We start from the raw sequence: 72,089 nt of genomic DNA, 5'->3' as shown, positions 1-72,089 counted from the left end.
CAGATGGACATGTCCAGAAGGTCCGGGTACCACGTCCTCCTGGCCCAATTCAGGGCAATTAGGATCATGTGTTTCCCAACATTCTGACTCTCCTGATCACATGAGGAATGACGGGTACTGGAGGAAACGCGTACAGGAGTGGAAATTCCCAGTCCACTACGAACTCGTCTCCTAGAGCTTCTCTTGGGGGAAATTCCCTGGAGCAATGACGTTCACACTTCCGAATGACCTTGGTCACAAACAGATCTACTTAAGGGGTTCCCCAAAGGGTGAAGATCTCTTGAAGGACTTCCTGAGCTCCCTGCCTGCTCAGAGCGTCCCTCGTTGTGTTCTCCTCTCTGGCTAGGTAAACTGCCGATAGGGAGATTCCGTCTTGAATTGCCAGATACCAGAACCAGAGCTGCATTGCTTCTCTGCACAGTGGTATTGACCCTACACCATCTCTCTTGTTGAGGTAATGCATGGCCACTGTGTTGCCCGTCATTATCAGGATCTTCTTTCCCCGCACAGAGGACAGAAAGGCCTTCAGTGCTAGTCCGATTGTCCTCAGCTCCAAAAGATTGATTGTAGTTTGGACTCCGATGGAGACCAACGACTGCTGACTGTCAGATCGTTGGTGTGGGCTCCCCACCCCCCGAGTGAGGCATGCGTCACTAATGTAATCTCGGGCTATGGCTGCCAAAAGGGCTCGGTCCGACATCTTTTCTGAGAACTGGGACCCTTGCATTCTTAGAGTCCATTAAAGGAATCTCATTCTCAGGCGAGCCACTGGCACCAGGAAAAATGCAGGATGCTATGAGGCTGAGCAACCGCAGAAAATCGAAGGCCGGTAGACTGTGGGTATTCTGAAATCTGGTCACCATCTGAAAAATGTCTTGAGCCCTCACCTCGGGTGGCAAGCTCTTTATCAAAAATGCATCTAGCACAGCTACGATGTACTGGAGCTTTTGGGAAGGTTTCATATGGGACTTCTTTTAATTGAGGGCGAAGCCTAGTCTGTGAAGATAGTGGCATGTGACGTTGAGATGATTCACAACTTGTTCGGCAGAACGTACCCTGATCAGCCAATCGTCCAGGTAGGGGTAGATGTGAATCTCCCCTCTCCTGAGACTCGCTGCCACTACCGCCATCAGTTCAGTGAAAACCCTCAGGCGGAGGCCAGCCTGAATAGCAGAACTCGAAATTGATAATGAGAACCGCCAACTGCGAACCTCAGGTATTTACTGTGCCTGAGATGGATTGTCACATGAAAATAAGCAACCTGAAGATCCAATGACACCAACCAATCCTGGAGTTGGAGGGCCTGAAGGATCTGAGAAAGTGTGACCATCTTGAACTTGTCCTTCCTGAGGAACTTGTTCAAGTATCTTAAGTCCAAGATGGGTGTCAGTCCTCCGTCCTTCTTGGGTATCAAAAAATATGGGGAGTACCAACCCTTGTTCCTCTCCGCTACAGGCACTGGTTCTATAGCACATTTCTCTAGCAGGGTTAAAAGTTCCTGCACAAGGAGCGGATCCGGAATCCTCAAAGAGCGGTACCCCGATGGATTGTTCCAAAGTCTTTTTATAAAAGGAAGGCAGTAACCGTGGGCTACGATTTCCAAAACCCAAGCATCCAAAGTAATGTCTCTCCACTCTTCCAGATGCTGAGACAGTCTGCCCCCACTGGTGAACTGTGACTAGTGGTTTTGCGGCGGCTGATGCAGAGGCCGATTGTAAGGAGGCTGCTGCTTGAGCTGGCTTTGCATCTCTACCGCGTCCACCATGAGGAAATCTTCTCTGGCCTCTTTGACTTGCCCTTCCAAATGAGGTGTAGTAGCGAAAAGATCTACCCATCCAAGGTTGCCCGCTAGGACGTAAAGGCTGAGGTTGCCCAATAGCGGCGCCATAACATTTGGCAGCCGCCTTTGAGGCCTGCAACCTCAAGGCTCTCATCAGCCTTGTTGCCAAAAAGGTGAGATCCGTCAAAAGGCATGTTAAGAAGCCTAGATTGCACATCAGGTGCAAAAATCAACTTTCTCAACCATGCAAATCTGCACATAACGGTGCTGGTAGCCATGGTATCCGGCTGATGCCATCCGCAGAATTCAATCCTGATTGAAGGGACTTGTACATGGCCTCTTTGCCATCCCTAACAATAGCTAAGAAGCCGTCCCTTTAATCCTCTTCGGGAATGTGTTCTGCCGCCATGGAAATACAATCCCATCGAGTATACGAAAACTTTGCGTGGGCACAAGTGGAATTGGCAGATTTTAGTGCCATGTTCCCTGCAGCAAATACCTTCCTCGTCCATCCATCTACGTGCTTGTTGTACCCATCAGGAGGGATGGTAGGGTACACTGCTTGTTTGGAAGTAGCTGTAGCTGCCTGCACAACCAGACTCTCCGGAGTGGGATGTTTTGAGTCGGGTCACTGCTGGAAGGGCAGTATTTTTTTGTTAAGTTCTTATGAACTGCCGGATTGGATTCCAGAGTATCCTAGTTCCTAGCCACCCTTTTCTGCAATGCCATATGAAAAGGCAAATAGGATCAGATTGACCCTTGTCCAAAATATCAGGAAGGTCGTCTTGCTCATAAGGTAATTGCGGCCTACTCCAAACGATGTATTCGACCACATGAGCTGCCTGTAGGATGCATCTGCATGCTCCGCAGGCTCTGGTTTTCCAAATTTAAGTTCGGGTGAAGTATCTACCACACTTGCTGTTTGCAAGTTGTTATACAGGTCCTTCATTCTGGACTCTTCAGAGATAAAACTCTCTGGTACATTAGGTGTACTGTACTGTAAGCCAAATGCATCTTCATCATCCTCCGAATGCTCCTCTTCTTCGAAAATGGAAGTGGAGCATAAATCTTGTCTGGTTTGGAAATAATAGGCTTCAACGTCGTCAATGCTTTCTTTATCAGTACCGATTTAGGAGGGGCGCTGAACATTGACGGCACAGCTGGCAAGTATGATGCGGCTGGCTTCAAAGGTTTTGGCATCAATGTCGACATTGAGGGCCTAATGGGTATCAAAGGCGTCGAAGGTGTTGACGGCGTTGACAACATCAACCTCGACATTTCCTTGTGTCCAGGTATGATCCTCCGATGGAACATCGGATCGAGGCCTCGAAAGCTCATGATGCGGATCAGGCCTTTTTCCCAGGCTCGAGGGCGCACGGATTTCGGACGAGAACCTTCCTGTCCAGCTTCCTTTAAAGGCTCGGTAGGAGCATACCTTTTTGATTTTGGAAAATCTTTAGCATTTCAGCTTGAAGGCTTCCCACTCAGCCGCAGGGGACTTTTTAGTAGGGCAAGCAACCCTTAAGGGAAACATCCGACGACGAAGTTGACCTACAGTGCCTTCTCTTTAACTTCTTCAAAGACGAAGAAGAGTGGTGTGAGCCACTCTTCGACCTGGATCGCTTGGCCTTCTTCCTCCGAGGAGAGTCGCCTCTCTACTCGTCGGTCGAAGGTTTAGCAGATTGGGTAGGTGAATTTTTAGGGACTTTTCCTACCTTAAGTTTCCCCTTCCGTTTCCGCAATGCTTCTCCCAATATGGACTGGCATTTTGAACAGCCGGAGGTGTTGTAGGCCTCCCCGAGGCACCACAAACAGATGCGGTGCGGGTCAGTGAGTGACATTTTTGTTCCGCAATCCCGGCAACTTCGTGTCGAAGATGAAGACATTTTCGAGCGGTAACAAAGGCGTCACAAGATGAGGCGTGCCGAATTTTGCTCAAAGCTACTGCTGTCGCAGAAAAAACTGAACTGAGGCCAACAGGCGCTGCACGTTCTATATATGCCTTCCATGACATCACCCTCGACGGAGGCCTTCAAGGGACATCGACTCTAAGCCATCGACGCACAGCGCCCTCTGCTGAAAATAAATTCCAAAGCAGCTGAAGCTGGACAAGTGTCAAAGATGAGGAATACATGGGAGGACACAATCCATTTGAAAGAGATTATTCTCCTGAAGGAAAAGCGCCTTGAATATGCATGCAGCATACAAAGCTGACAGAGGGAGAATAAATCACTTCATCATGAAGTGCAGCAAACAAAAGATCGGTTGGTAGCTCAGAGCAGAGTGCTCGACACTAACAGGCCTTAGTGTCAGAATTAAAAAGCCAGCGCTCATACTACAAACAGCAAATAAATAGAGACCCAGTTGTGAGAGCCTCAACAAGGAAATCGAACATTATAAACAGGACCTGAGGCACCCTGACCAATCAGGATATGGGACAATGCCCACTAATCAAGGTGAGGTGCCCCTCCCAGCAGGGGCCTCAGGCCAGTCCTTTACAACCGCTCATGTACAAATGGGAACCATCCTCATGCCACCTATCAAGAACAGGGTGACATGAGGCAGTTAGACTTACCCAGGCCTAGCCCAACTGATACAGAAAGCCAGTCCCTGTCTAATATTGTTGAGTATTCATCTCCATCACATGGAAGGGAAGGTGGCCGGACGAGTGTGCCCTGGAAGGCCAAAAGGAATCCCGTGAGTAATTCTGACCCGGAAAACTCATGACAAGATCAGGGAGTTAGACTTGCAGAAGATGAGGATACAAAGGGACCACCTGGCCCGCTTAGCTGGAAGATAAAAGCCAGAGATTCGACCCAGGAAGAGCACATTAAATACCTCCAACCATTCAGGTGGATGGGGGTGGGGGGGATTTCCCCTGACTACCTGAAAGGAGGGAAGAAGAGACTGAGTGTAATCCTGGGCCTAAACGTATCTATCAGGAAAGTGACCCTGATTGTTCACTTTTGGCCAGACGAGAGAAGTCCAGACCCTGTGGTTCTGGGAGATATTTCCAGTCTCAGAGATAGGGAGGCACTTAGAAGACAGGGAAGGGAGTACCAGTAGCAGTGTTGAGTCAGAAGGGGAATGGTGCAGAAGAAGAAAGACAGGTTAACAGAAGAAGGTTTTTTTTAAAGACCAGATTCGATAGATAAAGGTCATCAAGAGGTTTTTGACTCCCTACCACAAGAATACGAAATATTCGTTATGGGAGCACTTAGAGATTTATGAGCAAATGATGACCTCATTTGGAATAAAAAAATGATGTGAATTGTATGGAGTTTGTCAAGTGGACATTCTTCCCCAAATATTCCAGCTTCTTTGCAGGGCTGGAGGATCAGGATCACTATAAATAGTCCACCTATAAGGCGGCCATATTGAAGAAAATAAAACACCCACCGGAACCCACAAGAGGCCCATAAAGCAGCATATAACTTGCAATGTGGGGAAGAGCTGGCACCTAGGGAGTTTGTGCAGGATTTAAAATGAGAATTTGTGCAGACTTTCCAATGCTTGAACACCAATAGTAGGGAGTTTGTGATCACCTACTTCCATGCACTCCCCAAATACATCATGACTCCGCAGGAGCAGGATTTTCATGAGCACAGGACCCTGGATTGGGTGATTGAACAGGCCACCAGGATCTACGAGGTGCTGAAGCCCACTGAGAGTAAAAACAACTTCTAAACCCTCTACTACAACTGCCACTGCGAACGTGGAGGTGAAAGCTATCCCTCCATTGGATCTGCAGATGGGGGGGGCCTAAAAATACTCTTTCTTCCAACAAGCAGAATGAATGTCAGAGTAGACACGCAGACCCATCTGACCCTGCCAGCTATGTAAGCCCAAGATACAAGGGTAATAGGCCAATCCTGGAGTATATATATACTTACCCGGCACAGAGGGGTAGGGGGGTCCCAACGAGGTAAGTAAGGCCCAGGGAAACCTCCCACCAAACGTCCCTCAGGAAAGAAGTATTACTGCACCTCCCAACTTGAACCTTTTCCACAGGTATCCCAAAACCAGAATTTACAGAATAATCCTCCTCGCTCTCCCCGCTTCCAGGACAACAGATCCCTAAATATGGGAGAAGGGAGACAGGTTGGAAAATTATGGGGAAAACTTCCAATACCCAAGCTACTCCGGAATAAGGGACAGTTACCCTTTCCAGGAGCAGCAGAGGAATTACAAGAGACAACCTTACAACTCTGAAAAAGTTTTCCAACTGGAGCGACAGGTCCAGCAACTGCCCAGCGATCTGAGACACATACGGGGGGCTCATGCGAACCCTGAACTGGAACCTGCTGCCCAGAACACCCCAACACCCAGGTCTGATGCCCCAGGTTGGAAATGACAGGAGGAAACATCCGACAAACCACAAGTTCCTGAGGAGGGACCCCAGGTGGAGGGGAGATGCCAAGCCGTAGAGAAAGCTCTCTTTCTCACCCAGGCAGACCCATAAAAACCTTTTAGCCTGCAGGTGTCTCTCCTACCCCATAAATGTTAGAACCCAAAGAGCAAAGGGTAAGTAGGGGAGGCCAAAGAAGAACCCACTTTGTGGATGAGTTTAAGAGTATCCCCTTCAAAAGAGAAGAGTGCCTAGAGGACTCGGGTAAACAGACCTTCCCTTTCAGGAATGGGGAGATCACTCCCACAGGAATGGGGAGATCACTCCCAAAGAAAAATGGATCCCAAAAGACTCTGAATGAGGCCAACCCAAAGCCGGAAATTGAACCCCGAAAATGTGTTCTAGACCCATTTGAAACTGAAGGGAGTCCTTTCTCCCAACAGGTTCTAAGAACCGTCGCCAGGTAAAGGTGGACATCCAAGGGCCTGGGGAGGAGGAGTTTTCTTTACAGATTCCCAAACTACGACACAGAAATTTGCCCAAGATCACACAGTGACGGAGTTAAATATCAAGAAAATGAGCACCTGGCTGTCAAATAACTCAGACTTTCTTTGCACCTTGGACTAGAAAGAAGGCTGATTTTATGCAACAGTCAAGGTACAGGGTCAGTGTGAATTATCAGCTCTGTTGGATACTGGATCCCAGGCAACCCTCCTGTCCAAAAAGGCCTTTGACTAACTAAACACAGGATGCAGGGAAGGCCAAATTCCCCTCACGCCACTTCGCAGATAACTAAAATTTCGACGGGAAGGATATTCCCATTGAAGGGACTGCGGATCTGGAAATAATAATTGGGTGACATTGAGTTAAACATCCGGTGACTCCATAGGGCACATCTTGTTTACTGGGAAACGATCTCCTGAGGAGGTTATAACCTCTAATCGGCTGTGTAAACAAGGCCCTCTGGAACCAGACTACCCGGCCTATACAATTAAACATGAGTACCAATTATGTAAGCAGGAATGGTAACCGTAATTTAATTGATCAACGTTCTAAGAATGTAGAATTCAAAAGAAGAACCAAGCCCCAGACATCACTGTCATCTCTGTAGGAGAACACATTGGTGATGGGAACCATTCTCCATTTTTGAAAATCAAACTTCCTCACATTTTTAAGTAGTGTCAAATCACACTGGAAGGGAACACCCTAAAATTTTACACCAGTCCAAAATCAGAAGAAACCTTGAGTCCTGTGAAACGAGATGAGGAAGAACCCGCTCAAAGTTTGATGGACATTCAGAAAAAGGGTGGACAGTTGTTTTTCCACATTCAATTAAATGAGGGGGAGGAGCGGTGCTCGCCAGAGTATGCCTGAAAAATGGAAGGAGCTTCATCAGCAAAGAATAATTCAGGAAACTCTGTAAAGATCAGATCATTCCCACATTTAAATGCACCGACAAATGGGAAATAGGTCTGGAACCCCCACATTTCAAATATCTCCTGCCTAGCAGGTGTATGCTAAATATTTTCCATTGGCAACATAAGCATAGAGCATAATTGTTGGGTTGTGAGAGATGTCCCTTTGGCCTTTTATTTGGGCAGTGACATTTTCAATCGGTTCACAAACAATTTGGACATAATTGATAATAAAGCCTGGTCCCAACTGGGGGGTAACACCATGGGCTTTGGCAACATTGAAAAGGCAATTTGGTCAGCTCAATTGCTGCCTTTTGCCATTGAAGTTCAAGTGCGAGAAGAGGTTACCATCCTAGAACAGGTGCGACAATTCACTCTTCCCCTCAAACTTAAGCGAGGACAGAAACTCACACATCAGGACACCTATATAAATTTAAATTCCCATCTCCAAGAGCAAGGCTTGTATTTAAATATGACACCTCTAGCAGACATAGAACACAACACCATTCGAAAATTGGTGGATAACAACAACCCTTGAAGTATCTTTTTGGCCGCAGATAACATTATTGGAATGGTGGATGGTGCTGTAAGGAAGGCACGGTATTAACAGTAAGACAGACACAAGTGAACACAGTTCAAGGTTGTTTATTGAACTTCAATAAGGTTTTGAAAAACGCCTATCTAATCCTAAATCTACATATGGAAGCAAGCTATGACCATCAAATAATAATAATGCAGTCCTAGGGGTATCTTGTCAAAATAAAAGGGCCTACACTAATAAAACCTATTGCCAATCCTTACCTCTAAATACAAATAGTGTGGGTAACAGTATTACGAAAAAGAAAGAAGTGTTCACAAAATGATATGTGAGGATGTTCAAGCTGTTGACCTCCCTTCCCCACATTTTCAGCACTGTTCAAGGCAGTACACTCGAGCTTGGCACAGTCTCTAGCTTTTCTAGCACAAGGATACAGTTCAATCTTTAGCATCAGCGCCTTCCGTGCCCAAGTCTCTTTGCCTTTTTAAAGTCTCTTCTTTCAGATGGCCTGATGCGACAAACAATAAGTTCTTTTCCTCTTTTAGATTTCACAAGTACTCAATTTCTCACGCGATTCACTATTCACCTCGGATTCCCCTCAGCCAGGCTCAGATCCTCTCAACACAACACAATGTTCGTAGGTCATTCATGCATCCAATTTCTCGGGTGATTCACGGTTCACCCCGGATGCCCTTCAGCCGGGCTCAGATCCTCTTCAACACACTGTTCAATTAGTCTCCCTCAGCCGGGCTTGGACCAATTTCAACTTAACTTTTTATCACAAACTTGCTTTAACCAAAGGCTCTCAGCTGATCTCCCTCCGTCGGGATCGGACCAACTTCATTGTCATCAACTATCTTTACGTTATTAACATCAAAGACTTTCGATTGTGCACAGAATTTTACTTGACCCTTTGCAGGACCACTTCGAATCACAATTTTGTCACTCTTTCGCTTTTGCAACCTTTCAGTTGGATACCTTACAGAGACTTTCAAATGAGAACCGACGTGGTACCGGACCACTGTTTTATGTATCATATCTTGGCTTCAAAGTTCAATCACTCATTTGTTCTTCAATTTTACTCATGTTCATTATAACATACGCTTCATACACTGTTCTCTTCTGTGTTCACTATACAACGTTGCCGCTTGCAACCTTGGCTTCAACACGGACCGGTCTGGCATCAGTCTGCTGACTTCGCTGGCACTGCTTTGTTGTAGGAGCCAAGGACAGTACCGCAACAGCAAGCGATTCTCCCTGCCTTGCATATCAGCGCAGGAGAGCCCCGGGTACCTCAGATACACAATGCAGGATTCTTCTGCCTTGTTTCCTGGTCTTACGTTTTCCACTCACAAAGGTTCTTGAAAGTAACTCAAAGAAGTCAAGCGCACTTAGCTCCTAGCGATCCCCTTCAGTTTTAAAGTATTTCGCCTTGCATTAAACTGCCATCTTGGAACTGCTGCTTCCTCATGGGGTTTGCCTTGCTCTGAGTGTGCTCTCGTGCTCCGCCTTTTATCCATGTGGGGAAGTGTAATGGAAGTCAGGTGTGTGTAATGGTCAGTAATTGCCTGAGCCTGCCAGACCATTGTATTGGGACATGTCAGGTAGTCGGTTTGGATTTTAGTCCGTTTGCTCTTATAGCAAGTTGTCCATGAGAAAGTGTTTGTGTTGGAAAAGGGGGTGGGAGGGTTTGGTTCCTAATAAGTATCCTACTTGGTAGGATGGGGTAAAGATGTTACAGGGAAGGGGATACAGCATCTTGCCATCCGGTGTCCCACTTCTACTCCCTGAAGACCCCTCACGCAGGTGATCCTCCCGCACTGGTCCACCCCAGGAACTGGATCCAAAAGCGATGGGTGTCGTGCCCACCTGGATGACAGATCCCTGGGGACTAGTGAGTGAGACCAACATTATTCTATTGATTTAGGTAATGAAATCATGGGACCAATCCCAAACAAATGTTTCGACATCAGCGACAAAGGCCTTTGAGTGGAGGGGCTCTGAAATCCAACATTCTCAAATCGTCCCCAGTTTTCCTGTCCAGCTTCCCCAACACATGCCTTTAAGTGGAGGGGGGTCTGAAATCTAAAATTCTTCAACCTAAATTTTTCTGTCAGACTTTTCCAACACAGACCAAAGTGGGGGAGGAGGGGCTGAAAAACAAACAGCTAAATCACCCTGGGTTTATTTTAAAGGCAAAGTGTGGGTGAGATAATAATTGCAATATGGATTTGCACACATTTGTAAAACTAGAATGCGAGCCTTTTAAGCGCACAGGAAAATTGAAATTGGTCAGCATTGCATATGTAATTGTTTCCTTTTTGTTTAATGATCGTTTTAATTATTTATTGAAGTGAAATTTGTAGAAAGAAAAGTATTGTAATTTGTGTTTCTCCTAAATCATTGGTGTGATTCAAGTGTGTAACAAGTAGCTAATTGTGAGCCACAAAGAAGGTGGCATGTGTGTTTAGTGTGATTTCTATTACCTATAATCCAAATAAAAAGTAATATATTTCCTAATTTATTTCCTACACCCCGCCTGGTTCTTGTCTCACTGTGGGCAGATGGGGTGCAGGGGGGCGAGATTTGTGTGACACTATATGAGTCTTCAGTCAGGCCAGCGCTAAAAAAACTTAACCGAGTATTGCAGGGCTCCTTGATTGGGTGTGGGAGGGAACTCCCCAGGCTAAGGGTGGTCTCAATATTACACAGCAGTTGGCGCTTTACAACTGAGCCTTTAACCCACAAAGAATATCGAGATATATATCTTATATCGCCATTCAGCCCAAAAATATTGAGTTATGCCTTTTGATCCATAACACCCAGCCCTACTCACCGTTTCCTTGAAACTTTTACAGTTCCTATAGTTTGATTTCATGGGTCTGTTTTTTGTGAAAGCACTTCCTGTGTATTAACTGGAAATCTGAGTCAAAGCTTGATTTCTGTTGCCTTTTGTGATTTCCTCTGTGTGGCTGGGACACTGCTAGGTTTGAACTTGCTGCACTTTCAGAATTCTGGTGATTTATCTACAGCCGTAATGTAATCCCTCAGGGTTGTAACTATATACACATACTGAGGTTTGCCAATGTGTATTTTGGTATGAGTTTCTAAAATTTCCTTGCCATCTCCCTCTCTCCCTAGTCTTTGTCACTCTGTAGCTCTTCTACCTGTTCTACACCTCTACCTCCTTACTCATCCCCCTAGTGTTCCATCTCTCTCACTCTAGTATTGCCTAACTCACTCACTGTATCTTCTTCAGAGATGAAAATTCCTAGTGCGATTAAGTCCCCAGCCAAGCCTCCATGGCATGGCACGGGTTCGCCACATGAACACCCGCTATGGACCGCCTTCCCAAGTGAGAGGAGAAGAGGCTCCCTTAGGTGGACCCTCAATCATTGGCTATTATATCATTCAAATATTGGTAATGTATTTTGAAATTGCTACATTGTATGAAAGCCAGTGAGTGCAAGGAACTGTAATTAAAGCAGTATAGGGCCCAGCCAATCCAGCCAATGTATATAGGCTGCACAACATATGTACTTCCCTCTGACTAAATGCTTTGGTTTGCACCAGGGTTCGTTTGTAATCACTTCACATAATTGTATAGGTGGGGCTGCAAAGGAGATGCAGACAAACGGATGTAGAAACAGTGAGGTTAGGTTGTCATAATCAAATCTTAAGCATACTTAAGCCTATTTAGACTGTGTTAGACTGTGTTAAGTAATTTAATTTAAATGCAAAACGGCATATTCTGCTTTCAAATTGTGCATTTTGAAAATGTACATTTCAAGTTTGCTCTACCATTCCATTAATGTTTCAAACCTAACGGACCCCACTGAATCACCGTCTACGTTTGTGAACACAACACATATCACCATGTGTGAATACAATGTGCCTTCTTGAAATGCCATTCCCAACACTGCTAGAATAGTTTTCATTGCTGGTTTCAGTTTACTAGTCTGCAAATAAGGTGGCCCACACTCTATTACTGCTGTCGCAGATTCCAGTTGAGTTTAAAGCGAAACATCGTTTTTTTTTCTATGTAAAAGACATTTTCTGCCCACTTGTTACTCATTTCGTTCCTCTGACTACAATAAGATGAAATCCATAGAAATTCGAAAGCTGATGCATAGCATAGCATTTTCAGTTAGTCCAAGAAAAAGTACAACTTGGATTTTGTGTAATATAACATTTTACTAAAATGACCAACTTTTCTTTGCTTAGTATTTTATATAGAATATATACCACACCATTCTGCTTCTTGTGGACAATAATTGTTCAAAATCTGAAGTTTGTACAAGCTGCTTTCATATCACTTGCAGCACCCAACGTGGGAGCTGTAAGTATATCAATCTATCCTTTTCAAGGACCATGAATTCAATATATAAATAGCAGGAACGTTTCAATGTCAGCACCCATCAATAGGTGATAGCGGCATCTACAAACACTTTTTCACCAGGCTGAGAAATCTCGCCTCCTAAAACATGTGAAAACCCCGGGTTGCAATTTGTGTTGTTAGAGGGAGAGGAAAGGATGTTATTGTAGGTATGAGGTTGGATCATCCCATCACGGAAGCATATTTCCTGTGACACTTTAAATGTAATTATTAATCAGGCGTTCAGTTTTACACATCCACAAAGCATCCCTCAAGAATTGGCCACGATCACATGATCCATAGCAGCCCACGCCTTTTTGGTGGAATTCTTTTCAAATATAATATGCAATTGTGTAGCATCAACATAGGTATCATAATGTGAAAACTTTAGCACCCCCCAACACCCTTATCTTCAGGACTTTTAAATTAATTTCCTTGATCTCGTCGTATGGGGCTTTTTATTGCAAACGAACACCACCACCTTTCGCAGTTTCAGGTAAAGAGTCACAAGTTGGATGAGTAGAACACGAACAAAAGATTAAGCACAGTAAGATCGTAACTTTCACTGTTTCATCCCTTGTAAGCAAAAGAAATTGGAATATTCGGACCGCCCATTACCCTGCAGCAATACAACACATCTACGGTTTTCATGATTTTCCCTCCCAGGTACCACTTCAAGCCATACTTTAATTGATGTCACTGCTTGGGGAGTTGGGGGTCAGATTCAGTAGCACCAATTTACTGAGATTAATCTTGAAACCGGCAAAAAACGTATATCTTTCTAGTTCCTCCAAAAAAGGGAGCGAGTGGCTTGGGTCTGTAAACGAGATTGGTATAGTGTATGCAAACATATTACGTTTATGCTGTAGCCCTGCCAAAGGGATACTGCTCATTTGAAGGTTATTTCTCATTTTGTCAGCTAGAGGTTCAAGACTTAATGCATATAGGAACGGGGCAAGGGGACACGCTTGCTTGTTGCTTTTCAAAATTACAAAGCTCCCTTAGCATGCCCGCTGTAAGTTGATGGTTGACAGTTCACTCTGACGCATACCAGCTGCAGAGTCGAGAGGTAGATTCCAGGTTGCTTTATTGTTACATAGGTACAAGATCCAGTTACCCATCGGCTATATACATCATAGGACAGAACTGGGACTCCTTCACAATCACGGTCACCCACTGGCCATCCTCACCCCGCTACAGCTTGAGCCCAAATGGCGCATCCAGAACACTCAGCTACAATCATGCATCACATTCCACCAAGCTGTCACTCAACTTACACAACAACATTCTATCAGACACACAGATGACCAGCAGACATTCAGAACAAGACAACACATCATAACAACCCCATTTACCATCACTCTTGAGGAAGGCCTAGCATAGCTGGTACAGATTAATATAATAAAATCTTCCCCTAAATCGTGCTTGGTGCAGTGATGTAAACAAGAAAGACTTATCTGCGCTAAACAATACCAATATGCCTGGTAGCATTTGTCATGACATAGTGGTTTAAAAAAGGACTCAAAACCAACAGACACTCTGTGCTTGTGATGCTTCTCCTAGGCTTCTTGTGACAACAGCCATAAGTCATTCCACATCTAGGGCCCACCATCTTGGCAACAAACAGCAACTCACAATGTTTGAGGTTTAAAGTGCTCTGCAATGCTTTCTTGGGCCTTTGTGGTCTTTCTTGACTAATGTCAGACTCATCAGGATGTCACGTTGGTCCTAAACATGATAAATATCTGGAAACACCATGCTTAGCGAAGGAGGAGCATGAGTTGAATGTATCATCACACCTGATCACACCTCAGGAATTTCCACAGGGTTTGGTGTCTTTCATTAAACCTTCTTTTGGGCCACTCATCTATTCCTCACCTCTTACATTCTGGAATTTCTCCTCATACCCTCTTCCTCACTGTCCATCCCCAGTCTCTTCTCCCTCTCCTTGCCCTTGTTAGAACTCCACCGTTTTCTAGATTTCTCCTCCTTAGTTCTGAGCTGCACAATCCTTTGCACGTACTCCGATCTTCACTGTCACATCCGCAAATCCTGTTCTTGTTTCGCGCCGTCTTCTCCTCCATTCTTTTCTCTATTTTCCCCAATCTCTGCTCTTCCCTCGCTTTGCTCGAACCACTTCTTTTTCTCCCTCTGACTCAACTCTTCCATCTTATGCTCTCCTCTCCTTTCCTGTTCAATGCAACACCACACTCTAACATGCACTTCAGCTCCCACACTTTCCATTAGCCTTGCTCCCCTCTTATCCCTACATGCGATTGGGCCTGGGATGTTTACTTGCTCAAATGCGTTAAAGTGTGAGAATCATGTGAACATACTTGGTGATTGGGCACTGTTGCTGTGGACGACAGGTTCACCACGTTCTGGTAACCAGTTAGCGATCTGCACTGCTGCTCTGCTAGCTTGGATTCGTTGTTGGGGTAGATGTTACAGTGGGATGTGAGGGTTAGTGTATGAGAAACCTCATGGTGTCTCACCCACTAGTCCCCAGGGATCTATCATCCTTGTGGCCAGGACATGGCCGTCGCTTTTGGATCCAGTTCCGCGGGAGGATCACCTGGGTGAGGGGTCTTCGCGGAGTGGGACACCAGATGGTGAAACGCGGTATCCCCTTCCCTGTAACACCTTTACTCCATCCTTCCAGGGAGGATACTTAGGAACTCCCCACCCTTCCACAACACGAACACTTTCTCACGGACAGCTCGCTATGAGAGAAAACAGGCTAACACCTGACATGTCCCAATACAATGGTCAGGCAATTACTGACCATCACGCACACCTGACTTCCATTACACTTCCTCACACGGATAAAAGGTGGAGCACAAGAGCACACTCTGAGCAAGGCAAAACACACAAGGAAACAGCTGTTCCAAGATGGCAGTTTAACATGAGGAGAAAGATGGCAAAACAGAAGGGGATAGCAAGGATGTAAGTGTCCTTCACCTTTTCAACAAGGAACCGTTTCTTTCACGAAACCTTGAGAATAGAAAGTGGAAGACCAGGAAACCAGGCTGAAGAATACCCTTTAACATTAACATGAACATTGTGTCGGAGGTATCCGGGGCTCTCCTGCATCGATAATCAAGGCAGGGAGAATCGGCAGCTGCCGTGGTACTGTTCTTGGCTCCAACAACAAAGCAGCGCCAGTGAAATCAACACAGCCAGTTAGTTGGGGAGACCAATACCAGACCGGTCTGTGTTGAAGCCAAGGTTGCAAGCGGCAACATTGTAAATTGAGCGCCAAAGCAAACAGTGTATGAAACTCATGTGATAACCAACGCAAGCAAAATTGAACAACATATGAGTGATTGAACTTTGAAACCAAGATACGCTACCTTTCACAGAGTGGTCCGGCAACGCGTGCATGCTCATTCGAAGGTCTATGTATGGGATTGTCATGCCCTTAGGTAGGTGGCGAGTCTGGGACAGATGGAAGAGGCGCCTCCATTGAAGTTTCCCACTATGTTTTGCCTATGCCCATTGTGCCGGTCTAATTGTTTTCTACTAAGCGACCGCCGCCAGAAGTATTTGATCACTTCCTTTCTGACGGCGGACGCGTTGCAACTGCTTGGATTTTCTCCTGTGTTGTATCGCTCCCGATTATTTCTCCTTAGCGGTGATCCACTCGCTTTCCCTCTCGTTCCTCTGCTTTAGTCCTTGTGTCTCTTTCCTTCCTCTTCGTGTTCCTGAGTTTTGTCAGAACGCACCTCCCGTCTTCAGCTCCTCCCTCTTTAGTCTTTCTCTCGCCTGCCAGAAAGCGTTTGCCTTCCTGTTTCTTTTACTACACTTTTTGTTGCCTGTTATCCTGCCTTTGTTTTCCTCGTTTACATTCTGCCTCCCTTCCTCTCAGTTGTTTTCAGGCATCATTGCCATTTCTTTTGTTACTGCCTCATTGCATAGTCATACCTTGCAGAAACTTACTTGTGACCACTCATCTTTTCTGAAAAGTTGCCAGCTTTATTCAGCAAATACTTCCCAAAGAACGGTAGAACCGTTTAGTGACTGGTTTTATGTGCTCAAGGCTTTTTCCCCACTTTCCAGGTAGTCACGGAGGATAGGCCACAGTCCCACTGACTCTAGTGGCCACAGTGGCTTCCTTCCGTGGCAAGCCCTATCTCCATAAAAAAAAGGAGAAACCAGTCCCGAGAGGGAGAAAGAAGCCGAACCCTAAGTGGAAACCTGTAGGTGAGGAGGAAGGGGAGACTGAGTCTTCATCAGAAGAGGAGTACGTATCAGACCCAAGTGACAGGTATACAACTGAGAGTTGACAAAGGTGAAAGAGTGGCAAAGAACTGTGCATTGAAGTGGTCCGGCAGCGCGTCAAGCAAAATTCTGTGCACAATCGAAAGTCTTCAATGTTGATATTGCCAAGAAAGTTGATGAAAAAGTAGATAAAGTTGTCCGAGCCCGAACGAGGGAGATCAATTGAAAGCTTTGCGTTAAAGCAAGTTTGTGTTCAAGTGAATTTAATTGGCCTGAGCCCGGCAGAGGGAGACTGATTGAACATTGTGTTAAAACATATCTTCCCGGTAGAAGCAGAAATTCTTCCAGCAAATTCCTACTTATTTTTTGATAGAACAAATGGAATGCCTCTATTAAAATGTTAGTATCCGTTGGCATTCGTTTTTTTTCTCAGAAACATATTCAATTCAGAACTATTGTCTGTGTTGGGACCATGATTTCCATTTTTCTTTTGGAAGTCACTTCCTGAATGGTTTTTGGGTGGCTGTCTTCAATAAACAAAAATGTTCTTGGAATTTGTGCTAGTTCCTTTCATATTGATGGCTCCTTTCACATGCAACTCCTCCTCTCTGGTCTCTTTCGTTGACTCAATCTGATTTTCGCTGATAATCCCATTTAATTGAATTGACGTGTCCAATGAATTTAACACCTATCTTTATTGAATTGCTCAGCCCCGCGAATAGTGATTATGCCCTGAGGAAGGCTAGGTGAAGCATTCATTAGACCACTTCGCTGAAACGCAAGTTTGCTTCCTTAGAGAGATTTGGCTGAAGTGATCTCTGAATCATATATATTTTATCCTTTGTACATGTATGTGACATATGTGGTTGCAAGCGTCTGCATTTTCTTGCATGATTGGTGTCCACTGGTGTAATACAGGAGAGTGGTGTTGAGGTCATGTATGCATAGTCATGCAAAACAAGAATAATGACTAATGACTTGTGATTCCATGTTTGATTTTTTTAAAAATTATAATTGTTTTCCGAACTTACTCTGTAGCAAGGTTCTTTTGAATATATTTTGTAACAATGTATTTTGATATGCACCATTGTTCTTTATAATTATTTGTTCATAGGTATTAAAGATATTACACTTTGTTCTAATAACACAAATTGTTCTAAGGGTTAATCTGTTTTTGTTGTTGATGTTCCTTGCAATTATTGTTAAATAGAGCAATAGCCATACAATTATTTTAATTATAATGTGTAAATAACAGAGCACTCTTGCTAACACACATTTCAGATAACAATTCGGAAATTCAAATGAGGGAAAAAAAGGGCAATCTGTGAAGATGTCCTACAGCACCAATACCAATTTTCATGTCAACTCTCGTTTTGACTGCGGGTGTCTCCTTCCCTCCCAGTCCACTAATAGTAAAATGTCTGCAATTAAATCTTGAAAGATTACCATGAATTAAGGAGGTCTCCGCTCCGGTATCAATTAAAGCTTGAAGCTCTTGCGTATTTCCTGATTGCATACATTCACATGAGGTTGTCGGTCTACCTTAATCCGGGCAGAAGCTACCTGAGTTTTGAACACGTTGCTATTCATATTTCAAATGCATGTATTTGGATTCTGTCTCCAACATCACACTCACAACCTTTCATAAATCAGCATAGGTCGGCTGGTATGGTGAAGGCATCCCCATGGAGCAGTCATCCATCTCCTCTTCAGGGGGCGCGGAAGGGGCCGTATCCCCACTTTGCTTATTTACATCCTGCCTTTTCACTTGTTTAGACCGCTCTTTCCCTTCAAGCCCTCACTTTTATACAACTGATACATTTCGCGAGTCTCAATTCCATCAATATCTTCGTGCGGCACTCCATCTTTTAGCAGCGCCAAAAACATGCCACCACCCCAATATGTTCTGGATCATCAATATGGATGGCTTCTTTCATAGCATGCTCCCTGAGCCTCTGGATGGCCTCTCTCAGTGTGTACCACTTCTTCTCATTGCTAGGCCATTCCGATGTAATTGGATACTTGCGATTACATCCTTGAGCAGCTAACTGTAACAAAGACACTTGCAGATTGATCTCTCTCTTCACCAGCCGGAGGCGGCCCTGCACGCAATACTTCTTGGATATGAGTCTCATGGGAAAATGGCAGGAACCTCGGAGAATCGCTTGAATCTACCAAAATACCTGCTGCATCCGTCAAATAATGTCACCAACCATCCATGTTAACAGAGGCTCACCAGCCCTCTGTTTTAATCGATTAATTATATCCCCAACCTCTTGTTGCGAATAATCCTCCAATGTTGTTAAATCCACTAAACTACCTCTGGGATTATTCAGATGTGGTCCCGCTCGTGTATGCATAATTGGTTTAGTAGTCACCTCCTTCCTGCCAGGCTCTGGTTTGGACAGTATTTCCCTGTCTGAACCATTCTCCGAACTAGTACTATTGAAAACATCCCCGTCCCATTGGTCGGGGTCCCAATCAACCCCTGCGGAGGCAATCACTGTTGCCACATTGTGGTCATTCACTCTCCCTCTTCTCTTTCAATATTTGTATTGGGCAACTCACAGCAGCTCGCTCGGCTACTGCTTGATATTTATCAGCCTTATCATGATACAATTTCATCTGAAGCTGCTTCATTAATGCAATCTGTTTCTCAGCAGCCAGCTCCTTTTCCAATTTCAAGACACTCACTTGCCATTCTACATTCTGTTGATGCACCTTTCTGAACGCATGCAACAGAATCCAACCTCGTCTACCCAAAGCGGAGCACTCCTTTCCCTTTTCTACAAGTACCCCAGCCGGACTCTCCTTTCCTATACTCGTGTCCCAGGTCTCACTCAAACCGGCACCACACACCCAAGTCTGTGGCAGTTTATCTTATGGCCTCTTTGTCTACCCTGGGATCATCACTTCGGGACAATTTCTGCCTGCAGAGCTTCGCTTTTTCGTAATTAAGGAACTCATTGTATCGATGGATGTTTCACGTCCCTATGAACAATACCTCACCACACTTGCACACATCACAAACGTAAAAAAATTGCCTGTGTACAAGCTTCAGATTCGTTTGGTCTCTGGCATCAATTTCAGCACCAAGACCTTGCTCACAGCGCCAATATGTTTTGCTTTTCTGACATGTGTAATGATCTCAGAACTACTCACTCTATTACACGGACCAAAAGTTCTTGGACTCAGGAAGGCAATAGTTCACACCCAGGCCAACAGTTGGAATATAATTGGCTCTTAACCAGCCCTTTATTCACACAAATTATAAACACACAAATAACTATTGGAATGAATGCAATTGGTTATACATAAACACACAAACAAGTATATTTACAAAGGTCTACATCACAGTTAGTGCAGTTGTAGGAGAAAACTTAATCTCAGTCATGACGACACTACCCCGTTCAAAGGAAGGTAGGCAGAGAGATCACATGTAATAACAGGATCTTAAAGAGGAGCACACTCCCTCTCAGTGAGACTTCATCACCAGGGTTCCAATTCTCTGTCTCCTCATCAAGATACTTCTCTTCTTATGTGGGACAAATCCCTGCCCCTCATAGGTTGCAAACTGTCCCCAGCCGAAGAACAGACAGCAAGCATGGGAGGCAAAGAGTGGAAAAACCCAGCTTGTCTCCTGCGTGCTCGTTCCAAGCACCCCTTATCAATGCACCTGCACAACTCCGACTCCCTTCTCGGCTCGTCCCTGAGCGAACAATACAACAACTAGCCTTCATAGTGAGCTCCTCCGTTTCAGAATAGAATATTGCAACCATTGCAGAATTCATGTCTGCCTTCTAACTGAGCTCACAGAAACGTAGACTTTCATTGCGGTTTGGAAGTGACTGTCCAAAATGGCTGCACACCGGCACCATGTTTTAGCTCATTTTCGCACACGCATTACAATGCTGTAGCACATGAGAGAGAGGGTGTCTGGGCTCTCAGGACTCCAAGGCTTGCGCTTGGAACTGCAGTGCTCTTTATTTCTGACTGCACGCACTGCCGATAGGAAGTCTTTCATCCATACCTATCAGCAGCACAAGCAGATTGGCCTTGGTTATATGATGTGTGTATGTTATATGATGTGTGTATTTAGGGAGCAGGCTCATCGTCAGCGCAGTGGTCGGGCGCAGCGAGAAAGAGCCTGTCGTGCCGAAGTTAAGCCAAAGTTAGGTCTGTCTGTGCCCATCCGGTCAACGGACGGGTAGGGAGGGCCTAAGCCTTATTAGGTGAGTTTCACTCGTCAGGCCTTAGTAGATCTCTGGCTTGCCAAAACCATACTCCCCCACAATTTTCAGTCCTCACTACTTATTAGTGATGCTATTAGTTCTACAGGCAACCATGCTCTTAGCGCCTAACTGCTAAATACATCCTCCTTGGTTACACATGCTCTCACAGTCTAAGAGTTCTTGCAAAACTATTCGCCGGATCACGCTTCATCCAGCCGGTGGAATATGCATTGAGTTTAAATCCAATTTAGCTTGCACTGCTATTTCATTACCACATAATTTGATAAGGGAAGCTCTGTTAGTACGTTTAACAGTGGATGCTTCACTGCATACATTTTGTGACTGTTTATCAACCTCCGTGTCCCCATTCTGCCTTCCTGACCTTGTTTCTGGAGATGGGCGCCTCACTTCAAGTTAGATTCTCCAACCTAATGTTTTTGGAGATTTTAACATCAGATACAATGCTCTGTTAGTTCTTGCACTGACTCATTTCTTTGACTTCTTTATTGACCTTGGTCTTCAGCAATTTGTACTGGAAGCCACTTAGAGGTTGGGTGGTATTCCTGATCTCATTTTTGCAGCAGATTCTGCTATTGCTGTGGCTCCAGTTAGACAAGTGTTGTGGTCTGATCACCGCCTGGTACATTTTGAAATCTTTTATCCATGTCCACTACCTAAACATAGCCCCCCTATTGTCATGAAATGCAATTGGCGGACAGTAAATCTGACTCACATGACATCTTATTAATGAGACATGCTGGAATACCCCAGTACTGGATCGATTCTACCTGCAACATTAAAGGGGATCCATCTGAGGAAACATTCATCTACACCATGGTCCTCCGAGGCGCATAGAATAACCCGCTTGAAAGTAAGGCAGGCCGAAAGTAAATGGCACCTGTCCTATAGTCACGACGAGAAGGCGGCCTATCGGCACCTTACATGTGAATATCAAGCACCCATTCGGATTGCAAAACAGTCTTTTTTTAAACGTACAAAGTGGAATCAGCACTTAATCGAAAGATCTGTTTTCAGTAGTTAAATCCTTTTCTTCTGTTATTCGCTTCACACCTAGTGTGAAGCCTACTCAATCTCTGTGATTCACTATCTGAGTTTTTTTTCACAAGATTATTGACATCTGTAACTTAATTAGAACTAATGCTTTAAGCATTACTGATCCCATTGTAGTTCCCCACAACCTCGGGTTCCCAGCTATGGTCTCACTTCTCTGTATTTTCCAAGGAAGTAGTATTGAGGGCGGTAAGGCAACTGAAGTCGGCTGCACCCTCTGATCCGGTTCCTCTTACGTACTTAAGGATATTATGCCTGCTATTATTCCCTGTGTCACTGCAGCTGTTAACCTCTCTTGCCAACGTGGCTTTATTCACAAGCAACTTAAGCAGGCCACTATCATTCATCTCTTAAAAAAAGCATCATTGGATGCTGCTATTTTTGCTAACTATCGTCCCATTTCTCTTCTCTGGTTTCTTATGAAATTGATACTCGCTAGTCTCTGCTCTGCTCTCTTCCTTTTTTGAAACTTCCTGCTTCTTTGACCCCTTCCAGTCAGGGTTCTGGCCTAGACGTGGAACAGAGAGTGTCCTGGTATCAGTGGTTGACAATCTCGCCATGTTGGTTGATCAGGGTGGAGCCTTTCAGCGGCTTTCGACACGCCATCACTCCATCCTGCTATCGGTCTCTCTGATCCAGTCCTGGCTTGGTTCTCCCCTTTTCTGACTGATAGGGCGCAATCACTCTCCCTCCCCCTTTTGGTTCCTCTTTGCATTCACTTTCCTGTGGTGTCCCTCAGGGATCCGCCTGTTCAGCCGTTGATACGTCTCATCCGCTCCCATGGCTTCCGTTGCTACTCATATGCCGACGACACAAGGTCCGATCAGATCTTGAACGGTCTGAGGTGTCATTGCGGTTGTGTGAGTGCCTAGTGGCCGTGAGGGGTGGATGAGCAGCAACTGGCTGAAACCTAATGGGGACAAGACGGAAGTCTTGTTGGTCGGGTCCCCGTCTGATTCTGCACTCTGGTCGCCTTTTTGGCCCCCTGCTTTAGGCGATGTTCCAGCTCCAGTGACAGTGGTAAAAAACCTAGGAGTCTATCTCTCTGCCTCACTTTCCATGACGGCTCAGGTGAGTGTAGTATGCACAACTGGTCACTTTTTATTGCGTGTACTTCTGGGGTGCTGCCCTATCTACCTACTCCCTTGCATTCTCTGGTCGTTGCTTTGGCTGTGATCAGCCTTATCAACTATTGGAATGCTGTTTTTGGCCCAACCACTTGGGCTGATACATCAGTTGCAGCTTCTCCATAATCTGGCTGCCAGGGTGCTGCTTCCACCCCCTACAGATCACATTATTCCAGTACTTCGGTCTCTCCACTGGCTTCCAGTAGCCAAGAGGATTCATTTTAAATCTCTATGCTTGGTTTATAGAGATTTCTAATAATAGGGAGACTATTCAAATGCAAAAAAGGTCAGCCTTATGTTGCATAGCCGAGGCCCCTTCCCAGAAGTGCACTCCTAGTGGTTATCCCCAAATTCCGCTTTTCTAGGATCGGAAGTTGTGCCTTCTCAGTCGCCGCAGCTAAGCTGTGGAGCAACTTGCCTATTTCCCTCAGGCGCATAGAGAATCAGTTTAAGTAACACCGTCTTCTGAAAACCTGGATACTCTAGGCTGGATGCAACATCCTTTAATTAGCCGACTATGTGTTTTCCTCGTGCCATGATGTCCTTGAGTGACCATGCGCGTTATAAGTTTAGATAACATATGGACAGTATGAATCTAAATGTGGTTGAATCATATTGTTATTTGGGTGGCACCTTTTCGAGAGACTGTGGTCTGTTCATCTACCATTATTAGAAAATCATTCACGAACAAGCCTTGACAGAGTTAAAAGATTTAATCAAAAATACGGCGGCTTCCGTTTTGATAAATTCATTCAGGTGGTGGAAGCGAAGGTTTATTCTTCCATATTGCATGGTAGCGAAATCCAGAGAAGTGCGGGTTGTACTGCCTTGGAACACATTTTACATATGTATCTGGGAAAGTTGCTGGGTCTGATATCGAGCACCCCGGGGCCGCCTCTTGCTTTGGAAGCCAGGGTTGTAAACATTGGTGTCCAGGCTGAACTTAGGTTCCTGAGTATTTTCGTAAATTACACTCATGTACTTTGGTGAACCCTAACATCGTGTACGTGCTGGAAGAGTTAGCAAAAGCTGAGACACATGCAATTTACCCCGGTATAAGAAATGTTCCGTCTTGTGCTGAAAGTGGGGGATTATTTTTGATGATCTGAGGGAGTGCCTGATGACTAAACAATAGCTGTACATGAAAGCAAGAAGAAGCGATTTTGATCTTGCTTTACAAAGTATGAAAGACTCGCGTTCACTGGCACACCTAATGGTGGCACGTCGCATCTCCTACATTCATTTCTCGGTGAGTGTTATCTTTTAACCGGCGCAGTGAGGCATCATGGCTATGGTGCAACTGAATGATTTACTATTAAGGGCCCGGATGCTGTGACAGTACAATACCAAGCTTTGCGCATGTGGCAGTGGGGCTTTAAAGGACTCAACTCACTTTATGCATTTGTCGAAAACCTTTAGATTTGAGACACCTGAGGCTAAGAAGTCATTTTATCGTCAACAATATTAGGCTCTGAGCTTTGTCTTGTCCTGTGTGTATGCTTGCTTTGCTAACGATTTCTGCAAGTATATTACTTCCTCTTTTAAACGTATGGCAAGAAAATGTTAAGTTCATAATTTTCTTCCTTTTTAATACTTAGTGTATATTTTATCATTACTGTTTTTCAATAACTCAATTTGTAATGATGTTATCCTGTTTGTAAATGGTGAGAACCGAAGTAAGCCATTTTAAAGTTTAACTTGTGTCTTTTAACAGCTGCATTCAAATAAGTCTACACGTCTATTTTCTGCTTTTATTATAAATGACTCAAAAGGTTCGCTTCATATTTTTCATGTTTGTACTTTAGTTTCTCCTGTTGCTATTTTTTCTTTTTAGTTTAACTTGCTTTGACTTGCTACATTTCATTTTTTCTTTCCTTCCTTTCATTTTCATGCAGACTTACTTTGTTTCTGTCCATCTCACCTGTAAATACACCCTTTTTCTTTGCCTCGTTCATCTGCCTCCTACTCTCCCATTTACATCAGTCTCACCGTGTCCCTCGCTCTCTGAAATAGCTGGTCAGGCAACCCCCTGTTCCCAAACCCCACCACCTCTATGGAGCCTTGCTGGTGCCTTCACTCTGTTTGGCGCCCACCTCTTCATCTGCAGAGGTAAGATGGCACCTTGATATCATTGATACACCTATAGATTACACATTTTCTATTGTGCAGTATAAAGTGCCATCGCCTTCCCCTTGTGGGGTGTAAACCTCTATGCACTCGACCGTCAGGATACAATGCACCTTCCTGATCACTGCACCCTCCCTTGCATCATGAATCGGAGAACCCTTATTTAAGGGCAGAATCCTCACCTGCCATCACACCCCATGAAGAGCCAGGACAGGGAGCCCAGCCCTCTTGCAGGACGCTGCCCCTTGAAAGACACAGTCCCCTGTTCCCCCATCTAGATGCATCCATCCTATCAAGGACGGCGAGTCCTGTGCGTTGACGGAGGTGAGCTGTGGGACCTGGTTCGAACTTTAAATATTTTTCTCCTGCCCGCGTGGTAAAGGGCGCTAGGTGTTACGCCCCGCTGGGGAGCTGGATTGTCCCGGGAGGGCTTCCATCCACAGCGCTGGAGAGACAGGCCACACCCCCACCAACCAAAGAGTCGGCAGCAGGACCTGCCAGGGCTGAAGCCCATGGGATAAGGGGTGCGGGGTGCTACGCTCCGATAGGCGTGTTAAGCGATTGTTGGGGTTTGAGTGCAGATGTAATCCCCCGCTCAAAGAGTGCTGGACAGTTGCCCTAAGACACTGAGCACAGGTGAGGAGTGTAAAAGAGGGTGGGGTGGAGCGTTTGGAAACCCATTGACACTTATCAGTTCTGAATGCTGAACTGCCTTTGTTCTACCTCTTGTTCTCCCATTTATCCCTTGACTGAACTGTACTGGTATCTCGTATGGCGACGATGGCAGTAGCTACGGATGTCTTTGCCTCACCCGTCTCACCCCCACTTCACCATTTCAAACATCTCCCCGCTCACCTAAGAGGAAATTCTTATCCGTCAAACAGATGCTAATAGTTCGATCCTCCCTAGATTGTGTACCAGGTGGCAATAAACCTAGACCCCAGGGCCCTGTGATGATAATAGGTGATGCCTATAATTTGAGTAGAGATTAATCGGGACTGTCAGAACGAAGGGGAACGCTTTGACAAGAGTGCCACCCAGTGCAGGGGATGGTCCCCCAGAAGAAAGCCAAGCAACAACCAATGCACCCCCCCCCCTTGATCCAGACCAGGGTGTGAAGGGGGAACCCTGGATAAAGTTTCTTTGGGGTTGGGCGACTTAAATATTCCAACTCCTATGGATGTTCCCCCCTGCTATCTTACCTACAGGCTTTGACATTAAGCCATGGCCTCTGATGAGCTACCCTGGGGCCCCAGAGGACAAACCCCAGGATGAAGTAGAACTGTGTCCCTCCTTTTGTTCCAGTTACATCTGCAGTATTGGCAAACTCTGGTGTTCTTTTTGCAAGGCAGACAACATTGGGCAACTTTATATCAAACACCCCACCAACAGGGCCACAGGAATGGGGAATCCCCATGCCAACGACCACAACATAATCAGGAAATAATGCCTGCAATTTACTTGACATGGGAGGCCTGCGCACTGATAACAGACATCTGCTGGGAGCAAATCTCCCCACTTTAACCTCGCCTGAAACACTTTTTATCCCCATTTCAACTCCTGATCCTGAATACACACCACAGGGTTGTCATTGTTCTCTGGTCCTTGCAGAATTGGTAGCCCTTAAACTTTTACTGTTGATCAGAGAAGGCTGGGGCTACTGGAAGCGAAAACCTAGGGGACCATCGGATGAGTAACCAGCTCAACACTAAGGGGACTGAACCAAGGGAAATGAAATACTGTATTACTCCCATGACAGATGTGATCCAGCCTGCCCCAAGCGGCTGCATGGTGCCCACCGGTGGGGTGTTTGTTAAAGAGTTGGGGGGGGTCAACCCTACACTGGTATTAGCCCAATAGCCACTAATGAGCAGATTAAGCCTTCCCAGTCTTTGTGTTTGGGTGATGATGGGCCTCTGTCCATGGGGGCCAGCATGTTCTGCGAGGGGGCAAGGTATGGGGGGAGTAAGTGAAGTGGCTAACAGAATGGCACTGCCCCCACAAGCTGCAACGCACCAAACACATAAGCCTCAAACTTACAAGCCCCCAGTAACAAGACTCACAGTATAGAAATGCGAGGAGGCCATGATGATCAGGGGTGGCCTACATACAAAGAGTTCCCAAATGCTCTAGTGCTAAGACTGAATCGAGAGCTTCTATCACAAACAAGTGCATCCATTGGTTGCGGACAGTGCACAGATGCCGGTCTTTGATCAGGGAGGACATTCTATGGTGCAAAAGATTATCTTGCAATGATGGAAGCCCCTAGGACTCCATCCGTATAGAATTAAGGGATCCAAATCTGGTTATTGGTCTGTTGGGAATTGGTATCCGGCGGAGCCCAATGTCTAAATCCTCGATTGTCATTAGTGCTTCCACCGTCTGGAAGAGCACAGACCTTATGGGAATTCCGTCTGTACTGGGAGCTGCGCCAAAGGAATCTATGCTTACTGGAGCTAGTCTAGTTGAATTGGGTTCTGGGACTGGAAGTGGGAACACCTCGTAATAATGATTGTTTTGCTTTTTGTTTTGTGATGTATAAAAATTGTGTTGAACAACTTTTTTGGGTGTTCAGCCAAAATAAAGTTACATGATGGTGATGATGTCTCCTCCTCAAGGGCAGAATTTATTTCTAGCACAGACAAGGTTTGTAGTAGCATTACCCTCCGGTAAGATAGAGGGCATGTCTACAGCAGGCTGAAATTAGATGCACCATATCTACAAGTCACAGAGACCAGCCTCCAGTAAGATAACTCAGTATTTTAATATAAGTAAGCACCGTTTGCCGACACCTGTTTTAACCTAGAACCTTCCTGTTTCAATTCCAGTAATGTAGCTTGGCATGTTAACGCAACTGCTGTGGAACATTGTGTGCAACAGAGTGCAGCTGCATAAGGGACTCGAAAAGAGAAATGGAAAGAGAGCATGGGAAAGAGACAGGGAGATGAAGAGAAAGGAAAAAGTGATGAGCGAGGTAGGTAATGGCATGGAGAGAAAGAGGCAGCGAGAGATGGCAATGTGGAGGGTAGAGGATGGTACGTGGGTTTGGGAAAAGAGTTAAGGAAGAAAGACGGAGGAAAGGATGGAGAGAGTGGAGGGATAAGAAGGGAGATTGCAGGACAGGGACTGAGGGACATGGAGAAGTGGAGGAGTGGGAGAGATGGAAGAAGGAAAGGGAACAGGGAAAACTATTGTGAAAGCATGAAAAATGAAAACTGTACACCACATCACAAACCCCTGAACAAGAGCCTGAGAGGTAAATTGCATTTAATCATGACCGAATAATAAAAGGTATTTACCTTTTATTCCCAATATGGGCACTATTGAGCTAGAAAAACAGTAGAAACCTACAAGAGAAGCAAAAAAGATAGTGTGGTAACATCTGTCTACCAATCTTCCCTTCCTATTCCATCCACTCCCCTTTCTCCTTTGATCCCCCTCCCCCGTCACCTTACAGCCACTCTTTATTACCACCATTCCCCATTTACCACCACTCCCATGCAGTACACACACCCCCACCAGGTTTTCTTGGCCTGGCTGGGAAAATCCAGGATGACGCCTTCTCGCCTCAGCGAGGGGTGATCAATGTGGCCCTCAGGACCTATTTCCTCTCAGCTTCAGTGTGCTTTAGCAATACCTACAGGAACACTGCAGCTAGTCCCAACAGGCCTCAGAATAAATAAGGGAATGGGGCCTGGCATCTTGTGAAAGACAGAGCCCTCCTACCAGAGTACTGCTTTATAACTCAAAGAATGTCATTTTGAAGCACAAACATTGTATTTTTGCTGTATTTTCGCAGCATATTTTTAATTGAGTTGAGAGTGCGAGGTAGTGCTAGTATACAGGAGAGAGACAGGGTGCAACAGCAATTGTAAATGTAATCGATAGCCTTCAGGAGACGTACACATTTGCAAACAATATCTGCTTTTTTGTATGTTGAATATGATGGGTCACTATTTTTGTATATAGAGCAACACTGATCTATTTAACCTTGAGTGTTGCCTTTTTTTGGAATAGCATAAACTGCAAGCTGAATCACTTCTATGGGCACCCAACATTGGCAAGCAAGGCACAGGGAGATTGATTTGCCCAGGATCACAGGTGGCAAAGCCGGAATCCGAAACAGGTCAGAAATACTTGACCATGTAACTTCCTAGCTCTAGTTGGTACAAATATGTGTTCACGTTTGGGTTTGAAAACCTAAAGTAATGCTCCATTTTATACAGACAACTTTAAAAGTGCACAAGTCACATGACACATCAATTTGACAAGGTGTACAATACTGTAGAAAAATGCTGATTAAAAAGAGTATGGGATCATTTGTTTTGAATCCTAAATGGCACAGAGGGAACGACTGATCGCACTTTTGAGCATAAGGGCCCTCAGCTTCAGTATTAATGATTTCCACCACGTAGTGGAAAGGTAAATATTAAAAACACATGCATTAGGGTTAAGGATTCAGTATAGGTAAAATAAAAAAATGTCACCCAGCACTGAAAATCAACATAGCTCTCAACCATTTGTGTTGCAAAGGCGTGTGAAATCACCCGATTTTGTTTTTGGCGGGTGAGGCGCCCATTGGAATGAATAGGCGTGCAGGATGCTTGGCGGGTGAGTCAGCCTTTTACAAGGCAGGTGACACCCGCCAAAAGCGTGTGAGTTGAGAGCTAAGCATGTGTGTACGTTAGACAAAGCATTGGCTTATGCTAGACCAGGACATCCATCAGTTAAACATTTCTTCACAAAACCCAATGGTGTTTTGAATTCAGTGCCGCAGAAATGATTAAACCGAGAGCTCAGTAGACCGCAGTTTTCTTCTAGAAAACTCACTGGTGGATGAGGTATACGTTTCCACAAAAAGGTAACACACTCACCACGGATACAAGAGGATGCTGTGAACATGGGTTTGATCTGACACGTTGAAGCTGGAGGTGTCTGGAAAGAAGCACAATATAAACACATAAGAATAATATAAAACCTTGGATCAGAAATTAGCGCAGCTCCACAGAAATTAAATGCTATCCAAGATGAAGGTGCAAGTTTAAAAAATACATAAAATGTCATTTGTAGAGAAAAGAAGCCCTCGTTCTCGTTTCACTGATGCGCAGATCATAATGGCCTCCTCTGTGTATGCACCTGATGGTGTAAGGGTGTCTTTCCATCGAAATAGCACGGTCACGAGTGTTGCTATGAGGAAAGAGCAATTGAAAAGGGAAAGGTGGAGTGGGGAGTTGTGTTCCCAAGTAATTTGAGGGGATCCAAAATGGGTGAATATGGAGAGTTGCAGAGAGCTTTGTACCTCTGGAGAAAACTGAGAGCAAAAACAAGCAAACAGGCTAAGTGGAAAAGATCAAATTCAGCAGTCGCTGAAAGAAGGTTCATAAGAAACGATGAGGGGAGAGTGGCTAAAGACACCCCAGAAGAATAGTTTCGCGGAACAGAAAGAGTAGGCAGCCTTACTTGCAGGAAAGAGTTTGAAATGTGCAGGAACTTTACTTCAATATGAGATCTGCTCCCACTCATGACCAGAGAAGGCACAGGATGGGGCAGGCCACTCAGATGGAGAAATCCCTGGGTAGTTATTGACGCCTAAGAATAACTATGTAGCTTCCTAAAAAAAATGCATGAAGCCCATTCAAAGTTTGATCACATCACACCCCACCACAAACGGTCTCAGTAGAGTTAAATAACTACTTGGGCATTCCAAGATGGCCGACATCCACTAAGGACATGAAACGTCGAGCTCCGTCCTCTGAAATGCCCAGCTCGGCACTAGCAGCCCCCTAACCACACATCAGCTTGGGAAAAGCGTGCAGGTTGCACCGCTGCCTCTTAGCGGTCTCCCAAGAAGTTAATCAGCTCGCAGCCAGCTATCCACGATCACCGCTCTCAAAAGCAGAAAGGCGCCAGACCCTCTCGTGGCTCACCCACCGGACTTGCGTTGGAAGACGGGAAGGACAACAGCTCAGAAGTGACGGACAGGGGAGACAACCAAACCCGCCCCCTCACTGGGTGAAATACCTTGCAGCACTTGCTTGCAGACACAGAGCCCCGGGACAAAAAGGGCATACGCCTGCAGTGAGCGGCAATAGTCGGAGCCCATCCCCCCGAACTTCCAGCTGGGCCACGTAGGGGAGGAGGTAGGCAGAGCCCCCCTACCGCTCTAACTTCAAGCAGCATGCCCCAGGGACACCCCAGGCCTCCAGAGAGAATGCTGTAAATCTCAGGTGAGCCTTTCTACCTCCAGAGCGATCAGCCCATGCGAAGCCAAGGGGAGGCATGGGCACTTCTTACAAAGACAAGATAACCAGGGTTTTAGGATACCCTGCACATGCGGCAGGTTTCAATAGTGGTACACCTATGAGGACCGAGTCCTTAGGTGAAATAGTAAGGGTGGCCCACACCTGGTGAAGGCGACGAAAGTTGATGTTCAGTTTGTTATGCGGTGGAGTTTGAGGGGAAAGGGAGTTGTTCAAGACATAAGCTAAAAACACAACTAGATACACGAGGGAAATACTGCAGCGCACTAAAAAGGGTGACCGAACACACACTAACGGATAAACTGGACTCTTGAACAACAGGGACACATTCCGATGCTTAACTCTCAATATCAGGGGTTTAAACACCCCGGTGAAGAGGAAGAAGCTAGAATGCCTCCTCAGGACACCAACCGGACACAATTGCCCTACAAGAAACGCACATTCAGCAGCAAGACTGCCTGAAACTGAAAATCAGAAAATGCCCCAAAATCATCCAGGCAAACGCATCAGGGAAAAAAGCCAGAGTCCTAGTGATAAAAGAAGGCACACAAGTAAAGATCCAACATGCAAAACTAGACAGGGAGGGACACTACATTTTGGTACCTATCCGTACAGACTCAAAAACCATTATACTAGCATCTATCTACGCCCCAAACACAGGACAAGAGGGGTTACTAAAAACAGTCCTGACAGAACTAGATAATTGTAGCAAAGGGGAGATCATTCTGATGGGAGACTTGAACATTGCATGAACCCAATAAGAGACAGAAACTCCACTTCAAAATATACTTAAACCCCCCTATATGAGCCCTTAAAAGGAGATTCGAGCAACTGACACTAAGGGATGTTTGGCCTACCCTGAAAGCAAAGAAAACTGCCTTTACACATTACTCCCATTTCCACAAGTCATTCTCTAGAATCGACTACATCTGGAGCTCAGCAATGCTAATAGGCTCCATTTCACAGCTAGAAACCCACTCTATTACGATATCCGACCATGCTCCGATAACACTAGACCTGACCCTTCCCAAGCAAGCTCCTAAATTGTGGACTTGGAAATTCCCCAACCCGCTCCTATCAGATCCTGTGATTAGCAATGACATAGAACACAAAATCAAAGACTTCTTTGCTTTAAACGCCAGGGGGAAAACGGGGAGACGTGACCTGGGACGCATTTAAAGCCACATTGAGTGGGGAACTTATCGTGCTTGAAGCACACCGAGAGAAAATCAGAAAGAAAACAGAACTAGACCTAGAATCAGAGGTTACAGACCTAATGAAACTGATGGAGAATGGCAAGAGCTGTGACCTTTATCGCGAATTCAGAAATGCAAAAGACAAACTAGACCTCATACACACCAAACAGGCAGAAAAAAATTGCTTTACATGAAGCAGAGACATTACATTAAAGAAAATAAGGCAGACCAACTCCTAGCCAGAGAGCTACGTCAAACTAAGGCGGCCCAAACAATACTGGGGGTGGAGGAGCACAAGGGGATTAGGGCAACGACGATAGAAGGCATAACGGCACAATTTCATTTCTACTACACTGCTCTCTATGCATCTGATCATTCGGACCAGGAAGCACAACTCGGGTATCTACAAACAACCCAACTGACCAAGATCCCCACCCCGGATTGTGACCAGCTAGAACAAAATATCACACAAGAAGAAGAGGTACTCCAAGTAATTGCAAACCTCCCACTTAACAAATCACCAGATCCCGATGGTTATCCCGCCGCCTTTTACAATAAATTATGATCAATTTTAGCACCAACACTTACAGACCTTTTCAACACGTGCATAAGCGCGGGCCAGATCTCTGCTTCAATGGAGGAAGCTAATATCATCCTTTTCCCCAAACCAGGGAAAGACCCCTCGAAATGCAGCTCCTACCATCCGATAGCATTGATAACACTGATGTGAAGATCTACATGAAAATACTTGCAAACTGACTGGAGAGCTGAATGCCCAAAATAAAATACCCCGGCAAATCGGGCTTCATTAAAAATCAACAATCCCATGACAATTTAAGGAGAGCCTGACACGAAATAGAGAAAGTAGCCAAAAAAAGGGACCACCGCGGCCTTGGTCTCATTAGATGCAGAAAAAGCATTTGACTGTGTCAAATGGTCCTTTCTCTTTAAGACCCTGAGGGCCATGGGCTTTGGCCCCAAATGTATAAACATGATCCAAGCCAACTACAATAACCAGACGGCCAGACTTCTAATAAATGAACACCTCTCCAACCATGTTCACATGCGGAGGGGCACAAAACAAGGATGCCCTCTCTCCTCACCTCTCTACGCAATACACCTGGAACCACTGCTTTCACAGATTCAAAAAGAAGATGCAATAAAAGGGATTGCATTTGGTGGCAACGATCACAAAATCATGGAATACGCCGATGACATGTTGCTCACTACAACATCGCAACCGCAACCTCCCTCCTGGCCGAAAAATTAGAACTCGAGAACTTTGGCAAGGTAGCTGGCCTGAAAATAAACATACCAAATCCGAAATACTAAACATTTAAAAAATGACGACTTGGCAAGGGCTAAGGAATCCTCACAATTTCAATGGGTAACTAAGGGAATTAAAGTTCTGGGGGTGACCATAACACACACACTTCATGGCCTCTACCACGCAAGGGATCTCGCCTCTTAGTTGCAGGTTTAAGGGTTCCCGCACCCTGTTTCCCACTGTTCTTAGAGTCTTTTCTCCTTGGACTTCAGTGCCGTACTTGGAGCCTATGGTTAGATTCTATAAATGGGATCATGAGAGGTGGGGCTTCTAGCATGGATTGGAGCTAGAGGACAAGAGGAGGCTGCACTAAAGCTGGGACAGGGTTCTCGCCAGTTTCCCCCCTTCATTCCTCCCGGCTCCTTCAACAACCTGTGTCACGAATGTGCCAATGGAACAACTGGCACAGATTGTGGACTATTTGGAACTCGTTCATCACCATAATCCTCCACGGACTATACCTATTCATATTTTTTACTTCACTTTCTGTTTGCAAGACATTGGTACTTCCTGATTTATTTTCACAAAATACATATCCCATAATGCACCTTGTGGCAGTTATTACCTGGCTATTCCTATGCAGCAGTCCTAGCACTACAATCCCCAGAAGCCTTAGAGATCAGTGCTCTTTTCACATTCCCAGGACCAAAGATGGTGGAGGCAGATCATCTTCAGGTGTGGCGCTCCAGGGGCTGCTTACGAGCCTGCTTCAGCAGAGGGCGGGTCAGTATTTGAGCAGCTGCCCGCAGGAGCACAGGTCTCTTGCTATGACTTTGCTGCTAGCCCCTCGTGCTTTGATCTTTGGATTTCTGCTGTGTCCTGTTGCTGCCGTTTCCAGAACCTGCTCCAGTACCCTTTGCTCCCTGCACTCCCCTACCTTCTGCCCTGCATTTCTGCTTCCTGCCCTGCAGCCCTACTCCCCTTCTTGCAGTTCTCGGTTCCCTGCCTGTAGCCCCTTGCTGTTTACCACCAATTCTCTTGTTCCCTGCCTACAGTTCCTTGTTCTGTGCCCATAGTCCGTATTACCTGGCTTTAGCTTCCCAGATTCCTGTCCTGAGTTTCCTTGTTAGCTGTCTGTCATCCTGCCCTTGTTATTCCAGTCCTGAGTTACAGTCCTTGTGTTGCTCGTCACCAGTCGGCAGTTTAGTCCTTGTTAACGTATTCCAGAGTTTCAGTCCTGAGTTTTCTTGTTCCTGGTCTATAGTTCAGTCCTCTGTTCCTTGATTCCGGCCCTTAGTTTCCAGTCTGCAGACCTAGTCTCCTGTACACTGGTGCTTAGATTCTTGCCTTCTTGCTTATCCTTTTTCCTTCAATTCTCTGTCTTGATCATTGCTCACTTTGGGCCTCATCACGTGTTTGGCTGTAGCCCTCAAAAGCGGTGGCAATGGTATTACCACTGCATTTAAGGGCTGGCCCTATCACGAGTTGGGTGCTAAATGGGCTGTTTTACCTCCAGTTTTTTTGGAGGTAAAAATCCCATTTAGCGCCCTGTATTACTGCCGGCTATATTAGCACGCGGTTTTAGAAATGAAGATTCCCCATTCGGTGCAATGGACACAGTGGGGAAGGGGGATTTACAGTTAACACCCAATCCGTGATCCGGTGGATAATGCTGCCGGACCAGCGTGCGCCAATGTTATTACAGTTGGGCAGTATTACAGCTGGGATACTGCCCAATTCATGATGAGGTCCTTTGACTTCCTGATCTTTCCCTGAATATTTCAGTTATAGTTCTTCCCTCACTTGCGTTTGTGTTATTCTTTTGTACAGAGTTTGGCTGCTGGGATTCCCAGCAGGCAATCTCAGCTCCTTTTCCTTTGTCACATTTTAATATTGTATCTCATGCCATTTTGTTAACAGTGTGCTGGTTCCTGTTTCTGGAGGCCACCATTGTTCAGTTCCTGCTGGACCCATATAGGCTTCAGTCTTGTGAGTATTGTTTCCTTGTTCGTGCCTTAGGGTCCAGACACAGACACCCAACTCCTCTTGCTCCTTTCCATGATCATTCAGAGTGGGGCCCTGTAACAGTAACCAGCTCAGAAGGCTAAAGTTTCCCTTGACCCCGTGGGAAACTCTTCCCCCATTCTGCATACATCCTAAGTGGGAACCTAACGTGTTTGTCTTCCTTGTACACCCTGCCCCTTTCTGTTCACTGCCTTTGTTGCTGGTCTGTAGTTATTGCCTATCCTTTCTGGTTTGCAGGACTCCTTACACTCCTGTCGGTTGTGCACTTTTCTCCCCTTGGCTTTTTGTGCACGTCTCTGCCCACAAGCCCTTGACAACCCTCTGTCTTCCTCGGCATCTCACATGTTTTTGCTCCCACAAATGTTTGTCCTTCTTAAGCCATCATTCTCGAGGTAGCTCTTTGTCTTTGGGTCAACTACCTTCACCTCCAACCCTCTGTCCTACCTTCTCCCTTAGTCCAACATCACTAGTCTTTGTTTCTACTGCTTCACTTCCTTCTAAAGGATTTCCCTCTCACTTCCTTCTGATAATCCTTTCTGTTTCCAGTGGTTTCACCACTCTTTCACCTCATTCAGCACTTCCTCTACCCACGCAGCTTCGCTTTCCTCTATTTCCTGTCCTTTTCTTGTCCATCTCTCATCAGCATTTTTTCGCACCAGCTATCTAATCTGTTTTGTAAGAGCGTGTGGCATAAAAACAGGCGGTGTAACAGCGTATCTTCTAAGTGTGTCATTAGTGTGTGCATGTCATAAGAGCATGTGACATATGAGCATTTACAGAGTGCCTCATAAGTATATGTCGCATGTGTGTGTGTCATCCGTGCATGTGTGGCGAGTACGTTTGTTGAAAGAGTGTGTGTTTGAAGGCATATGAGTGTTTGGTGTGTAAGTATCTGGCATGTATAAGTGTTTGTATAAAGTCATGAAATGCACATATCCTCTACCTCTTATATCTAGCAAAAGTCACATTAACTTAAGTTTTGTCTTTGATGTGACTTTTTATACGTATAGAAGGCAAAAGAGTTGTACAGATCATACATGTACACAATTTATATTTCCTGAAAACTGACAAAGTAATTCCTGACTTTGATGTGAGTTTTCCGACGCATATTAGAGTACATGTACAAAATGTACATCTCCCACATGTGTACAGTTTGTATATAAAATGTACATTCATTCTGCTCATATATTATACGTCTCCTATACATATAAAAGCTCACGTTAAAGTGAACTCTAACTTTGCTGTGAGTTTTCACGACATACAAGAAGCGTGTAGGAGTTTTACCTTTCGCACCATGTACGTAATTTACATCTCCTATACATCTTACATAGATATGAAAAATTACATCAGTGCCAGTTCTGACATTGCTGTGTGTTTTCATATGTATAGTCGCTTACATCTATGAAATGTACATATTGTACACATACTTGTACAGTTTGTGTAAAAGATGCGCATTCATCTGTGTGTGTGAGCTATAGATACATCTTAAAACTGAAATATCTTGAAATTGTCTGGTCCTATTTTCAAAAAATGTTTTCAGTGCATCAATTCATGATCAGGTATAGGTGCATGCCCGAAATTTTGAAAAATCACAGCAGCCAATTTTAAAATATTTCGGCTTTGTTTCCTGTGGGAAAACTCCATGTTATAAAGCTGTTCAAAACGTGAGAAAAAATGTTTTATACATGAAGTTGTCCGTGAAATGTATAGAATGTTCTAAGCAGGGATAGCTGCCTCAAAATTTGATTATGGAATATTTTCAAATGTTTGCATGGAAGGGCTCAAGTTATTTTCTGAATCTCCATAGACAATTCAACTCAACCTTAACTATGATATGCACTAGTGTGATAGCATTTTATATATTATTATGTGGCATTCGCCACACTACAGTTAAGGTGAGTACTGAGTACCACAGGAAATCGTAAAAATGAATTGCTAATAACTTGACACGGTTGACTGATTTGGCTGAAATTTTGTAGACAATTTTGTACGTGCCCCCCCGCCCCGACATTTCAGGAAAGAAGTTTTAAAAATAAAAAAAGTTATTAAGAAAAACAATCACTTTTGGCGTAGTCCCCATTCATTTTCCCATAGACATTTTGGAAAGCCTGCACAGCGAAAAACCGCTGGACTGATTTGGACCAGGTCTGAAACAACTTGGGCACAAAGCTTTGACTCGCAATCCTTTTGTAGTTTGGGGTTATTCGGTACAGTAGTTATTTAAATATTTGACAGACAAGGGGATGTTCCCTTCGCCCAGAAAATAGATATCTCTTATGATGCATTACAGCAGGGTGGCTTTTCAGAAATGAAAAAGCTGACCTTTCTTTGTTCCCCAATGTGAGAGATGGCCGCGGCTATACCTCTGAATACCAGAAAACGAAAAGCAGAAAAATGGAAAAACCGTGAAACGTCTCAGGCTAGAGGGGATTGGGCGGCAGAGGACAATGTGACATTTGGGAGTGGAGGGGGCCAGGGACCAGGTTAAGAGCCCAAATGATTTCCTGTAGCCGCAATTACACAGAAGGCTAACCCGAGGCAACAGAATAAAAGGCGAGTGGGAACGAAAGTGCTTCACACAGAAACAAGCGTTGAGGGGAATGGGAGAAGGCTGGGGAGGCAAGGCGGCGTTGAGAGGAGTGGGGAGAGCAGGCACAGGTGAGGGGGCACTTTGATTGCCAGGGAAGGCAGTAACATTTTTCCCTCATTGTTTTTCCTGATAACCGCACGTATGTAACGGTGTCCAGTTAAAGTACGGAATACAAAAGGATCGAATGCTAAAGGTTCGACTCAATTTGACCTAAAACAAAAGGGTCGAATTTAATTTTTCTTTTTTAAATATTTTTTGGGGGGTTTCCGTTTTGGAAAGAAAATAGTTTTTACCACAAAAAAGGCGGTTGGGGGAAAAGTGGGGGTGGGGGGGAACACCCCCAATAAATAAATAAATAAATAAATCACACCTTTGGTTTTCGGTCCTTTTGATTCGACCCTTTGGTCATTCGATCCTATGCATTCATAACTTTGACTGACCTAGAACCGTATGTAACCACTACAAATAACCACAGCTATCTGTAGTACATAGTTATTATAGCCATGGTATGGGGTTAAAGCTTTTCTTTTTTAAGTGAGGGGAGTTGGAAAATCACTAGCTGGCTTGGTAGTGTTTTAAACAATAGAGTGGGGACAGGTGAAGGCTGCCAGTGTTCTGATATATGCAGTGGGTGCACGAGAAGGTCCTGGCCACTGCACATGGCTAGTGGCTTGGTATTGTTGTAAAATGTACAGTGGGCACGGACAAAGGCTTTATCTCTGGCCATGGCTAAAAGCCATGGCTAGTAGCTTGGCAGTGTGGTAAAATATACAGTGGACATGGCCGAAGGCCGTGGCCACTGGCATGGAAAAAACAATGGTATAACAAAACCCTTGAAATTCACTTAGAAAAACTTTAACTAAAGTTTAGTTAAGGTGCCCAAATGTTATCGCAACAAAACACTTGAAATTCAGCGTATTTGGGAAGTGATGACTGGCTTATCACGGCGCGTTCCCGTTGCAAAGCCCAGGAGCACATACATATAAGAGAGGTGATTGTCAATTACATACAAAAATGGCATTATGAGGGGCCATTACAGCATGAGGGACATCAACAGGAACGCGTCAAATTAAGCTGAATGCTTGGAATTTCACAGTTTTTGTTGCAATCAATTTGGGCACCTTAACTAAAGTTTTTTCAGTGAACATAGATATAGTTCAGTTTGCTTGTACCGTGTTCCCTCAGGCAGAGATGGAATTAAGCATTTGAAAAACATTACACCATTACAGCTGGAAAGACCCCGTTATCTGTGCCCACCTGTGTACCTGATTTGTAGTTTTACTCAGAGACATGCATTAGATTCTGAACTCCCCCACACATTGCAGTCTTCAAGGTCTAAACGGTACTCGGTTAAGTAGGGCAAGGGTAAGTACCTGTGTGAGAAGTCACGTGATCGTGACTGCGGTTTTGGTTGACTGCTCCAGCCAGGACTGTTCTCCACTTGGCCACTCCATCGCCCCCTAGCTCTGCGTGGAACGCGCCTTGGTGACTGAGGTGTCCAGCCATATGGCCCTCCCCACACCCACATATCTGGTGGAGGAAAGGACCTCCAGAAGCTGCCACGCCATCACAGGAAGTCATGTCATCCCCTTGCCATCCCTTTAAATTTCCACCTCCGAGGGCGTCCTCGCTCTGGGAGTTTAATGAAGGGCGTTGTATTCAAGGTATATTAGCCACCCTGTTTTCACTGAAAGCACATATTTACTTCATCTATTGAGGTCTCCATCTTTTACTCTCTGCTCTTACACCCACAACTAAGACCCACAGCTAAGACCATGTCCATTCCATATTGCGCTTGCCCCAAGCCCCTGTTCCTTTCTCATTCCTTTTCTTCCTCCATGTACTTTTCACCCCTTCTGGCCTCATCTTTGGCACCCCATATCGCCCCCCTATATCTTCCTCCACTGCTCCTATTCTACTATGGATTGCGCGTTCCTTAAGTAATAAGTCCCACTCCATTCTTGATTTGTTCTTTCACCTTAATTTACGGTTTCTATGCTTGACTGAAACATGGCTTACACCTCACAACACCTCTATTCCAGCTTTTCTGACTACTTCCTCTACTAGGTTTTCCCATTCGCCACAACTAACTGGTCACGGTGGTGGCACTGGAATTCTTTTCCCTTCCTTCGAATCTCTCTACCTATCCTTTTGAATAACACCTCTCCTTATTTTCAAAGCCATACTCTATTACGGTCTGCTGACCTCTTGGCCATGCTAACACTTTCAATGATTACTTAGATTCTCTGTCTCTTCTATTTACCTCTCCTGTGCCCTTTTTTATCTGACGGGACTTTAATCTCCATCTTTCGTCAACCTATCTTTCATCCCCCTTCATCCCACTTCTCAAATCCTACTCTTTTCCAGCTCCTCACAGTTCCCTCACATATCTCTGGGTCATCACGCTTTCATTTTCTCTTCTCTTCTGCTTGACCTCTGGGTCTCCTTTAATCCAATATATTCCTCCAATCACAACATTTGCTCTCTTCATCTCACATTTTTATTCTACCCTTCTCGCTCTTTCTCCATTTTCCACACTTTCTATTGACACTGCCTCTACCACTCTCCAAAACCCCCTTTCCACTACAGTTGACCTGCTCTAACCCTCTGTGCCGTTTTCCCCTTCTTACAAACTATCTCAACCTTGGATGATTCCTGGTCTCCGTTCTCTTCACTCTGCCTTATGGAAAGTGGAATGCCTGTGGAAGAATGCCTGCTTTTCATCCGATCTTTCCTTCTTGTCTGCACTTCATTCTTCATATGATGCTTTTCTTCTTGCTGCTAAAAGCACTACTTTTTATTTCTTACTTCTCTCTCGTGTCTCCCGCTTCTCGCAAACCACCTCTACCTTGGATGACTACTGTTCTCCTTTCTCTTTGCTCTGCCTTACGGAAAGCAGAACATCTTTGGACGAAGACCTGCTCTCCCTCTGATCTTTCCTTCTTGTCTGCACTTCATTCTTCATATAATTCTTCTCTTCTTAGTGCTAAAAAGCACTACTTTTCTTCTCTTTTTTCTTGCGTCACCAGCAACAGCTTTTGAAGGTCAATAACAAGATGCTCTGCCCCACACTTGTGACTCTTCTGTCTCTTCTTCCCTATCATCTTTCGACTTTGCTGATCTCCAAAGTTAATAACCTACGCTCATCACTACCTCACTCTCCTCAGCATTTGGCTTCTCCTTCTACGACTATCTACTCATCCTTCTCTTCTCCTCTACACTCGTTTACTCCTCTCTCCAACTCAGACACCAACTTTCTTACCCGTGCCCACCCCACAGCCTCACCACTTGATTATTGACTCTCATTCCTGTTGTCTACCTTTCTATTTTTCTCTTAACATCTTATCTTCTACTCACTGTCCTTTTCTCCCTTCCCGTCTTTCTTTAAGCATGCTTTAATTATGCCCATCTTGAAAAAATCATCTCTCAATCCTCCTTCTCTAATGACTGCCCTATTTCTGTTCTCCCATTTCTTTTGAAACTTCTCGAGCAGGCTATGTACTCTCAAATCTCCTCTCATCTCAACCTTCACTCCCTACTCTCGTTAACCCAATCTAGTTTTCACCTGCATTCACTAAAGAAACCACTCTCCTCCATGTCACCAACTCTCTTCTTTCTGCACGCCACAACAAATCTTCTATTCTCATTCTTCTTGATCTATCAGCGACCTTGACACCCTACTATCTGCTGTTTCCTCAATTGTGTTCTCTACTTCTATCACCTCTTGGTTCTACTCCTATCGCTCTTTCTATGTATCGTGGGCCGGCTGCACCTCTCCTCCCCAACCTCTCCAACATGGTGTTTCCCAAGGCTCAGTATTGGGTCCCTTACTTTTCTCTATAGACACACTATACCTTAATTTTCAATAATTTAATCGTTCAATCTCTCCTCTCATTTCTACTAGGACTATTCACAAATCTTTTTCTCTTTCTATACTTTCTCTGGCTCCCTTCATACATCTATATCGTCATGCCCTTCTGCTGTCCAGGGCTGGATGTATTCCCACTTCCTTCAGCTCAACTCTTTAAAAACTGAGATTCTCTACTATCCATCTGCCTCCTTTCTTCACCACCTGGTATCCTCCCCCTCTCCGCCACCCACTGTGCTTCCCTTTTCTTCTTCTGCTTGCAAACCTGGTATCATCATTGCCCCTTCACTATCCTTTACCTCACATATTTCTCTAACTGCTCACAACTGTTGCTTTCTTTGTTTAATATTTGTAAGGTAAGCCCTTACCTATCCTTTCAGGATGCAAAACTGCTGACCACCTCTGCTATTTTCAGCAGATGTGACTACTGCTCTGCTCTTCTCATTGGACTTCTCTCTTCCCATCTCACCCCTCTATGTTCGGTTTTCAATTCTGCTATTAGTCTTCTTTTCTCCCTCCCTCCTCGCTCTTCCATTACACCCCCTTTTCTCTCCATTTCTCCCCTTCGTAATGATACTCCACTTTTTTCATTTTCTCTGTACAGTATCTTCAAGTGTTACCATGGCCTTGGCTCCCCCTTATCTTGCCTTCCTCATTTTGCTCACATTCTCTTCATTTTCAGTATCTTCATCTTCTTACTACCCCAAAACTCCTTATACTGGTTCACGTTTGCTCTTGTTCTCCCTTCTTGCCCTGAAATGTTGGAATGCCCTCCCTCCTGACATCTGCGCCTCCCCCACTCTTCACACTTTCCGCTCCATTCTTAAGGCGCATATAGCTAACTTCTGTCACCTTCCTAATTCTCCCCCTCTTGCTTCTTAAGATTTGATTCCTCATTTTGTTGATTTTTGTACTGCTTTGCTCATTATGTGCAGCACCCTGGCAAAGGTATTTATAAATACAAATAACATACCAACAAAAAAAAACAATACAAAACAAACACCAGCCCACCATGTTGGAGTGCTCTCAGGAAAACAGATGGGGATGGGTTAGCTTCAGTTATAGTAGGTGTAGTCCAGTTGCAGTGTCTGGGGTGGGGCTCTGGAGGCTGGTACATGAACAAGCACGAGGCACCTCTATTGAAGCGCTCCTTCCATTGTTGAATCTGAGACCATGGCCCTCATTACAAGTCAGGCGTTAAGGGTTTAACGGCGCCGTCGGCGACGTTAACCCTTAACGCCTGATTCACACTTTAACGCCTGCTTTTTGCAGGCGTTAAAGTCCAAGGCGCTAAGCGACCTTGGTCCTAATTACGGCACTGTAATTTACGGTGCCATAATTAGCGCCTTCCCCATCCCCATTATGCCCTATGGGGCAAAAATGGGAATGGGGAAGGGCAAATGGTGAATTACCGCCCCACTCACCTTGGAATAGGGTGGTAATTCCGCCATCCACCATGACGGAATCCGGCATGGACCATGGTGCTAATAGCACCATGGTCCACCGCCTGACTCGTAATGAGGGCCCATATTTCAAGACTGGGGAGCATGCAAGCATTTGCCTTGTTTGTAGAAAAGTGCATCCTCTTGGAGTGTTTGAAGCCGTGCTCTGAAGGCAGGCATGTGACCAAGCAATGGATGCAGTGCTTTAAGTGACATACGAAATCGAGGGGGGGCTCGGCTTGAAGGGGTGAGACCTAACAGGCAATATGCGGCTTAGGTAAGTGCTGCGTCCCGCCTTTGCTCTTGCTCCTCATTCATGGCTCCTTCTGCTCCTTAATTGTGCTGCCGGTCACCGTCAAGCATCTCTTTGTAGCGATCACTCTCACACCCCGGGTTCCACAATGAAGGAAGAACATGCAAGGTCGCTATAAGCAAAGACCTTTTTTCCTAATGCCTGAAGCTCTCGCTGATAAGCTTATGTGCGAGACCATCAGGTTTTAGAAAAAAGGTCCTGGCTTCTAGCGGCCTGATTGGCTGGGACTACCAAAAGACTTCAGGGATCCCCTGAAGCACCCATCTCAGAAACACAGAGACTGCCCCAGCTGGCCCCTGCCCACCTAAAGCGCTGAAAGGGCACCTCTATTAAAGAACCCCTTTCCTTGCAGTATCCGAGCCTGGGTGCGTGCCATTTGCCTAGAGCGGAGCAGCTCCTTCTCACAGGGTGAAATGGGGCTCCTTCATGTGTGCCTACCTAAAGGAGCCTTGAACCCTTTTCTACCTTTCAGGAGCTATCATTGATAAGGCAAATGTGTGTGATCATTATCAGCGCCTGCAAAACAATCTTGACAGCATGCATTGTTGAAAACCCTTTTGCATGAGTTTAACTTCGGCCTTTCCCTGGTCAATTTCATTGCTCGAGCCCTACACATACATCGATTATTTCCCTGCCACCCGCAACCCTCTGGATCGTTCCAATTGTTTAAGATGTATTCTTTGTTGCTGTTGTACGGTGCTCTGTGCACTGTTTGTGGCAAGGTTTGTACTCTCAGATACTGTTAACACATTTAGATTAATGTAAAGATGTTAGGTGTGAGGTAAATGTGTTATATGCCAGAGGCAGCAAGAGAGGTTAATGTGCAAGGTGAGAAGTTAAGGTTGTGTGAGAGAGGTTAAGGTGCTGGGTGAGAGGTTAAGGTCTTATGTTGAAAGGTTAAGGTAGTATGTGAGAGGTTAACATGAGGTTAAGGCTTTAGGTGAGATGTCGGGGTGTTCGGCAAGAGTTGAATGCGTGAATTGAGGTTAAATTGCTTATATGAGTTTGAGTTGCTATGTGAGGGCTTAAGATCCGATATGAGAGGTTGTGGTGTAAGGTGAAAGGTAAACATTTTAAATAAGGTTATGGTTTTAGGTGAGAGGTCAAGGTGTTCTGTAAGAGGTTAATGTGTAATGGATGAGGATAAGGTCTTTTGTGAGGGAGTTAAAGCCTTATGTGAGAGTTTAAAGGTTCTGGTCGAGGGGTTAAGGTCTTATCTGAGAGGTTAAGATGTTGGTTTAGAGGTTACGTTCTTATCTGAGAAGTGAAAGAATTAGGTGAAAGTTTCTCCTATTATGTGAGAGGTTACGGTGTTAGGTGAAAAGTCAGTGTTAAATAAGAAAGTGTATGTGTCAATGTGTTAGGTGAGAGATTGATGTGCTATCTCCGATCATGTGGTATTGGGTGAGTTGTAATTCATGTGCTAAATTAGATATTAGGTGGGTGGGATTTGACAGTTGTGCAACTAGGTGTGAGTTGGGGCGAGTGAGCGCTGGGGAGCTAGATGAGTGGGGGAGGAGGTTGGTGATGGTTGGTATGCTAGGTGTGGGGTGGAGCTGCTCAGTGCTGCGTAGAGTGGTGCGAGTTGCAGTGGACAATGTGAGGGAAGGTCAGAGATGTAACTTGTGATGCTCAGAAATAAGTAACTACAGACAATTTAATAAAACATCTTGAAAAAACGCTAAAAGCTCACATTTTTGGCTGCCTTGCATTTCTTTATTCACAACTCCCTCCACCCCATCCTTGCACAAGCCTCTGGGAGATGTTCGATGATGGGAGGTACAAGGCAGAGCTATGGTTTCGTATGACTCAGTTTCCTTGCTGTGGTTTCGATGCCCTCGGCACTGTTCTTCGTTTTCCAGGAACAGAGCAAAAAGCTCACCCTCACTGTAACAGTCCCAACAGGCTTAGTGATTAGAGAACCTTGTGGCATTGCCACCACGCTAGGTCTACAGAGCTAGGCCTGCTCAACATGCTTGGAACGCCCATGATCCTGCATCCATCTTGGGGTGGATGGGGTCTACTAAGGCCTGACCTGCTCCACATGCATGGAGAGCTGAGGGCCCTGTACCCACCCTATGGCCTGATGCTTATGTGTGGAGAGACAAATAGCCTGCACCCACCCCAGGTCTACTAAGTCGGGCTTGCTTGCAAAGCCCAGAAGTTTTCATCCACCCAAAGTCTTCAGAGACTCGGCCTGATCTCCATGCTCTAAGAGCCCAAATGTTTGCATCCATCCCAAATCTACCAAGGTCAAGCCTGCTCCCAATGAGAGCCCAGTATCCTGCATTCACTCCAAGTCTAAGCCCAAGCCTGTGCCCCATGCATGGAAAACCGAGGAGCCTCCATCCACTCAGTCTACTGAGCCCAGGTCTGCTCCTCATGCTTAGGGAGCCAATGAATTTGAATCCACCCTAAGTCTACCAAGGCCAGGCCTATTCCTGGTGCTTGTAGAGCCCACTATCCTGCATCTACCCCAAGACTTTTAAAGCTAGACCTGATCCCAATGCATGGAGAGCAGAGGCACTTTCCTCCACCCCAAGCCTACCTAGACAAGGCCACTCACTGTGCTACCAAGGCAAAGCTTGATTTCTGTCCTTGGAGAGCCCACTGGCTTACCTCCACCCTAGGCGTACCTAGGAAAGGCTTGCTCCTTGTGCTTGGAGAAGCTTGGGGACCAACCTGCACTTCAAGCCTTCTAAGGCAAGGCCTGCTCCTTTGGGGCCCAGCCTCCACATCAAATCTACTAAGAGCAGACCTGCCTCCCATGCATGTAGAGCCCAGGAGCCTGTTTAGGACAGGCCTGTGCTTAGTGAGACAAGGAGCCAGACACCTCCCCAAGTTCAGGGAGCCAAGGAATCTACATTAACCCAGGCTGACTTAGGCCAGGCCTGTTTCCTTACAAGGCCGATGCATTTAATTTGCGAGACAAGAAGCCTGCCACTACCTAGGGAAGCCCTGCTCACTGTGCTGCTTAGGCAAGGCTTGTTCCCTGTGATGCCTTAGAACCCTGCCTCTCCCCAAGTCCAAAAGGGCCAGGTCTGCACCCAATACACAGAGAGCCCAGGAACCTAAATCCTCTCCAGGTCTACACGGGCAAAGCCTGGTCTCCATGCTTGGTGCCACAATAGGCCTGCTTCACCGCAGGCAAAATTCTGCTCCCGGAGCAACCTAGGCAAGGCTTGTTCCCCTGTGCTTGGATAGTCCAAGAGTCTACTTCCACTACTGGCATATCTAGGCCTTGCTAAGCCCTTGAAATTTTAGAAAACCTAGAATCCACTGGCGTAGTGGGGCCCCCCACAGTACAGGGTGCCCCACCGTCCCATGTCCTGGGAGGCGGTCAGCACTAACTTTAGAAAGAAATAATGTATTTCTAAAGTCTGAGTGCATCAGGGGCATAGACATGGTAGGGCTAGTTCGAAGCTGAGCAACAGTGGCATGCTAGCACTGATGAGATGGAAGTGCTCTGGCTAGACTGCACATATCGGCAACCAGAAAGCTCTCTCCACTTCCTGATCCCTGTCTGCGTGGAGCATCGGAACCAGAGGACTGGAGAGGCGCATAGAGTCTCGAGCTTGTCGGAGAATGTGGTCAAATAAGAAAAAAATGTGTATGTGTTTGCACATGCGTGCCGTATGTTTACGTATGTATCTATGCATGTATGCGTGCATCAAGTGTGTGCCTATTTAAGTGTGGGTATGAATGAGAGTTCAGTGTGAATTATGTGTGGATGGGTGTGAGCGCGCATGAGAATGAATGTGAATGTTCGATTGATGTGTGGAGAATGCAGTGCAAATGTTGTGGGTGAGCTTGTTAAGGAGTGAGAGGGAAGTTGTGCGGGTGAGTGACTGGTGGATGAATGCGTTCCTGTGAGTCTGGATATTTTCTTACAGTGACGTAGCATGTTTTACTGGCATTTCTGGGCAAAGCCAGCCTGATGCATATTACGTGTCAGAGGTGTTCTGGTTGCGGCTTATAGTATAATGGGGCAGACAGCCTGGACATGTGGTCTTACACAGGGAGGGGGCATTTGTATAGCCAGCAAGGAAATGTTTCCCTATTGTGGCATTGTAATGTTTTGCTGGCGCTAATGGCAAAGTCAACATGAGTGGGGGGTGGGGGGGTCATCTGTGCTGCCAGCAAGGAGAGATTTCCTTACTATGCATTGAATTTTGTTCTGGTGTCAAGGGCGTCAACATGAAAGGTGTTCTTACATGGTGGGGAAAGCATTTGTGAGGCCAGTAATAGCATGTTTTCTTCCTGTGGCATGAGAATTTTACTGCTTGGGAAACAGGCATATATTGGCAGAGCCAGCATAAACATGTTTTCTAATAGTATAATTACTGTGCTTAATATTACTGACCATTGTGACGAAACGAAGGAACTTGTCACTTCTCCCCAAGGGATAGCGCTACCTATGAGGCCAGGGAGGAGAGCCTGCTCCGTAGCATCCTCCCTAGGGGTTGAGGCAAGTGGGACCTCCCCGGGAGAGACTCCCTCTTAGAGGACAAGGACTCCTGTTTTTGTGAGATACTCCCAAAGCCACGCCATGTAATGGCATAAATGTGACTGTCTCATTCAATACTGCAAATTGTCGAGACTTGAAAAAGAAGCAAGATAAAATATGCTAACCATGAGAGCAAAGAACAGCTGTCTCTTTAAGTGAAAAGCCTAGATCCATTGAGACGAGTGGATTTAAGGAGGAGTATTCGTTAAATCTGAGGAAGGAAAAGAGAGCGAGGAGATAGTGTGGTGAAGCAGGGTAGGTCCCCTGTTAATGTTACGCTAGCTGGAGGCACGGCTGTGGACTAGCACAGAGCCCACAAAGTCCAAACCCGCTGGGAACAAGCAACACAGACGTTATCCAATTGGAGGCTGAAGGAGACGAGATTCCGATACGACCGGAGCAGGAGTTGCGGTGGTGGCATGACCACGAGATTCCAGTGGTGGGCAGGTTACCCCGTTAATGACACCAAGAGGAAGTGGCTACAGCTGACCCCCATCAAGGAATAGTGCAGCTGAGAGAGAAGACGAGCTGCATCAGGCAAAGATCCAGGAGAGGACTGAAGGAGAGAACGCCAGCAGGCAACCCTGAGACATTCCCACCTGAAAGAGAAGTTAATAAGAACCAGAGAGGAATGGGAACCGCAGTGGGGCTCATTCTAGGAACATTGAAACTCGTCCTAGTAGAAACGAGAAAAGTGGAACCAGTAGAGTTGGAAGAAAAAAGGATTTGTTCCTAAATGTGAATTACCTAAATGACCAAGAGAGAATGCTAACTAATCCTGAAAGGGAGAGAAAGGGCCTCATTACACGGATGGCGGTAAGGATTTACCGGTACCGGTAAAATACTGGTACCGGTAAATCCTTACCGCCTTACTACAAGGTCCCTTTGCGGGTTGGGGGATTTAACGCCTGCTTTTTGCAGGCGTTAAAAACCAACCCGCAAAGGGACCCAGGGAGCTAATTACAGTACCGCAATTCGCGGTACCGTAATTAGCACCTTCCCCATTCCCATTGAGCCATATGGGGCAAAAATGGGAATGGGGAAGGGCAATGCGGAAGGGGGAATTACCGCCCCGCCAACCTTGGAATGGGGCGGTAATTCCCCTTTCCGCCAAGGCGGTGTCGGTATTTTACCGGCATGAACCATGGCGCTAACAGCGCCATGGTTCTCCGCCATCCGTGTAATGAGGCCCAAAGACTTGTAAGAAAGTTTGAAGCACATTTCAAGGGAAGTGAGGAAGACAAAGAAGCCTTTATGTTAAACAATTTACAAGGAAACAACCCAATCCTGGAAAGAAGGGAAGGTTAAACCCGAGTACAAAGTTAATGCATGGTATATAAGTATGACAGAAGACAAGGAGCAAAAGGCTCAAGAAGACTTCATGAGAAATAACTGGCAAAACTGACCAGACTCAGGGAAAGTTGTTGTACCAAAGAAAGGTAGCAGCAAGACCCTTTTGAGAGAGTTGCATGAGTTAATACGAGTAGCCACAAAAGATTATTTGAAAAATGCATATTAAACTGGAGTTTAAAGACTAAAAAGAACAGGGAGACATTGACCGTGATATCATACATTGCCTAGTCCCCCACCTGCTGAATGTGCTCGAAGAGCACAAGGCACTGCCTCCACCCCTCCTCTTGTGCCCAGACTTATTGAACATGCCTAAAGGGAGTGGGGGGGGGGGGTCAGTTAATTTCCAGGTCACATGGGAAGCACTGTCAGCTGAGCAGAGAGCCTAGATCACTGCCCAAATCTAGTCCATGGATCTTAGCTTACTCAATATGCCTATGGGCCCTGCTTCCTTCTTTCAGGGCCCAGAGAATCCAAGCAGCCTGTATTTACCCCAAACCTAGAATAGTCTGTGTGATTCCGTGTTTAGAAAGCTTGGGTGGGGGTGGTGAGGCAGCAGCACCTTAGGGATCGAAAGGGCTGGCAATTATCGCCTAGGCCTTGGGCAGAACATATACAGCCTAATCCCAGATGCCCCAGAAGAACTAGTTACTTACCCTATCTGGTAACGTTCTTTCGATAGGATGTTCCTCCGAAGTATTCCACATCTATGACAGGTAAGGACCACACCTGTGCTGCTTCGGAAAAATTTTCAGCAGAGGGCGTCCTGCGTCGACGATATCGATATGTTGTCCCTCAATGGCCTCCGTCGAGGCTCGACGTCACCGGATGTTATATATAGGACGCACAGCGCCCGTAGCCTCAGTTGTAGTTTTTTTCCCCAGAACGTGTGGCACCAGTCTCCTGCCAGTATGACTGCAGAAAGCCCTGCGGAAACGTAAGCTGCAATGGCATAAGAAATTCTGTAGAGGGGCAGGCTGGGAGGGTTTGATGTGGAATACGTCGGAGGAACATCCCATCGAAAGAACGTTATCAGGTAGGGTAAGTAACTAGTTCTTCGAGGGGATTGTGTCCTCCGACGTATTCCACATCTATGACAGACTCCCAAAGCAGTACCAACGTATGGCGGTGGGAAAAGAATTTACAAGTTTAGTATTTTAGAATGCCCAATCAAATTGCTGAATACAGGACTGCCTTACCAAAGGCCAAATCCTATCCATGGATGGAGTCCAAGGAATAGTGTCTCTCAAAAGTATGGACAGAGGCCCATGTTGCTGCTTCGCAAATATTGCGAATCAGAACACCCCTCTGTAGGGCAGTGGAGGCAGCCACACCCCTAGTAGAGTGAGTCCGTAAACCTACTGGAGGGTCCTTTCCCGCCAAACGGTAACACTGAGATCGTCAAAATGATCCATCCGGACAACGTCTGCTTGGAAACAGCCTGACCTAAACGCGTTCCAGCATAACCAACAAAGAGCTGATCGTCCACTCTGACCCGGGACACAGATAGAAACTCAAAGCTCTCCTAGGATCCAACCTATGGAGCCTCTCCTCTTCCTTGTCAGGATGTGGAGGACGATACAACGCCAGAAGAATTACCTTCTGGCTCAAATGGAATTCCGACACAACCTTCGGAAGAAAATAAGGCCGCACCCTAAGGACAACTCTGTCCTTATGGAACATAGTAAAGGGTGGTTTGGCGGAAAGTGCCTGCAACTCACTCACTCTGCGTGCGGAAGTAACCGCAACTAAAAATACAGTTTTAAAGGACAACAGTCGCAATGGACAAGAATGTAAGGGCTCAAACGGAGCTCCCATTAGGAACTTTAAAACCAAATTAAATCCCATCCCGGCACCTGGAAAGGCGACGGTGGAAACACATTAGTTAGCCCTTTTAGAAACAGAGATCAAAGGGATCTTAAAATAAGAACATTCCTCAGACGAGCGCTTAAATATGGACAGCGCCGCCAGGTAACCCTTAATGGTACCTACTTGCAGGCCCTTGTGGGCTAAAGAGAGCAAAGAAGACAAAACCAAAGGAATGGAACATTGGTGCGGCGTACAGAATGTGGATCCTTTCCAGTCGCAGAACTTTCTCCAACGGCAACGGTACAGGGATTTCGTTGCGGGCCTTCTTTCCGAAACCAACACCTCCATCACGTCTTCAGGGAGGTCCCAATCCTTATACCTCAACCTTTCAGATACCAAGCATGAAGGCTTAGAGACTTGATCTCTGGATGGAGAACCCGACCCCCCTCTCATGAGAGCAGATTGTCTCGGTGGGGAAGACGGCGTGGAGGGCAGATGGACATGTCTAGAAGGTTCGTGTACCACACTCTCCTGGCCCATGCCTGAGCAATGAGGATCATCCGGGAACCAAACCTCCGCAACACCTGCGGAATGACAGTGACTGGAGGAAATGCATACAGCAGTGGGAAGGACCACTCCACTACGAACGCGTCCCCCAAGGATCCTCTTGGAAGAAATTCCCACGAGCAGAATCTTTAGCACTTACGGTTGATACTGGTGGCGAAGAGATCCACTTGTGGGGTTCCCCAAAGGGAGAAGATCGCCAAAAGAACTTCCTGAGCCAGCTCCCACTCGTGAGAGACCATGCTCTGCCTGCTCAGAGCATCCGCCGCCACGTTTTCGTCTCCAGTTAGATGAACTGCCGAGATCGAAATTTCTTGCTGAATGGCCCAGTACCAGAGCTGCATCGCCTCCCTACACAACGGGAGTGACCCTGCCCCCCAATTTTTGTTGAGATAGTGCATGGCCACTGTATTGTCCTTCATAATCAGGACATTCTTCCCCCGCACAGACGGCAGAAAAGCCTTCAGGGCTAGCCTGACGGCCCTCAGCTCTAACAGATTGATGTGGAGTCTGGACTTTGACGGAGAGCAACGGCCGCTGGCTGTCCACTTGTTGGCATAAGCTCCCCAACCCGTGAGGGGTGCGTCCGTCACGATCGTCACCTCCGGCCACAGTTACTAAAATGGAGCTCCCTTCATCAGATTGCCTTCGACGGCCCACCACAGAAGATCCTGGGCGACCGAGGGTGGAATCTGAATGGGATCCGACATCCTGCCGAAGAACTGCGCCCACTGCATCTTGAGAGCCCACTGCAGAGATCTCATTCGCAGTCTGGCCTCTGGCACCAGGAAAATGCAGGATGCCATGAGGCCGAGCAACCTCAAGTACTCGAACGCCGGGAGACAATGGGCACGTTGAAATTTGTCCACCATCGGCATAATGTGATGAGCCCTCACCTGGGGAAGCAAACAACCCCAGGGAAGTGTCGAGCAGTGCTCCGATGTATTGGAGCCGCTGGGTGAGTGTCAAATGGGACTTCTTTAAATTGAAGGAGAAGCCCAGCCTTTGAAGGGAGTGTCAGGTGACGGACAGATGATCCAGGGCTTGCTCGGGAGAACGTGCCCTGATCAACCAATCGTCCAGGTAGGGGTAAACGTGAATCCCCCTTTCCTGAGATATGCTGCCACCACCACCATCAGCTTGGTGAAGACCCTCGGGGTGCAGGTCAATCGAAACGGCAGGACCCGAAACTGAAAATGCGAGTTGCCAACCGCGAACCTCAGGTACTTCCTGTCCTTTGGATGAATCGGCACATGAAAATAAGCATCCTTGAGGTCGAGAGACACCAACCAATCCTGAAGTTGAAGGGCCTGGAGGACTTGAGAGTTACCAGCTTGAACTTGTCCTTCCTGAGGAGCTTGTTCAGCCAACACAAGTCCATGATGGGTCGCGAACCCCGTCTTTTTTCGGGTTAAAAAAATAAGAGGATTACCATCCCTTGTTCCTCTCCACTACAGGCACCAGTTATATGGCGCCTTTCTCAAGCAGAGAAAGGATTTCCTGCACAAGGAGCGGATCCGGACGCTTCAAAGAGCTTTCCCGGTGGACTGTCGTGAGGCCTCTGCTGAAAGGGAAGACAATAGCGATGGTTTAGGATCTCCAGAAACCACACATCTGAAGTAATGGCACGCCATTCTCCAAGATGCTGCGCAAGTCTGCCCCCAACCGGCGAACCATGGAACATGGCCTCATGACCGAGTGGACGTGGCTGCGGCAGTGCCTGAGGGCAAAGAGGCAACTGCCAGAGAGGCTTTGGCACCTCTGGTACTCCTATGGTGGCCCCTTTGACTGGCAGCTCTTCTCGTTCTACCAAAGGCAGTGTAGTACCGAAAGGAGCCTCCCCTCCATTGCTGTCGCCTGGGACGAAAAGGCAGAGGTTGACATATTGCAGCACCCAAAGACTTTGCTGCAGCTTTGGAGGTCTGCAAACTCTCAAGGTTCTGGTCAGCCTGGCTGCCAAACAGATGGACACCATCAAAGGGCATATTGAGAAGCCAGGATTGCACATCAGGAGCAAATCCCGACTTCCGCAACCACTCAAATCTGCATACCACGGTGCTCACAGCCATGGACCGACTGACACAGTCCGCTGTGTCCAAACCCGACTGAACGGCTTCACACATGGCATCCTTGCCATCCTGCATGAGGGCCGGAAAACCATCCCGTTCCTCCCCTTTGGGAATATGCTCAGCCGCCAAAGATGCACAATTCCACGGAGTGTGAGTGAATCTTGCCAAGGCACAAACGGAGTTGGCTGCCTTCAAAGCCATACCCCCAGATGAAAATACCTTCTTCGCCCAACCATCAAAGTGCTTATCATCCCCATCAGGAGGGATGGTAGGGTATGCAGCCTGCTTTGTCGGGGCCATAGCCGCCTGCACCACCAAACTCTCCGGAGTAGGGTGCGTCGACAAGTAGCAGGGGTCACCACTGGCTGGACAGTATTTTTAATCGGAAGCCGCTTATTCACTGCCGGGAGACTCTCCGGAGCTGTCCAAGCCGCTGCCACCCTTCTTTGCAAAGCCATATGAAATGGCAACACCGGGTCAGTGGGTGGACCTTGGTCCAGGATATCCGTCAGATCATCCTGAAGAAAATCAATAGGTGGAGCAGACCACTCCAAGCAGTCAGTCACCCTCGACATGAGACGCCTATGAGGATTCGGCATGCGTGCCAGGCTGAGGCCTGCCAAACTCCACCTCCGGAGAGGTGTCAAGACCACTGGCGTCATGCAAGGACTGACGGAGTTCTTCCATCTGACTGTGACCAGACAACAGGTCATCAGGGACATCAGGAGGCACAACCATCTCCTCGTCAGTCCCTTCTTCCACCTCTGAAATATCATCCAAAGGTTGGAATAAATCCAATCTGGGTGGAGGAACAGAGAAGGGCTCAAAAACAGGCCTCACAGACTTAAACGAGCCTTCCTCAGAGTTTCCACAGCCCTCTGGGGCACCTCTAGCAAATCCTCCACAAACAGCGCCGATGGAATCGCGTCGACCAAAGTGCCGATGACTTCGACAACTGCTTCGAGGCCAGACCCTCGATAGAGTCCCTCGACGGACATGGCGCCGATGGCGTCGACGCCTTCTTGGAAGGCTTCACAGGTTCTGACGGTCTCGATGGCATCGAGGAACGGGACCTGGATCTGGCACGGCTATGGCGATCAACCTTGTCCGATCGGGACCTCGACGGCTCCCGATGATCGCACCGACCGCCCGAGCCCAAAGGCGTGCGAGTGGTGGCCCTAGCCCATTCCTTGCCAGCTTCTCTCGAAGGCGAGGACGGAACAGTGCCTTGTGATTTGAAAATTGCCATCTGCTGGCGGAATGCCTCCCATTCGGCCGACGACAAAGACTTGGTGGGACAAGTCAACTGCCTTCTGGCGGAGTCCTCCGATGAGGACGGGGAAGGCGACCGGTGGCAGTGCTTCCGCAAATGCCTAGAAGAGGCAGAGGAATGGTGGGAACCACTCCAAGACCCCCTGGACTTTCACCGACGCAGAGAGTCACCGCTCGAGTCAGTCAAAAGCCCAGAGGATTTTGATTTATGGGGCTTAGACACCCTACCTACAGTTAACTTCTTTCGTTCCCGCAAGGCCTTCGATATCAGAGACTGGCAGTCATCGCAGTCGTCGGTGGCGTGGCTTTCACCGAGGCACCAGAGGCAGACGTTGTGCTGGACGATGATGGACATTTTTGCACCGCAGTCCTGACATTTTTTAAAGCCCGACTTCGGGGTAGAAGAAGACAAAGATATCGCTTTCGAAGTAGAAGAATTCCCTTTCGAAGCAGAAGAATCGAGCGCGCCGAGATTCCGAGCAAACACGTTTGCGGAAAAAACAGAACGGAGGCTACGGGCCCCGTGCACCCGTATAGCATCTGGTGACGTCAACCCTCGATGGAGGCCATCGAGGGACAATATCGACGTAGGACACCTACGCCGAAAGATTTTTTAAACAGCACAGCTGTCGTCATTACCTGTCATAGATGCGGAATACATCATAGGACACAATCCCCTCGAATTAGAACTTTGCTCCATGGAGCGGGTTACGAAAGGGCGTAGATAGACCCCTAAAGATGCCAAGGAGGTACCCTTTTTCCTGGAGTACCTATACTCAAATTCTCAGGAGGGCCTCTTTTCCCCAAATGCTCCAGGGGCTGGGATCATCAGAGTGCTACATAAGATCATTAAAGTGCAGTGGAATCGCTTGCTGAAGAGTTCCAGTGCATTTATCTGCCATCCCAGCCTTGTAGACCACAGTACCTGAAAGCTGTGTGCTACATCTCTATTGGGGCTGACCCCAATAACCGCAATTCACAGTGGGCACAGTGATTTGCAATGTACTTCAAAGATTCCCCAAGCTGTAGTGGGCTTCTCCAAGTAAAAAAAAAATCTATATTGCTTTGAACTACAGCTTCTGGCTTTGGAACAATAGACAGCAAATCTCTGTAGCATCCTGAACTCATAGGCCCTTTAAGCGAGGTAGAGCTTTATTGGATGGATGGGGATGCACAATTTACTCTTACACCAATTAAAAGACAGACTCAGGAAGTTGCTTAAACTTAGCTGTTTTATTTGCAATTGTCTAAAACAGGGAGTACAATGGACATTCGCTCAAGTCTTTCATGAAAAAATACAAATTTATAGCAAAAACTCGTCTTCATTGACGTCATACTACGTGGCAAAGTAACAAAAACCTAGTTGGGGTTGTGGTTGGTCTACAGGGAACATCTAGGTATACTTTCTATGGGGGAAAAGGATTGTGATTGGATCTCTAGAGTCAGGTGGATAACTATGCCCACCCCTAGTACAAGTCATTCTTGTCATCAAATAGACAACGTTTCATTTCCTTACAAACTATAGGGCTCTTTGCTACATGGCCCTCTACAATTGGTTGGCATGCTTGTGCCCTTCTGGAATATTCCACTCGCTAGCAGCACGCAAGCTGGTAACCGAGGTGCTTGTGGGTGGACTTGACCATACCTTCCAACCCAATAAGTCCATCATCCATCATCACTCCTTGCTGCCATTCGCACGGTCTTTGAACTCGGCCTTGCAAAATATCATTGCGCCTTAGAATAGAATGGAGTGTGAGCACATTCTTATCTTCAGTCTAAAGATAGTTTGCCCAAAGTCTATTTCCATTTACCCCACATGTTTTAGCTCCTTCCTCGCATTTAATACTAATAAATGAATAAAACCTGGCACTCGCAGTGTTTTTCCATTGCACCTCAACAGGAGGTCACCTCACTTCTCGCGTTCATTGTATCTTCTCAAATAGATAACCAGTTTCTTGGCTGCCTCAACCCTTGACACTGTGCCAGACAAGCCTCCTCGATTCTTCCTTCATCGTCAGCTGCCCTTTTCTGCTGCACCACACTTTCAGCCCTTCCCTTTCACGGGTCCTGGCTTACTAAAATGCAAAGTGGAATATCCAGATTCTATACATGTATATATAAATTGACAGCAGCACCTGCAGTCTATTCACTACATATAGCCATCCTTCATAGATACGTATCCTACTTGCATTACAGCATCTGTTATAAAGCAATTTTGCATATTCTTCAGTGCTCTTCGCACGTGCAATCTTCATTCCACACATGAAATGTTACTCAATTCTTTACTTCATCATAAGATTCTATAAGGTTTATATATTTTCTTCCTTGGCATTTCTTCTTGGTGCATCACCTCTGCTTCATGGGACGTCACCAGTCTCTTGCCTTTGTCACTTCACACTTCTTCAGGGACCTCCTTTAAGAGACTAATTTCTCTGTGGGTACATCATGTAGGGCTTTCTCAATGGATACCTTGGGCCTCATTACGACCCTGGCGGTAAGGGGTTTACGCCAGCGTTAGCTGCGCCGACCCCTTACCGCCAATTACGAGGTCCCTTAGCGCCATGGCGCTTTTAACACCTGCTTTTAGCAGGTGTTAAAATCCATGGCGCTAAGGGACCATGGAGTTAATTACGCCACCGTAATTTACGGTGGCGTAATTAACGCCTTCCCCACTCCCATTATGCCCTATGGGGCAAAAATGGGAATGGGGAAGGGTAAATGGGGATTGGGGACTTACCGCCCCCGCCAACCTCGGAATGGGGCGGTAAGTCCGCCAACCACCATGGCGTAAACGTAGTTTACGCCATGGTGGTAAAGTCACGGCCCAGGCGGTAACTTACCGCCTGGGTCGTAATGAGGCCCCTTGTTTCAAGAATTCTTCATGGGATAGTTACCATTATTGGCGTGCATGTCGCAATTTCAGGCTTCCAACATATAGGAAAAATAGGGGAATTACTTCCGGTAGAGACATTTGGCTCCTCTACACTCCCACAGAGGCGTAGGCAGGATTATCTAGCAGGTGGGGCCCGAAGCTAATGTAGTTGGGCCCACTGCACTGACAAAAATATCTGTAAATGCCCACACAGTGCTACTGAGTGGGCATTTACAGATTCTGGGTGGGCCTTGCCCCTCAGGTCCTACCCGGTCAACACCTCTGCACTCCCATCTTGCACATCTGGCATTAACAAGTAGAGTTGGAGGGCCCACTGTCCGGCTGTCCCTTCTTCAGTGCCCATCCACAAGAGACAGAATTACACTTGTAGGCAAAGAAAGACACTAGGACTTAGCTTGGGTTTAAAATAGGAAGTAACCAGCTACTATTAACGTTAGAAGGTCAAATAAATAAGGTGGAAAAGCCCCCCTTAGAAGAGTGCACCTGCTTCCACCTGCCGCGAAGATGGTGGCCACCTAAAGGGACGCCCGGATGTATGCATTTCTTTGGTGAACCCCCTTGCTTTCATGCAACTAGCATCCTCCCCATTGGGTCTACTGCAGGTTCAGATTTCATTATATATATATATAAATAGGCTCATTTTGGGCAATGGGTCAATTTGTGACACAATTAAAGCGTACCACCCTAGCTTGGTCTGTTTCACTTGACAGGCTAAGTTAGGTGGCACAATACGAACTGACAGATCCTAGATAATAGCATTACTTGACATCTTGGTTCTGGTAGCTCAAGATGCCTACCATGTTAGGGGGCCAAATAATAGCCTAGAGACTCTGGAGAAATTGGTGTCATCAAGTGGTTCAACTGGTCCCACCTCTTCCCATTTCTGGTTGTGGCAACAGACTAACACTGAGCAATAGCTACTTGCAAGGGAGGTGGGTGATAAAACAATCTTCTAGTTGCATGCCTCCACCCAAAGAACAAAGTGCCGCACTGCAACTTTACAAATATCCTGGGTCAGTGCAAGGTGATGCCATTGCGCAAAGCCACCTAAACTGCAACATTGGTCCATGCAGGAGGATGCCTAAACATCAGGCCAGTTGGTTCTTCGTCCCGCACAAGTCCCCCTTGCTTCAGAGGCCCTTCTCCAGGAGAATTGTGAGGTGAGTCAGTGAAGCCCCATAGCTAGACCTCTCCACCCTCTGTCTATCCACACGAAATAGCATAGGCATAAACACAGGGTCAATTTACAAAAAATTGAATTGATTGCATGCAGGGGGTGTTTAGCACTTATGTGCTGTTGGGTCCCCTGCATACAATCTTGGGCTTTTACAGATGGAGTGCAAAAGTAAAGAGTGCTATCGATTTTGTAAACGATGTAAATACTACCTGCTAATACATCTTTACAGATGACATTTACAATGGACTCCTATGAAATCATCCCGATTATAGCAGGTGCTAATTGCAAGCCAATTCCTACGGAATCAATTAATTGTGTGCCTGCATGTAAAAATATACCTAAGGGGTTTTGAAGACTAAGTGGACATACAGGACGAGGAGGAACCAGATTCCTCATCCTGTCTCCAATACTGCTTGCAAAACATTTCAAAATGACAGAGCAGCAAACCAGGACAAAAACTCTGGTATGCCTTGGTTTTACACCTTGGTTCACGCCATGCCATTGAAAATGGCCCCAACCAAAATTTGGATAAAGAAAGAACTACTCATAAGCAATATTGTTTTATTTTATTTGTTTATGGTTTAAAAATAATACACCTTTACAAAACAAGTACAATAAGTTAAAAGATGAAGAAGCAGATGAACATAAAACTTAAAAATTCTGCCATACATTGTTCTTGTTTACAGAAAAATTATAATTACAGTCCAACATACAATTTGGTTTAAACAAAACCTATCATCAACGCTTAAGGCTGTAAATCAAGAATCATAATTATATCACACAATTGCAAGAATAGCATATAATAACCCATCATTTTCAATGATTAGAGCAAGAGGACTACTTAATTCACCCAAGTCCCTCTTTATAGCATTTATCAACTAACTTAGAATTAATTCCTATAAAGACAAAGAAACCCTGGTCATCAGTGGTGTACCATTGAGGCTTCAACTTTCTACTTGCGTATATTTTTAAGACCGGACATAATATTTTGTCCAAATCAGCTTTCGATCAATTTAGCACATTTATTTATACACAGTTTACCTATATGATCTAATATATAGAGCTAGAACAGGGTAAAAGCCATTTGATGGGAACACTAATTTTCTGAATCTAGCATCTTTTTGTTGGAGACATCAATTAACCCGCAATCTTCACATAAAAATCTGACAATGGCCAATTTTAATGCTATTGATTTCCCATGGAGCATATTCCACCATACATCATCAATATTAACACGAGCAGAGTCATGGACAAATTTACCACGTCGAGATTTTAAGACATCACATTCCAACAGCAAATGTTTCAATTATTAGATTGCTATGACAGAAACATGGGATATGTTTTACTTTATTCTGTGCACAGATTTGCAGAATTTCACCAGTAGGTAAGACGTTAAAGTGAAATCTCGAATAGACAAGGAACAAGTTACTTACCTGTACTGTTGTTCTCCAGCATGGGTCTGGCATGGATTCACATGCTCATGAATATTCCCCGTCGTCAGGCTGGGAATCCTCGGTAAAGAATAAAATCAGTATCAGTTTCGTTTCTGATCTGTCTTTCTCAGTAGTAACCCTCTGGGTAACTGCCCCCAGCCAATGACTGCCCTCTCCCTAAGCCCCACTTCTGGCAGCCATCTTCAGATTTGGTAGCACGCAAAGTGGCAGTATGACCAAGTGAAGAGCCGTAGAGGGGCAGGAGGGAGGGTTCACATGTGAATCCATACCAGACTCATGCTGGAGAACAACAGTTACAGGTAAGTAACTTGTTCCTTCTCCAGCATTGGGTCTGGCATGGATTCACATGCTCATGAATATAAGAATACATAGCAGTACACATGCACAACCACGGGAGGTGGCAAGGCTCAACAGTAAGCATTACATAAAACTCAACATTAAGCATCTCTTACCTCCTCACCAGGCTCACCTTAAGCGAACAGGTTGCGCAGCACTGCCTGGCCGACTCTGGACTCCTCCCTGGAATCCCAGTCGATGCAGTAGAATCTTGTGAAGGTGTGCGTCGACCTCCACATAGCAGCCCTGCAGATGTCCAGCAGGGGCACACCAGACAAGAACGCCGTGGTAGCAGCGATCGCTCTGGCGAGTGGGCTCTCGGACGGCCGGGCAACGGTCGGTTTGCCAACCGATGACAATGAATGATGCAGCCGGAGAGCCATCTGGAAATGGAAGCCTTCGAGAGAGCCTTCCCTTGGTTCACAGGTCCAAAGTTCACAAACAGCTGTGATGTCTTCCGAAAACTCTTTGTTCAGTCCATGTAGAACTTCAGCGCTCTAGCCACATCCAGCGAGTGCAAAATCCTCTCGGCCGGAGACGAAGGCGACGGGAAGAAAACAGGTAACACCAAGGGCTGGTTGAGGTGGAAGTCCGACGGCACCTTGGGCATAAACGAGGGGTGCGTCCTCAGCACCACCCTCGTGTCGTGAAAAGTTAAGTATGGAGGCTTGCAGGATAGGGCCTGGATCTCTCCCACTCGCCGTGCGGAGGTGATGGCCACAAGAAACACAGTATTCCATGACAGGAATTTCAGCGGCGCCAAATTCAGGGGCTCGAATGGCACCCTCATGAGCCTGATCAGCACCACGTTGAGGGGTCCTACACCGGCGGGAACGATCGGAACAGTCCCTTCATAAATTCCTTCACCAGGCGAAGGGACCACAAGGACGCCCGTCCTGTGGTTCTGGTGTATCGGGAGATCGCAGCCAGATGTATCTTAATGGAGGCGTGAGCCAGTCCAGCCTTGGCCAGCGACAGTAGGTACGTCAGCACTTGAGGGGCCGTAATCCGTAGAGGGTTAATCTTCTGTGCACAGCACCAGACAGAGAACCTCTTCCACTTATGTCCGTAGCACTTGAGAGTTGAGGACGCCCTGGCTTTTGCAAAGACCTCTCTGCATTCAGCCGGGATACCGTACCCTCCAAACTCTAGCGCTGCAGGAGCCAGGCCTGCAAGTTCAGCGACTCCGGGTCGTGATGAAGTATGGCGCCTCCTTCTCTGGAGAGAATATCAGCGTCTGTCGGCAGCTTGACTGGTGGGGACGCTGACAGTCCAGAAGGTCCGGGAACCAGATCTGCCTCGGCCACGCCGGTGCAACCAGGATCATCCTGCACCGGGACCTCTTGAGTTGATTGACGAGTCGGAGCAGCAACGGCAACGGAGGGAACACATAAATGAACGGGCCTTCCCAGGGGAACGAAAAAGCATCACCCATGCTCCTCGGCTGGGGAAACCTGCTGGCGAACCTCTGGCACTTGAAATTCGTCGCCGTCGCGAACAGGTCGATCTGGGGATTTCCCCATCGTCGGAAGAGTCGATCCATTTGATCCTGCCATAGTTCCCACTCGTGGCACGAGCGCAGCTCCCTGCTGAGTGAGTCGGCGATGGTGTTTTTTATCCCTGCCAGATGAAAGGGCACCAGAAACATCCCTTGGGCGACGGCGACGGCCAATGCCACAGATCCTGGGCTTCCTTGGAGAGGGCTGGGATCTGGTTCCTCTCTGTTTCCGGATGTAGAACATTTTGGTGGTGTTGTCGGTGAAAATTCTCACCACCTTGCCCTTGAGGGACGGGAGAAAGGACCTGAGGGCCCAGAACACTGCACGGAGCTCAAGGATATTGATGTGGAGCTTCTTCTCCTCTGCAAGCCAAAGGCCTCTTGCGTGAAGATCTCCGGTGTGTGCTCCCCCAACCTTCCAGGGAGGCATCCGTCGTCACCGTTATCTGGTGGGATGGGGTCTGAAAGTCTGTGCCCGCCGTCAGATGAGCGCGGGTGCCCCACCACCGGATCGCTCGTCGGAAGGTCTCGCCGAGCAGAATCCCGTCCTCGAAGCTGCCCGTCGCTTGGATCCAGCAGGAGTCGAGGAACTCTTGCAGAGGGCGCATCCAAAGCCTGCACAGGCGCACGAGATATATGCAGGAGGACATCATCCCGAGGAGGGACTTGATGGACCTCACCCTGGCCAAGTCCGTGGCCAGCAGGCGCTGCACCTTGCCCAGGATGGCCTTCGTCCTTTCTTCCACGGTGAGGCCAGGCGCGCCACTGTGTCGAGCTTTGCTCCCAGAAAAAGTGCGACCTGCGACGGGACCAGGTGGGATTTGGGAAAGTTGATGGAGAATCCCAGGTCCGAGAACAGCTGGACGGTCTTTGCTGTGTGATCCACGGCGAGCTCCCTTGTCCCTGCTCGGATGAGCCAGTTGTCCAGGTAGGGGTAGACGTGGATCCCCTGCAGGCACAGCCGCGCCGCCACCGGTGCGAGGTACTTGGTGAACACCCTGGGTGCCGACTTCAATACGAACGGGAGAGCTTTGAACTGGTAGTGCCGTCCTTGGACCACGAACCTGAGGAACTTTCGGTGACCTTTCAGAATGGGGATGTGGAAGTAAGCATCCTCCAAATCCAACGACGACAGGAAATCGCCCTCCTCCAGTTGTCCCAGCACATGCTGGAGGGTGACCATCTGGAATTTCTGTGCCTTGATGTATTTGTTCAGCCGCCACAGGTCCAGGATGGGGCGCCATCCTTGTCGTGATAAGCTGCTAGGCGCTTGCAGTAACCTGCATTTGCACTAATCCACTGAGCTATCTTGTGTGTATTAGAGCCTATTCGAAGCGTGGAGGAAAATGCTGAGATCAACCAGGACTCTCGAACTGGGTGAGCCTGCAAGCTTGCAAGGGGTTAATTGCAAAAGCCTTTTCTGAAGACATAAAACATCTAGCATTTGCAAGAGGCTCTATGCAGCCCTTGGGAGCCAGGCACAGCTTTGCTCGTCTTCGCTCTGCGAGTCAGGTGCACTGATAAGGCAAGAATGTCTGATCTTTTCAAAACACAGTGCCCGAAGCCTGGGAGCCAAGACTGGCTGTTTCCAGTCTTGTAACTTTCCAAGCAAAAAACATGTTTACTGCCGGGAAGGGAGAGCCTAGAAGCTTCTCGAAGAGCTGACACGTCATGATGATTGACGTGCAGCTCCTAATAAGAGAACTATACTTGGACCAGGGAAGGGGGGACTCATCCTGGGCTGTTGGAAAGACGCGCGTATCAAGAAGAACAGTGCCTGGACGACCAGCTGTGCACTATCAGGGCCGAGACTCCTAACATCACATCCCCGCTCTGGTGTAGGACTGTGGGGGCTTGGCCAGTCCTCCCCTCCTCTTCTGAGGAGTGCCGGGCACCTGTAGCGGCGAGGGTCCTGGGTGTGATCAGATCGTACCTTCATCTACATTTCATTAGGAGCGTAAGACCAAATAATTGCATATTCATCTGTGATTGATAATTGGCATTATATAGCTTGCACTTTCTATTTCCACATTATTATAAATTGCTGCTTAGTTTTCATTAGCCACTGTAGATAATAAATGCAAGCATCATATATTCTGTGTGATTGGCTTTTTTCGAGACTGAGATCATCGTGCGTCTTAAACCTTATTTGTGTGGGAAGGTAATTAGGAGTGATTTACTTTGCACAAAGGGCTGGATCCCAGGGAGGTGCGGGTACTGCGTATCACTACAATCCTCCTGTCTTCTTTTTTACTAGGAAGTACCCGAGTATACTCCGGAGCCCCGGAGCCTCTTCGGGATGAGCTTGATGGCACCTTCTCTGAGCAACACCCTCACCTCCAAGAGTAGTTGATGGACGTGATTTTCCTTCCTGACCACGGGTGGAATGCGGAGGCGCTTTTTTTAGAAATTCGAGGGCATGCCCCCGGGCCAGGACGTCCAGCATCCAACGGTCGGTGGAGATGCACTCCCACACGCTGACGAACTTTGCCAGCCAGCCTCCCACCGGGGTGCTTCGGTGGGGGCCCGACCACGCTGTTGGTTCAATCTTGCTTGGCGGACGTCTTGCCGCCTTGGCCTCCCTGGCGACAACGGCGGCCCCCCCCCCGCCAACTTGCCTCGTCCTCTATAGGCTTCCTGCGACGAGGAGCGGGCCGCTTGGCGGTACGTAGAGCAGCTACCGCCGAATCCCTTGGATGCACCTTAATTGCCTCCGGCGCTCCGAAAGGACGGCCTCCGTTGCCAGAGAATGCCTAGGGCCCTAGCAGTCTCTGTGTCTGCTTTGATGGCTTGGAGGGACTCATCCACCATTTTCCCAAACACGTTGTTCCAGTCAAAGGGCATGTCCAGCACCTTGGCTTGCACATCCTGGCGGAAATCCGTCGCCTTGAGCCAACCTCGTCGTCTAAGGCAAACGCCGTTGCCTAGCTGGCGGAAACCGGTGTCGGCAATGTCCGTTGCCACCGTAATGGCATAGTCCGACACCACTTCGCCTTCCTGCAAGATCTCCAGGGCTTCGGCCCTCTCGTCATCCGGTAGGAAGTCCAACAGGGGGGCAATCTTGTACCATAATTCCCTGTCGTAGCGGGCAACGATCGTGAGGGCGTTGGCCGCCTTAATCGTTGTTGCCGCCAATGAGATAACTCGTCGTCCCATTGCGTCCAGCTTCTTCCCTTCGCCGTACGGCGGGGAAGTCGACGTTGAGACTGATGCCCCCCACCACGCTTTCTTCTTGGCCGCCACTGAGACAACCTAGTCCAGGGTAGGTTGTGCCCTAAGGCACAAAGGGGCCGCGTCGGGGACCCGGTACTTCTTCTCGTACCGATCCTTCTTGGCAGGCATCGTAGATGGGTTCTTGAGAAGGGTGAGACCCTCGTCGCAGATGTCATCTAGCAGAGGCATGGCGAGGACTGACTTCCTCCTGGCCTTGCGCCGTTTGTAAAGGAAACCTTCCTTCTCTTCGGGGCAGAGCTGAAAAAGCTTGGATGCCCTGGTGATCATTGCATGGAAAGATCCGATCTCATCGGATGGGGAGGCCCGGGCTGGTGATGGGAGCTCCGTCCCGTCGTCACCGCCGTCGGTACCCGTCGTGGCCGTGTCTGTTCCCGTGTCATTCCCAGGGACGGGGGACGTGGGTAAAGGCCGAGCAGGCCGCGAGGGCTGAGAAGGCGGGGCTGGGTGGATCAGTCTCCTCTTGTTCGGGGGGCTTCCCGCCGGGACCGGCTCTGGTTCCTCCGTCAGAGCTGGTACCGGGTCCTCTGTCGGTGGTAAGGGCAATCTCGTCCTTATCTCTGAACATAAGGATTGTATTGCCAACAAAATGGCCGCAGAGTTATCCTGCGGCTCCAGAAGCGACGGCTGACTAGGACCCTCGCCAGTGCCGCCGTCACTCTCATAGTCACCCTTGTCGGGATCCCTCCCGTGGAGACAGGCCTCCTCGACGCCCTCGTCGAGGCCCTCTAGGACTTCTGCCAGCTCCTCCTCGGATGTTGTGTCCGTGTCCACAATGGCCACCGCCCCCCCCCCCTCTTTTTCCGCCGGGGTCTTCACGGGGGTCTTTTCGATGGGTCTGAAAGAGGCTTTCCTCCACGGAGGCAGAGAGACTCTGGGCCCCGAGGCCGCCTCCACTGGTGTAGCCTCCACAGGCTGTGCCAGGGCCGCCGCAACTCCCTCGATAGAGGCCTTGGCCGGGTGAATCAAGGCCTTCACCTTGAGGGGAGGGTCACTGCCTCGCTCCCCCTCGGCCGAATCCTCTGAGAACGACCGGGGCCTCTCGAGAGGCTTACCCGGGTCCTCGGATTTCCTCTTCCCCGAACCAGAGCGTTGGCTCGTGGTTGATGGTGCCGGGTAAGGCGCGCCCTGCCTGGCAGCCGAAGAGCCCGACCGTTCGGCGATCCCGGTGCCCGTGGACTCGCGGTGCTTTGCCTTCTGTTGGGCCCCCGTTGCCGGTGCGCCCTCACAGGACTTCGAAGACCGCTCGGACTTCTTCTCACCTGACGGACTCCTTCCTTCCTTCCAGCCAGTTGGAGACGAAGGTGTCGGTCCCGGATGGTCCGTTCCGACATGTTCCTGCAAAACGCACAGTCCTTCTCCACCTGCGTTTTGTCCTCATGAAAGCAGTAGAGACATTTCGAATGCTCGTCGTCCTTGAACACATTATGTAGCTGGCATCCAGGGCAGACCCTGAACAGCTTTCCGGGCATCGAGCTTCCTTTCTCCTGGGCCATGTTCGGGCAGGCCGCAGAAACTTCTGGAATCCTCCAAGAAGTGTAACTCGACAAAATCTTCACCCTTGAGGGGCATAGAAAAATCCGACACGGATCCCCATTAATCGGATGTAGAGCTTGAGGCTCTATTTGACCAAAAAATGTGAAATTCTCTTTGAAAAAGCGCGAAAACGCAGCAAAAGCTCGAGAGCTAAACACGAGGACTCCCAACACTTGAGCGTGCAGTAAAAATCTGAAGATGGCTGCCAGAGGTGGGGTTTAGGGAGAGGGCAGTCATTGGCTGGGGGCAGAATGACCCAGAGACCAGTGATTGGTTACTACTGAGAAATACAGATCAGAAACTAAACTGATATAGATTTTTTCTTTACCGAGGATTCCCAGCCTGATGACGGGGAATATTCATGAGCATGTGAATCCATGCCAGATCCCATGCTGGAGAATGCGCCAATTAGGATCGGGAAATTTGATAAGGTAAGACTCCGGATTGCCCATGAGTTTCCCATGAGGGACTAGATGATATTAGATCCTGGAGGTACGAACACTCTGTTGTACTCAACCAATCTCTGTAATACAGCACCCGCTTTACTCTATCAGGATTAGATAATAGAATTTTGTGTGTTAATCCAATATTTTCAAGAGCTTTAAGGCAGTCAATCTGGGGGGTCAATAGCCATTGTGACATCGAAACACCCCTTCTTAGGTTGTTGCCCATTATAGCATAAAGGCAGTTTTCATGTGCCACAAACATTTCTATACAGAGCCATCCTTCTCCATAGAGCCATGCAGTCCAATGACAAAAGACCCAGTTCAAAGCGTACAGCATTTAGAGGAACGCATTTCTGGAGGTAATAAATAACCTTTCCGATTCAAGTTTATATAGAAGTTGTGATGAGTAAAAGGGTGGAATCTCAAAACCATAAATACATTTTGGTACCACTTTTAACTTATAAAACCTGAGGATTGGGATTAAGGAATATTTGCAATATTTTTGAGCCAACCTTTTCATCTGGCAAATCAAATTACCCGTTCCGTCTAAAAAATAATTCCAGTACAGATGATTTTTGCAGCCACTAAACACAGGGAAACCCAAATAATGCATTGATCTTATTTTTTTAATCAAAGTAAGGTCATTCAGGGTCCATCTAAAACAGGGGATTTTTTTTCGGTTCGTTAGATTATGACCGATTACTTTTTATTTATTAGTAAGACGTTTTCCTTAACATAAAGAGAAAGATCAGAAAGTTTTTGTTGAAGGCCAATAGAAGTACCATCAACCAACAGGAAATGTCTGCGTAGGCACATCAACTTATTCTGTTTCCCTCAACATTCGGGAGATCAATGAAGCAATTTCAAAGGACTCGCCCACATCAGACACGTATATATTAAAAAGAGTCGGAGCAAATCAACACCCCTGCCTGATTCCATTAGATGTCTTTAAGATACGGGGTAAATTGCCTTCCATATGTAAACGTATCTGGATTACTGAACCCTCATGAAAATGGATAAGAATATCTAAGATCCCCCGAGGCATCCCAAGAAAGAGCAGCTTTGACCATAGTATTATTCTGTCCACTTTATCAAAAGGCAAGGGAAAGATCAATAGAGGCCAAAAAAAAATAGGACTAGCTGATTTCTTGCAAGCTTTTTCAAACAGCAGGGTAAACAGAAGGCCTCCTATTTCTGTTCCCACACCTTTCCGAAAACCAAACTGTCGGTCAGATAGGATGTGATTTGATTTAGCCCATTCAACTATATGTTTCAGGACAAGACCTGCAAACATTTTTTAATCAGCATCCATAATTGCTATATGACGGTAATTTGAAGGTAACCGCCTGTCCCCTTTTTTTATATATTGGAATGATATAGGAGACCCTCCAAGAAGGCGGAATAGTGCAGCTAGTCTTAATGTCGAAAAATAAAAGAAAAAGGGCTTTCGCCCAAACCGCCGAATTTGCTTTTAGGCTGACATTTGCCAGACCGTAAGAACCCACTGCCCTAGAAGAACTAGAGGATTTAATCTGATGTTCAATGAGCGAAATAGACAAGTTACGCTCCCAAGGATGGTTTCTAATGACAGTTAAATCCTCAGTAATTGCACATTTTCCTGCATACAAAGAGGAAAAATAGTTGACCCAGGAGTCCTCCTGGAGACCAGTCTATTATAAAGCTACATGTGAGGATTGCAAATTGCTTATTAAAGTCCAAAACTAACGACCAGAGGTCTTAGTGCACTCAGCAAGCCTTCATTGTCTGCTTGGCGCATGGAAGCCTTATGATTTTTTAGCCAATTTTTCTTTGCCTGTTTGATTACTCTAATTCTTTTTGCTTTTGTTTCATGATCCATTAGGGGCGTTAAAATCCTTCTAATACATTGGTTAAACCAGCTTTTTTTTGTCTGACCAAGGGATCAGAAACGTGGAATCTGGGAGATCGATATGGCATGCTTTTGGAGAATTTGATGGAATGGTCAAGCACAAATTTTAAATAGTCCGGAAAAAGAGTGACAGAACAGATGTTGGGCCTCATTACAAGGCTTGTGCTGACGGAATGAAGGGGGCCGGTACGGGACCGTCCCCCTTCATTCCGTCAGGGCGGATTACAAGGTTCCCTTTGCGGGACCCGGAGCAGACGTCTGGTAAACCAGACGTCTTTTCCAGGTCCCGCGAGGGGAAGAGGGAGGTAACAACGGGACATTTGTAATGTGCCCGTTTTTACCTCCCTCCCCATTCACATTGAGCCCTATGGGGGCTCAAATGGGAATGGAGAATGGTTCCTGCAAGGAGGACTTACCGGGTCCTCCTATGTCGGAATGGCCCGGTAAGTCCCCATTGCAGGAACCCGGTAATGGAGCCCAGTTTGGAGGCAGCCATGGAGCCAATAGCTCCATGGCTACCTCCAAACCCGTAATGAGGCCCGTTGCCTTTCGGACCAGGTGTTAGTATGAGATTCATGGAGAAAGGAAGCATTTAATTTGCTTACATTTCCCTCATGCTATCTAATATGATTTCCGAAACCAGTTATTAGCAATCTGTCACTAGTTTTGCCGTAGTTGGTAGAATTAGGAACCCATGGCAGATTGGGATCAAGAAATCTATGATCACTTAATACTGAGTCTACCACCGAAAATTTAACACACACATCAAAGAGCATCTTTGAGAGAATAATATGGTCGATACTTGATTTCGATTGCCCATTCGACCATGTAAAGTCATCTATAGAGGAATTAAATGAAACATTCACATGAGATAAACCCCAACTTTCAAATAGATTACGTCAAATCTGGCTTCGGATCACTTTCCGACAGGAGCCATAAGAGACACCCTCGATCATTCGATTGTTTTTCATATTACGATTTGAACTAGAGCCCCTCTTTTTATTCCGGCCAAGACCGTATTTAATTTCTGAGTTCAGGTCTCCCGCAACTATAATGTGTAGTTCTCTATATTTAAGCAACATGGTCATCAGACAAGTGTTTAACATTGCTATAACATCTGCCAGTACAAAAATAGGGTTCCAGTATAAGTTAATAACTAAAATGTGAAGAGGTAGATGATCATTAAATGTTTGCAGAACTAGTGCTAAGACTCCCGAGGTTAAATCCACAATTTCAAGGATTTGTGTTCCTACAAAGTTTTAACTGCAATTAATAAACCACCTGAGGGTCTACCTCAAAGCCCAATCCTAGCTAATTGATGTGTGCAGTTGAAACCGTTGAATTGTAGGGGAGTGGCCATCCAGGATTCTTGGATACAAATTAGCTTGTACGATTTGAATTTAGCACAAAGTGCTTTGGACACCAGGAAATTGGAATGACCTCTAGAACTCCATGACAGAATATTCCAATAAGTGGATTCGTAGGTGGGATTTTATTTGAGATATAGACTCCCTCAACAAGAGTGCAAGCCATCTCCAACCTTGCTGTTCCTCACCCTGAATCGGGGCTTGTCCGTTATTAAAATCTTGCCTTTCCTGTTCACTGGTTTATGCTCTGTTCGCAAATTCGTCAGTATCCCTCATTTGTGCCAGGCCATTGCTAAAGATGAGAATACCGTACCCCATTCGGTTAAATTGTTCAGATTCTTGTAGCATGGTATCAAATATCTTTCTGGAATTTGGAACAGTCCGCACATGATCATATTTGGTGGGATGTATGAAATCCACAAGTTTGAAGTCGGCTGAAGAAATTAGCCTTAGCGTTGGAATTTCATTCAGTAAGGATAGAATACGAAAGCGATGAA

Source organism: Ambystoma mexicanum, chromosome 13 (genome assembly GCF_040938575.1).
Source record: "Ambystoma mexicanum isolate Mex_15411 chromosome 13, UKY_AmexF1_1, whole genome shotgun sequence".
NCBI classification, from domain to species: domain Eukaryota; kingdom Metazoa; phylum Chordata; class Amphibia; order Caudata; family Ambystomatidae; genus Ambystoma; species Ambystoma mexicanum.
The sequence above is the reverse complement of the archived record's forward strand: the minus strand, read 5'-3'. Positions refer to the sequence as shown.